We start from the raw sequence: 60066 nt of genomic DNA on the forward strand, positions 1-60066 counted from the left end.
ACACAATTCTGGCATCCGAGGGCTATGCATGGCCGTGGGTCTTGGATGAGCGTGGTATGTCTTGCTATCAGTTTAAATTTTGATGTATGGCCTGTGGTTATGTGTCACTTATCTGTTAACAGTGGGTATTAGGGCTGCTCAAAAATGTAATATACCATTTATTGCATACATATAGTAAGTTGTTGATCTGTCCATGGGGACAGTAAGATGGGGCCTTAATTTATTTGTACCTTTTCAGTGGGGACTATTATTTTTTTTGACTAGACTGGCCCAAAGGTGAATCATGAGCCTCGGAGCTAAATATAAATACTAATGACAAGAACAGAGACAAGAGGAAAAAGACAACAGAATGAATGACTTGAAAACTTGAAACATATTCTGATTCTTATTGTCTGTTGTAATTTTTCTCTAATTTATGTAGTGGTTAGTCAGAATCACTATCTGTCTGTTTCAAGTTGTTTTATATGCTTTCCGCAGTGTATATATACGTTTTGTTTATCAGTTATTGCAGCTAGCAACTTGTATATCATAACAAATAATGTGATGCCCTAAAATTGAGCATCCATCAATATACTAAAATCCCTTTTTGAGAGTTGTCATTAATGAAATGTGTAGTACATTCATCATAACTCTGATTTGTAAAAACTTGCTAAGTGTACTTATATAGATAACTAACATTTTAAAAGTTGGAATCACCATTGATGCTTTTGGAAACATGTTCACAGATAATCTTGTCATCAAAAAAAAAGGCATTTGACCAACTGATGCTGCTGAACCGGCTTACTGAATAGGAGTGTGTTGTCCTGAAAGAAATCAGAAATCACTGGAAATGCCTCAAAAGAGACCATTCTCTTCTAAATGATCTTTCAAGTAACATCGATAATGATAAAGAACGGAATAGGAAGTGTTTCATACCTTTCTGTTAATATTTCAAAAATATGACCATAAAATCATGTTTTTAACTGAAGCTCTACTAACTGGTTATATATATAAATAGCTACTGCTTTCATCTTCTAAATACGTTCACATATGCTTTAATTTCTGCAAACAATTACAGTAGAACACTTTTAAGAAGTGAGTAATTATTGTGCTTTTTTATGTTACAGAACTGGACTGTGGACTTTCTGAAAAAGGAGTTTTAGGACTTCGCTCTGTACTTCAGAAAAGAATGTGCTACCTCAGAACCCACATGTCCTCGCTTCAACAACTGTACACTAGTGTTCTTAACAATTGTGTTGAGTCTGCGAACATTATTGATGATGATTTTCTCGAAATGGATGAGGTGGATATCCAGTTTAGTTCAGACTATGATGATGAGGAGGTGGATAACGCTGAACTGTCATTTGAAATCTAAGCTAAGCTAAGCTTAGAGGAGAGAAAAAAAGGACACACCCGCGCTTTTCTCTAGAGTTTTGCTCCAACTGTAATAGTTGGATGATTGGATATGATGTAACTTTATTTATAAAAATAGTCAAACAGTCTAGGGTGAAAATCAGGAGCAAACAACAGTATAAGGAGTAATCTAGAGAGGAATCCACATGAGTCACATTTCCAAGCTACAATAATTTATTTGTTTGATTACATGAGCTGCAAATTGTCCTTCATTTGTTAGGTAACATGGGGAAAAATGCTACGTCTGGGCATTTTAATATGAAAATATTGTTTTTGTCTTTGAATCCTTGTGTGCCTTTAAATTCGTTTTGTAAAAATTTTTATTTTGGACATGCTTTTATTCAAATGAAGCGGTAAGTCTTTTTTCCACATGGATGATTTGAAATTATGTCTACCCTTTTTTGTATTTTATTCCTGTGAGCAATGTGTACTGTAAATTTTTAAATGCAAGAAATATATATATATATAAAAGATAACTCATTGTTTTAGTTTACATTATGTGCAGAATTTATTGCAGGAGTATTTTCTTGTATAAACAACCTTTTGTCAGGTATTTCTTGTAAGCACAATAAATGGATCTCTTGTTTGTTGACAAACAGTCACGAAAGTAGCTCTGATGACTTGTACATATCATCATAAGGCCTGTAGGCCTATAGAGAGTTTGAGTTTGTTATTATCTAGTTCCAGCACCAGCATTGTCTGCCCATTCACTTTAAAACAGTGATACACACACTGTTAGACCTTACCAGGCTTTTTTACGGTATTGATTTTAATAATTGATAAATCCAATTATCACTACACTCTTATCGTTTTGAAGGATGTTGGTGCAAAATTTAACATCATCTTTACCGAAAATAGCAGCAAATACATACAGAAATGCCATAGTACAGCCCCCAACATGAAAGTGAGTACATACATGACGGGTGGCCGAGTCCATCGAATCCCATTTTTGTCGTTCATTTGATCTGTCGTTCATACGGCAAAAATGAAAGTCATCTTACCGAAAATAGTTGCAGAAACATACATATACAATTATGTGCCACAGTCCGGCCTCCACCAAAGAAGAAGGAAAATATGTGACGAGGTGACCAAGTGGTTAAGGTGATGGACTGCTAATCCATTGTGCTCTGCACGCGTGGGTTCGAATCCCATCCTCGTCGCTCATATGTTCTGGCTTTCGAGAGATCATGGTGTTTCTGTAGAACTACTTTTACTCTCACTCTTTTAGCGTTTTGAAGAATGTTGTTGCAAATACATTTGGCCATCGAATCCCATTCTTGTCGTTGTCATGCTCTGTCGTTCATATGGCAAAACTGAAAGTCATCTTACCGACAATAGTGGAAGAAACATATGTAACCCTAGTGAAATCGTTAAAGTATAATCATATTATTATTATATCTACAAGTCTTTATAAATATAATAAACGAAAAAAAATTCATGTATACAAATGTAGTTTGAGGTAAAGTAACAACCAATTGTAAGAGCGGGTTGTTAGCTCTGCCCCTTCCAGCTTGCCGGCAGAGAGAGACAGAGCAGAGACGAGACCGGTTGGCAGAACAATAGAAAGGAGCAAACTTGAACAAACAGATTAAAATACAGTATGTTATGATTCCTAAACAGTTTAAAAGTGATTGTAGTTGTACTAAATCAAGTTGTACCTGCAAAATAGTTGTTATTTAGTGTGTTAATGTGTTTAAGAGTGTGTTGAAGTCAGACTGCATGTTGCATTGCGTTTACAGTGCGCTGACGCCATTTTGCAATCGCGTGTGTGTGAGAAGACCATAGAGTGATATAGACATCGTGAATTTGACAGGTATCCCATTATATTAGCTCATTTTATGGTAAACATGTGTGTGTATGTGTTTTATTTGTTCTACGTGTTGTATATTTTGTATGTTTTTGAAATGATTTTGAACATATTAAACTTATTTATAAATTCTGGTCTGTGATAAGGCCAAGTTTTTTTCTGAGGACATTTTCCCAGTTTCACTGGATTCCTTGTATTGATGGCGAGCCTCCTACGTTGACCTGGAAAATTGTGAAGTACACATATTTCAATTTATCCACATTTCACCGGATAAAGAAAGAATGTGCCAAAAAGTTAATTCCTTTATTGGACTGCGATTTTTGAATACAGCTCTAAAGACTGATTTTCTTGGAGGGAAAAAACAGAACTTTATCTGAATTGAACTGATTTCACCAATTTCAGAGTGAACAACGACACAGATTTATTTGTGTTATTTTATGGATTCTTTTGTTTTCACTTGAATTCATTTATTGTGATTTGTGTTTGATTTAAATAAAATAAAATAATTGTAAAGTGGGTGCACCCTGGGGTTGTGTATAAATAGTTATGTTACTGATGTAAGTATTGTTTACTAAGACAAATACGAAAAGGAAAAAATTCATACAATCTAAAGTAAAACTATTTTTGTATTTAAAACATTCAACAACAGTTTGTCTTTGGTTATTGCTCAGTTTCACCCCCATCCCCCTTTACTTACCTTGTAATCTTCTGGTTTTATTGTCTGGTCCAATAATAAATAAATATAGTACACCTGTTACACTTGGATGGGAGACCGCCTGGGAATACCAGGTGCTGTAAGCTTTTCGAAGTCCTTCATTTGGCAGCTGATAGACTTCCCCGTGTCACAGCTTCGCTGCCATTATTTTTTCTCGCCTTCAAGGGCATTGTTTCTGTCGGTGCTGTGTCGATGCCAGCTGAGCTGCGCTCGCTCCCTGGTGCTGCGCCTGTTTCAAATAGCCAACTCTTGACGCCCTCTTTTGCTTACGGCCATACCACCCTGGCAACGCCCCCTTGAGTTTGACTGAGTCAGTGCTTTCAAGGAAGTGTGAGGTGGCAGTAGGGAGAGAAAGGCTCTCCCATTTTGATTTTCTTTATTGTTTTTTTTTCTTGATTTTGCTTATAATAAATTATAATCATTTTGTTTAGTTTTAGTTAAACCCCAGACAGTGTTATCTGTTTGAGGTTAAAACTTTTTGAAAGGATGGACACTTTGGCAAAGGAATTGGAAATGAATATGGACAATGGCAGCATGGACAAAGCTACTCCTGAAGATAACAACACAAGAGATTCAAACAATGGCATCGACAATAATGACACATGGGCAACTGTTGTGGCAAGAAGGAGGAGAAATAAATCAGACACAAGCAAAGAAGGAAGTGGAGAAATACAACAAATGAAAGGTAAAGCAATTGCTGAACGTTTAGAAAATACCCAACAAACAAGTCAAAGAAATGAGATGATAAACAAACTGAAAAGTCAAGCTAGATTTCAGCGACAATATAAAAAAGAAACAACTTTGACATTGACTGTGAAAGATCCTGAAAATATCACCGTAACTATGATTATAAAGGCTGTGGAAGATAAGACTGGAATTGGAAAATTGTTTGGACTGAGGAAAAAGTCCAATTTTGACTATGAACTTACTATGGAAAATGAAACGGACTGTGATCACTTAATGGATGGACTGATGATTAACCAACAATTCTGCGAAATATCAAAACTCTGCGCAACTGAGAGAATGGTTTCTTTTTTGAACTTACCCAACTATATTCAAGATAGTGAAATCATCCAAAAGCTTGTGGACTGGGGAGTTTCTCCAATTCTCTCTCTGAGAAGAAGATATCATCCAGGAACAACTGTGGCTGATGGAACAAGGTTTATCAGGGTGAAATTTCCAAAAGAAGTCATGAGTCTTCCTTACAATGTAAAGTTTGATACAGAGGAAGGACCAAAATATTTTAGAGTCATACATGATCAGCAGATAAAAACATGCAGATTATGTGGAAGTGCTGAGCATGAAAAAAAAAGACTGCCCACAATTTGTGTGTAGAGAATGTCTGGAGCAGGGGCATTTTGCGCGGGACTGTAAAGCCCCACGGTGCCAAGGCTGCAAAAAGACAATATTGTGGTGCAGATGTGAATCGGATGAGGAAGAGACTGGAGTTATGGAAACGAACAAACAAATGGAGAAATCAAGCAATGAAGAACGGAAAGAGGAAGTACAGGAATTACCACCGGATGATTTGAATGAACAAGAAGAGGAGCAGGCCATGAGTGAAGAGGATGAAGGAGATACAGCAGAAACTGAGGCACAACATCTAATGAAAGACGATGGACAGGACATGGAAGAAGAACATGGAGCAGCAGGTGAAAATACAGAAAGCAGAATTGAGGAAGAGGTAAGCGATGATGATGATAATGAAGAAATAAATATTGGGACTAAAGACAGAACAATAGACAGCATAAACAGAAGACGCAGAAAAACTGTACAATTAAATATTCAGCAAGTGCTTAAGAAACAAAAATTACGAAAGGAAGCAAAAGCAAAATTAAAAACTGACAGAACTGATCTAAGATTTTAGATCATAAAAAGACTACAAATGATTGATGGATTGTTTCATTTGGATTTTCTTTTGTTTGGATGGCTTGTTTTCTTTTATATTTCTAATGAACAACTTATGTTTGGTTTCAATTAATGTAAGAGGGCTGTCATCCAAAGTGAAGTTTGAAAATGTAATTGCTTTAACAAAAAAATGTGATGTTATATGTATACAAGAGACTGGATGGAATGAAAACATTGTTAAAGATTTAAAAAAATGTTGGGATGGGAAAATATTGTATAATAATGACCCAAATAAGAAAAAAGGCATGGCAATACTAATTAGAAGGGGAATAGGATATACATTTGATGTTTTATTTAAAGATAATTATGGAAGGATTTTAACTATTAAAATTATGAATAAGGATGAAGAAATAACAATATGTAATATACATGCTCCAAATTAAGACTTGGAAAGAGTAACTTTTTTTAAAGATCTAAGTGTTTTAATGAGTGGATGGAATAATGTTATTGTTTTAGGAGATTTTAAGACTGTTTTAGAAAGAATAGATGTAGATGATCATATGGTGTATAGAGCAGATGTTGGAAGAAGAGAAATGAAACACATGATTGAAAAACATAAACATGTAGATGTATGGAGAGAGAGAAATAGAGCCAAAAGAGAATACTCAAGAAGACAGTGGGTGAATACAGTTTTAAAACAAAGCAGATTAGACTATGTTTTATGTACAAGAAATTTAGAATCTTTTATTTCAAATATTTTTTACAAGATTTTTAGCTGTAGTGACCATGATTTTCTGTATGTAATGATGGATTTCAGTGGAGTTGAAAGAGGACCAGGTGTATGGGTGTTTAATACAGAGCTTTTAAAGAATGATTTTTATAAAATTGAAATGGAAAACATGATTATTAATAGTGTGAATGATGAGTTATATGAGGAAGAAATAAGTGTGTGGTGGGACAATGTAAAATTAGAGGCCAAAAGATTTTCAATAGAATGTTCAAAGAAAATGCAGAAAGCCAAAAGAGCTAAAGAAAGACAATTAAACAAAGAATGGGAGAATGAAATGGAAAAGATAACAGAAGGAAATATGGATATTAGGAGAATAGTGATATTAGAAGAGAAACTGAAAAAACTAGAAGAGGAAAAATGTATGGGAGCTAGAATAAGAAGTAAGATGAAAAATACAGTGGAAGGAGAAAGAAGTACAAAGTTCTTTTATGATCTAGAAAAAACACGACAAAAAGCAGATTTGATAAAGAATGTCTCAACAAAAGAGAAAACTGTCAAAGATAAAGAAAGTATTTTAAGAACAGTTAAAGATTTTTATGGAACTTTGTTTAAAGCAAAAGGAGTTCATGAAGAAGATAAGGATTTTTTATTAAATCAAATAAAGGTTAAAGTAAGTGAAGAGGATAAAAAACTGTGTGATAGTGATATAACTGAAGATGAGATCAATGAAGCTATAACACAATTAAGTAATGGGAAAAGCCCTGGTTTAGATGGTTTGTCATCTGAATTTTATAAGACTTTTAAAGATGTTTTAATTCCAATTTTAAAAGACCTTTTTATTGCTATTTTTAAAAAAGGACAGTTGAGTGAGAGTATGAAGAAAGGAATGATTAAAATAATTTATAAAAATAAAGGTGATAAATATGATTTGCAAAATTATAGACCTTTAAGTATGCTTAATACAGATTATAAAATATTAGCAAAGATTTTAGCAAACAGGCTTAAAAAGGTAGTTCCCACTCTTATTACTACTAACCAGGCTTATGGTGTTATAGGTAGAGATATAGCAGACACAGTAACAAGCATCAGAGATTTAATCTGGTACATAAAAGAAAAAAAAGATGAAGGATTTTTATTCAGCATAGATCTAGAAAAGGCTTTTGATAGAGTTGAGCATAGCTATTTATTTGACATAATACAGAAATTTGGCTTTGATGAGAATTTTATTAAGTGAATAAAATGTTTTTATACAGATATTTTTAGTTGTTTTAAAATAAATGGATTTTTAACCGATTACATTGAGATTTCTAGATCTATAAGACAAGGATGTCCTTTATCAGCGTTATTATACACATTAGTTGCTGAACCATTAGGCTTAGCTATAAACGGAGAAAAGGAAATTAAAGGGTTTAAAATAGAAATCAATAGAACAGAACAGAAAATTTTTCAGTATGCTGATGATACCACTCTATTTTTAAAAGATTTTAAAAGTGTTGGAAAAGCTATGGAAATATTTGATAAATATTGTCGAGGATCGGGAGCAAAAGTAAATAAAGAAAAAACTGAATATATGAAGATGGGAAAAGTAGACGTTCCATAAGGAAATTGGGAATATAAAGAACAAAAAAATTACATAAATATCTTAGGCATTACACTGGGATATGATGAAATTAATGTAGCCCTTATTAAAAAAGAGCTTACTTAAACCCACTTGCACCTAAAAGCAGAGCATATTATATTTTTATACATAGAAATATACAGAGATTATAATTATATATTTCATATTATGGTAATCTAATAGACAGAGAATATTAACAGACCACTATTCTGTTAAGAAAGTGTATTTTAGTATGCATACTATTATAGGAGTTATATGGTATGTTTCCCTTTAAGTAACTCGTTCGCTACATTTTAGTGTTTGGTTGATTTGCACTTGGGTGAAAATGTGCTTTTTGCTATCAAGTTTGTGTGTTAATACCTGATTGGGTCTATACCAATTAGTCCCCGCCTCTCTTATAGGTGAATAAACTATTATTGGTTTATTGAGAGAGCTGAGGAGAAGATCGAGAGAACGAGACCGCAGAGGCTTGTCTCTGAGAGAAACTTGAGTATTATAACTGCAAATCGTGAGTTATATACAGTCTACATTGATTTAAAGTGTGCTAAAGTTGTTTAAGAACCATAGTGTATGCGTTAAGTGTAATAATTGCGAGTATATTGAGACCGTTTGTGAGCTGAAGACATTGAAGCTCGTGTGAGACCATATCCTCGTGTTTTAGCAGTCAATGCTACACTAGACTGACGCAGTGTTTTAGCGAGTGAACTGTTAAGAGAGTGAAGCTTGTTCAGGAGGACAGATTCATTGCATCGGCAGGAGTGTTCATGCTGTGTGCTGACGCTGCATCGGACTGACGGTTCGCGGTGGGGGACATCGATCGCGGGACAGACGACATCGCGCGGAACGGACGACGATCGTGACGGCTGCAGGAACGCCAGGTACATTTACAGTGTTTTCTTTTTGCTCTTGTAAGAGTGAAGAGGCCATTTTGCAGTTTCAAAGGCCACTACGCACCCGAGCAACATAACAGGCCTGCATCGAGGGTGGGTGAGACTGTATGTGTGTGTGTGTGAGAGTGGGCCCACTTTCAATATTTCAGTGTTGCAAAAGTGTTCATTTGCTGTTAACGTTTACAAAAAATAGTGAAAAAGGTGTTATTTTTACATTTATATTTGGAGAATATTTGCTTTGAGATTCTATAATCTGAGATACGAATGCACTAAATAATTGTGAGTAATCTAAATCATTCAAGAGTGAATATACAGTTTTAGTAAGGGAGCGTCTAAAAAGTGCATCAAGTCACAAAAGTGTAAAATGCTTATTGCTTAAGTGATTGGGGTCCAGTTGTTGGATACTCATACTGTGTGTTTATTGAAGGTTAATAACTGTTTCTCTTTGCAATTAGTGTTTTATCTATTGTGTATTGATATAAGGTTGTATTAATAATTCATATCTTATTATAAATAGCATTATAATTATATTTATACCTATAATATCACCTATATAAATAACAAATACATCTATACTCATCTTTATTTTATTTTGTTTATAAATAAATTTCTATTTGTTTATAACTTAATTTGTTTTGCTTACTTATTCATTGAAGTTCTCTAAAAGTGGTATCTGATTAGGGGGAGTGAAATAATAGTCGAGAGGCTAAACTGTAGGAATCCGGTGCTCCACCCTATAGAGCTTAGGTCAGGACAAAGCCTAAGAGGGCAGGGGGCGCTACACAAATTGGGGGCTCATCCGGGATACACTCTCACCTTTTCCTGATACACTAAGAAGAGTAAATTAAACACCTTAATACACGTTAAGAACACTGAAGAGGAAAAACTGACACCATCCTGTAACTAACTGATTATTATTGAGAAATGTCTTTCAGAAGTGACCCACAACTGCAGAGTGAACTTCTTGAGTGGTGCAGAGAAGCAGTAATCGACCCAGCTCATGCGTTGTTGCTGACAGGAGTACCACAAAACACTGAGACTGCTTGCATTGAAAAAGTGGCAGAGAGTGTGAAGCTTTTTGGACGAGTACGGGTTCGAGACTCAAAAGGTGGAGCCACTCCGACAACTCTGTTAGTGCTGTGTGAATGCAGAGAAGTTGTAGATCCCACTAATTGCCCTGAGGAATTGCATCCTACAGATGGTGAGGAAGCCTGGATGATTATCTTAGCCACGGAAAGAGAATCAGCTCATGTTGCTCCAGCAGAGTTTGCTGACAAGCTCTCCAAGTTTCTGAAGGATGAAGGCAAGTCTATGACTGATGTACATGCTCTATTTTCTCCACAGAGTGCAAATCCCAGTTCACCTGAGTCAATAATTCGTGCAGTGGGTGAAATTCTTGAAAAAACAGCAAGACCATCGAGTGATGGAAGTGCCTACCGTCGTTTACGTACCTTCTCTGGTATTGTTCCAACCCCTGTAGGAGAAGAAACTATGGATCACTGGATTGAACAAGCTAAGTTGATGATATCTGAATGTGAGTGCTCTGAAAAGGAGAAACGGAGAAGAATTGTGGAAAGTTTAAAGGGACCAGCCCTGGAAATCATTAAAGCTGTCCGTATGTCATGTCCTGATGCTGAAGCGTTGAAATATGTGGAAGCTCTGGAAAGTACTTTTGGATCTTCTGAGTCTGGAGAAGACTTATACTTTGCTTTTCGGCTTCTTAGACAGTGTCCTGGTGAGTCACTTTCTGCTTTTCTGAGAAGAATGGAGAAATCACTGACTAAAGTCATCCAAAAAGGGGGACTGACTTCTGCTAATGCTGATAAAGCTAGAGTAGAGCAATTGATTCGAGGAGCTGTTGAATCTGACATGATGCTATTGCAGTTGCGATTAAGGGAGCGGAAAGAAAATCCACCAACTTTCCTGAGTCTGTTAAATGAGGTTCGTGAGGCTGAGGAGATAGAAGCCACTCGACGCAGGATAACTGCTACTGCAAAGCCCATACACTTGCAGGAGGAAAGCATTTGTCCCACTGTTGTACATGAACTTAAAGCAGAAATTCAAGAATTGAGGGCTCAGATAAAAACTGATCGTTCAAATATTGCTTCATCCATGATGATCGAGAACAGAGTGAAATCACGCCAATTAAGCCCCACAGACTCAAAGGAAGTAGTCAAAGAGACTGAGGTTCAGGTGTTGAAAAAACAAGTACAGCAGTTACAACAACAGTTAGCTATAATGAGTGTTGGTCAAAGTAATTCAACAAGCCATGCCCAGTTACCACAAACCCCTGTTTCAAGTTCATCGCGACACCAGCTTTCAAAACCCAAAGCTGACTACTTTTGTTACCGATGTGGTGAAGAGGGACACATCGCAACTAAATGTAAAGCCCCTGAAAATGCCACTCTTGTTATCAACAAGCTAGTACGTTCCTTAAAAAGGGCTAAAGGAACAAAGAGTGATCCGAACAGCCATGCTGAAGGTAGAGCTTGTTTTTCAAAAAAGAGCCAGATACACAGCTGTGAGTCAAAGGGTCTTCCCAAGGGTTTAGTTGGACCAGCGTCTACCATTGCAGTGAAAGTAGGAGGACATCCATGCTATGCTCTTTGGGACAGCGGGTCTCAAGTCACTATTGTTTTCAACTCCTGGTATTCTGAACACCTGTCAAATGTGCCCATACTTCCTCTTTCTGGCCTATCCATCTGGGGCCTAAGTTCATCCAATTATCCCTATAAAGGATACATTGTAGTTGATGTCACATTCCCTGTTGCTCTTACTGGTGCAGAAGAAACAGTCACTATCCTTGCTTTAGTCTGTCCAGACCCTAAAGGACCACAGCAGTTTCCATTAATCATCGGAACCAATGCTAGTTTCTTCCAGCGAATGACAAATGGTGAAGGTACTAATATCACACGCAGTGCCCACTCACTCAGAATTCAAACACACCTGGACACCACATCTTTTGCTGTCGACCAACCTGAGGGCCTAGTGAGATGGAAAGGCCCAGGTATGCTTAATGTCCCATCACAAGGTGAGCGATATGCTTCCTGCAAAATTGAGTCTGACAAACCTTTGAGAAGAGACATCTTTCTCATTGAAACCTCTCCTGTTGATTCCCTTCCTGCTGGACTGCTTGTTTCCCCTGTCGTTCTTTCTTCATCAGCTGTTGATGTAAACAATTTCAGGATCTTGATTCAAAATGAGACCAGCAAAGAACTCTCAGTTCCTCCAGGGACTGTAGTTGCTCAAATATTCCCTACAGATACAGTCACTGTTGCTCATGGAGTTACAGAGTCTAACGATCAGATTAATCCTGACGTGTTTAACTTTGGTGATTCAAACCTACCTACAGCTTGGGAGAAAAGATTACGCTTGAAGCTGGCTGAGCGAAAGAATGTGTTTTCGACACAGGAATGGGATGTTGGCTTGGCTAAAGGAGTCACCCATCAAATTAGACTGCATGATCCTTACCCATTCAGAGAGCGTTCAAGGCGCATTCCCCCAGCCGATATCGATGATGTCAGAAGGCATCTGAAAGATCTTCTAGCTGCTGGTATCATTGAGGAGTCCAGAAGCCCATATGCATCGCCTATAGTAATAGTGCGAAAAAAGAGTGGTGCTGTGAGAATGTGCATTGATTACCGGACTCTAAACAGTCGCACTACACCCGATCAATATGTCACCCCTCGCATTGATGACGCATTAGACTGCCTAGCGGGAAGCAAATGGTTTTCAGTTTTGGATTTGCGGAGCGGCTATTACCAAATTGCGATGTCCGAGGAAGACAAAGAAAAAACTGCATTTATTTGCCCACTGGGGTTCTACCAGTTTCAACGTATGCCACAAGGAATCACTGGGGCCCCAGCGACGTTTCAAAGATTAATGGAGAAAGTGGTTGGAGATATGCATCTATTACAAGTGATTGTCTATCTTGATGACCTCATTGTCTTTGGAAGCACACTGGAAGAGCATGAGAAGCGATTGATGAAAGTCCTCGACCGACTGGAGGAATGGGGGCTGAAAGTGTCTATCGACAAGTGCCAGTTCTGTCAGCCAAAAGTCAAGTATGTGGGACACATTGTTTCTGCTGCAGGAATAGCTCCAGACCCCGAGAAAGTTGCTGCGGTGACTCAGTGGAAAGAGCCTACTGACCTGAAATCTTTAAGATCTTTCCTTGGATTTTGTGGATTTTATCGCCGTTTCGTTAAGAATTACTCCTCCATTGTAAGACCTCTGACAGAGTTAACGAAAGGTTACCCACCTGCAAAAGGAAAGAGTAAGGTGGACGGAAAGAAGTACTTCAAGGAGACTGATCAATTTGGTGAGCGTTGGGACAACGCATGTAAACAAGCTTTTCAAGAGATAATTAAGTGTTTAACTCAGGCACCTGTACTTGCCTTTGCTGATCCATCCCTACCATACGTACTCCACATTGATGCAAGTCTGAGCGGCATTGGTGCTGTGCTGAATCAAGAACACTCTGATGGACTTCGACCAGTTGCTTTTGCTAGCAGAAAGTTGAGTGCTTCAGAACAGAGATATCACATACACCAGCTAGAGTTCCTTGCATTAAAGTGGGCTGTTGTAGACAAGTTTCACGATTACCTGTACGGAGTTCCATTTGTTGTGAGAACTGATAACAATCCTCTAACTTACGTACTGACAAGTGCAAAGTTGAATGCAACTGGTCATAGATGGCTAGCAGCCTTGGCAACATATAACTTCAGCCTGCAGTATAAGCCAGGCAAACACAACATTGATGCTGACGTACTGTCGCGTTATCCTGCGGAACCTGCCACTTCCTTCTCTTGGACTGAAATTCCACAGTCTGGAGTAAAAGCTATTTGTCAGTTGTCCAACTTGTCTTGGAGTGATGAAAAGTCCAGACTGATAGACCAGTTAGGTGTTTCACCTGGTAGCATCCCTGCTGTTTACTCTTGTCCTGCGTTGCTTGATGTTTGTCACCTAGAACAGTTGACTCATGCTGACCTAAAATTGTCACAAGAACAGGATCCTGTTATTGGCAAAGTAAAACAAGACGTTGCACGAAACAAGCCACTCACCCCTATAAAAGGTTCTGATCCTACCCTCACTCTCCTGCAACGCCAAGGTCCCAAACTTGTCATTCGAAATAATCTGTTGTACAGAGTCACCAAAAACCAAAGTGGAAAAGAGAAAGTTCAACTAGTGTTGCCAGAGAAATACCATTTAACAGTGCTGCGGTCTCTGCATGATGATTCTGGTCACCTAGGAGTAGAGAAGACCACAGAGTTACTGAGAGATCGTTTTTACTGGCCACGTATGACCAGTGACATTGAGCAATACATCAAAAATTGTGGTCGTTGTATTACACGCAAGACCTTACCTCAAAAGTCTGCCCCATTAAGCCACATTACCAGCAGTGGTCCACTAGACTTGGTTTGTATCGACTTCTTGTCCCTTGAGCCTGATAGTAAGGGTATTGCTAATGTGCTAGTAATAACTGACCACTTCACCCGCTATGCACAAGCATTTCCTACTAAAGACCAGCGAGCTGTGACAGTTGCCAAAGTGTTGGTAGAAAAGTTTTTTGTTCATTACGGATTGCCCTCACGCATTCATTCCGATCAAGGAAGAGACTTTGAAAGCCGGTTGATACAGGAACTTCTGGGAATGTTGGGGATCCGCAAATCACGGACCACACCTTACCACCCACAAGGTGACCCACAGCCAGAACGCTTTAACCGTACCCTTCTGTCAATGCTAGGTACTCTGGAGCCAGCCCAAAAAAGTAAGTGGAGTCAACACATCACTCAGCTTGTACACGCTTATAATTGTACAAAAAACGAGGCTACAGGCTACTCCCCTTATCAGTTGCTTTTTGGAAGAGAGGCTCGTCTGCCCATAGACATATGTTTTGGCATTTCACCTGCTGGTGAGAAAGGAGTGACTCATCTGCAATACGTTGAGAAAATGAAAGCTGAACTGCAACAAGCATATCAGCTGGCTGCTGAGACTTCGTTGAAGGCTCATCAAAGAAACAAGAAGCTCTATGACACAAGAGTGAAACCTCAACTGTTGACTGTTGGAGACAGAGTGCTCATTCGAAATCTTGCTGTAAAAGGAAAGAACAAACTCCAGGACAGATGGAATTCCTTACCATATGTGGTTGTGGAGAAGTTTAAGGACTTACCGGTCTATAAACTGAGGCCTGAGCGTGGAATGGGAGCAATAAGGACAATGCATCGAGACCACTTGTTACCTGTTGGAGAGAATGTGAGATTCAGTAAGGCGAATGACTTCAATCCCTCAACACAGTCACCTGTAACAAGAGCACAATCAGGAAAAAGAGTACAAAAGGAAAAGAAAGTTGAAAATGTTGAGCAAGTAAGAGATGAAAACCATGAGACATCTGAGAGTGAGGATGACAACCTTTGTTATTACTACCCAAAGTTAATTCCTGCTCTGAGAACTCTGCCAACACCTCAAATTGCTGTGGAACCTGAAATTATACCTGCTGAATATGGTCCAGAACTGAATTCAGAGTGTGAAGCGAAAAAAGATACAGTGGAAGAAGAGGCGAGAGAGGTTCTCAATCAGCCTGCTGAAGCTGTGTATGATCAAGGTGTAGGAGACAATGACCACAGAAATGTTCCCAAACCGGGGTCTGAACCTGCTGTGTGTCGTAAGTCTTCAAGAGAAGTGAAACCAGTGATAAAACTGAGTTATGATGATTTGGGCCGACCCACTGATAAACCATTAACTATGGTTCACCGAGGGATGGTAGTACACATTGAAGATTTGTCAAAGACCCGAAAGAGCTGCAACACAGTTTGGTGTCACCCCATGGCTCAGTGTTCCCAGTGTGTCCCTACAGCCCCTGGCCCTATTGTCAGAACAGTAATTCAATTTTAAATGTCTCATGAGGGCATGAGAAGTTTAGAAGGGGGAGGATGTAGCCCTTATTAAAAAGAGCTTACTTAAACCCACTTGCACCTAAAAGCAGAGCATATTATATTTTTATACATAGAAATATACAGAGATTATAATTATATATTTCATATTATGGTAATCTAATAGACAGAGAATATTAACAGACCACTATTCTGTTAAGAAAGTGTATTTTAGTATGCATACTATTATAGGAGTTATATGGTATGTTTCCCTTTAAGTAACTCGTTCGCTACATTTTAGTGTTTGGTTGATTTGCACTTGGGTGAAAATGTGCTTTTTGCTATCAAGTTTGTGTGTTAATACCTGATTGGGTCTATACCAATTAGTCCCCGCCTCTCTTATAGGTGAATAAACTATTATTGGTTTATTGAGAGAGCTGAGGAGAAGATCGAGAGAACGAGACCGCAGAGGCTTGTCTCTGAGAGAAACTTGAGTATTATAACTGCAAATCGTGAGTTATATACAGTCTACATTGATTTAAAGTGTGCTAAAGTTGTTTAAGAACCATAGCGTATGCGTTAAGTGTAATAATTGCGAGTATATTGAGACCGTTTGTGAGCTGAAGACATTGAAGCTCGTGTGAGACCATATCCTCGTGTTTTAGCAGTCAATGCTACACTAGACTGACGCAGTGTTTTAGCGAGTGAACTGTTAAGAGAGTGAAGCTTGTTCAGGAGGACAGATTCATTGCATCGGCAGGAGTGTTCATGCTGTGTGCTGACGCTGCATCGGACTGACGGTTCGCGGTGGGGGACATCGATCGCGGGACAGACGACATCGCGCGGAACGGACGACGATCGTGACGGCTGCAGGAACGCCAGGTACATTTACAGTGTTTTCTTTTTGCTCTTGTAAGAGTGAAGAGGCCATTTTGCAGTTTCAAAGGCCACTACGCACCCGAGCAACATAACAGGCCTGCATCGAGGGTGGGTGAGACTGTATGTGTGTGTGTGTGAGAGTGGGCCCACTTTCAATATTTCAGTGTTGCAAAAGTGTTCATTTGCTGTTAACGTTTACAAAAAATAGTGAAAAAGGTGTTATTTTTACATTTATATTTGGAGAATATTTGCTTTGAGATTCTATAATCTGAGATACGAATGCACTAAATAATTGTGAGTAATCTAAATCATTCAAGAGTGAATATACAGTTTTAGTAAGGGAGCGTCTAAAAAGTGCATCAAGTCACAAAAGTGTAAAATGCTTATTGCTTAAGTGATTGGGGTCCAGTTGTTGGATACTCATACTGTGTGTTTATTGAAGGTTAATAACTGTTTCTCTTTGCAATTAGTGTTTTATCTATTGTGTATTGATATAAGGTTGTATTAATAATTCATATCTTATTATAAATAGCATTATAATTATATTTATACCTATAATATCACCTATATAAATAACAAATACATCTATACTCATCTTTATTTTATTTTGTTTATAAATAAATTTCTATTTGTTTATAACTTAATTTGTTTTGCTTACTTATTCATTGAAGTTCTCTAAAAGTGGTATCTGATTAGGGGGAGTGAAATAATAGTCGAGAGGCTAAACTGTAGGAATCCGGTGCTCCACCCTATAGAGCTTAGGTCAGGACAAAGCCTAAGAGGGCAGGGGGCGCTACACAAATTGGGGGCTCATCCGGGATACACTCTCACCTTTTCCTGATACACTAAGAAGAGTAAATTAAACACCTTAATACACGTTAAGAACACTGAAGAGGAAAAACTGACACCATCCTGTAACTAACTGATTATTATTGAGAAATGTCTTTCAGAAGTGACCCACAACTGCAGAGTGAACTTCTTGAGTGGTGCAGAGAAGCAGTAATCGACCCAGCTCATGCGTTGTTGCTGACAGGAGTACCACAAAACACTGAGACTGCTTGCATTGAAAAAGTGGCAGAGAGTGTGAAGCTTTTTGGACGAGTACGGGTTCGAGACTCAAAAGGTGGAGCCACTCCGACAACTCTGTTAGTGCTGTGTGAATGCAGAGAAGTTGTAGATCCCACTAATTGCCCTGAGGAATTGCATCCTACAGATGGTGAGGAAGCCTGGATGATTATCTTAGCCACGGAAAGAGAATCAGCTCATGTTGCTCCAGCAGAGTTTGCTGACAAGCTCTCCAAGTTTCTGAAGGATGAAGGCAAGTCTATGACTGATGTACATGCTCTATTTTCTCCACAGAGTGCAAATCCCAGTTCACCTGAGTCAATAATTCGTGCAGTGGGTGAAATTCTTGAAAAAACAGCAAGACCATCGAGTGATGGAAGTGCCTACCGTCGTTTACGTACCTTCTCTGGTATTGTTCCAACCCCTGTAGGAGAAGAAACTATGGATCACTGGATTGAACAAGCTAAGTTGATGATATCTGAATGTGAGTGCTCTGAAAAGGAGAAACGGAGAAGAATTGTGGAAAGTTTAAAGGGACCAGCCCTGGAAATCATTAAAGCTGTCCGTATGTCATGTCCTGATGCTGAAGCGTTGAAATATGTGGAAGCTCTGGAAAGTACTTTTGGATCTTCTGAGTCTGGAGAAGACTTATACTTTGCTTTTCGGCTTCTTAGACAGTGTCCTGGTGAGTCACTTTCTGCTTTTCTGAGAAGAATGGAGAAATCACTGACTAAAGTCATCCAAAAAGGGGGACTGACTTCTGCTAATGCTGATAAAGCTAGAGTAGAGCAATTGATTCGAGGAGCTGTTGAATCTGACATGATGCTATTGCAGTTGCGATTAAGGGAGCGGAAAGAAAATCCACCAACTTTCCTGAGTCTGTTAAATGAGGTTCGTGAGGCTGAGGAGATAGAAGCCACTCGACGCAGGATAACTGCTACTGCAAAGCCCATACACTTGCAGGAGGAAAGCATTTGTCCCACTGTTGTACATGAACTTAAAGCAGAAATTCAAGAATTGAGGGCTCAGATAAAAACTGATCGTTCAAATATTGCTTCATCCATGATGATCGAGAACAGAGTGAAATCACGCCAATTAAGCCCCACAGACTCAAAGGAAGTAGTCAAAGAGACTGAGGTTCAGGTGTTGAAAAAACAAGTACAGCAGTTACAACAACAGTTAGCTATAATGAGTGTTGGTCAAAGTAATTCAACAAGCCATGCCCAGTTACCACAAACCCCTGTTTCAAGTTCATCGCGACACCAGCTTTCAAAACCCAAAGCTGACTACTTTTGTTACCGATGTGGTGAAGAGGGACACATCGCAACTAAATGTAAACCCCTGAAAATGCCACTCTTGTTATCAACAAGCTAGTACGTTCCTTAAAAAGGGCTAAAGGAACAAAGAGTGATCCGAACAGCCATGCTGAAGGTAGAGCTTGTTTTTCAAAAAAGAGCCAGATACACAGCTGTGAGTCAAAGGGTCTTCCCAAGGGTTTAGTTGGACCAGCGTCTACCATTGCAGTGAAAGTAGGAGGACATCCATGCTATGCTCTTTGGGACAGCGGGTCTCAAGTCACTATTGTTTTCAACTCCTGGTATTCTGAACACCTGTCAAATGTGCCCATACTTCCTCTTTCTGGCCTATCCATCTGGGGCCTAAGTTCATCCAATTATCCCTATAAAGGATACATTGTAGTTGATGTCACATTCCCTGTTGCTCTTACTGGTGCAGAAGAAACAGTCACTATCCTTGCTTTAGTCTGTCCAGACCCTAAAGGACCACAGCAGTTTCCATTAATCATCGGAACCAATGCTAGTTTCTTCCAGCGAATGACAAATGGTGAAGGTACTAATATCACACGCAGTGCCCACTCACTCAGAATTCAAACACACCTGGACACCACATCTTTTGCTGTCGACCAACCTGAGGGCCTAGTGAGATGGAAAGGCCCAGGTATGCTTAATGTCCCATCACAAGGTGAGCGATATGCTTCCTGCAAAATTGAGTCTGACAAACCTTTGAGAAGAGACATCTTTCTCATTGAAACCTCTCCTGTTGATTCCCTTCCTGCTGGACTGCTTGTTTCCCCTGTCGTTCTTTCTTCATCAGCTGTTGATGTAAACAATTTCAGGATCTTGATTCAAAATGAGACCAGCAAAGAACTCTCAGTTCCTCCAGGGACTGTAGTTGCTCAAATATTCCCTACAGATACAGTCACTGTTGCTCATGGAGTTACAGAGTCTAACGATCAGATTAATCCTGACGTGTTTAACTTTGGTGATTCAAACCTACCTACAGCTTGGGAGAAAAGATTACGCTTGAAGCTGGCTGAGCGAAAGAATGTGTTTTCGACACAGGAATGGGATGTTGGCTTGGCTAAAGGAGTCACCCATCAAATTAGACTGCATGATCCTTACCCATTCAGAGAGCGTTCAAGGCGCATTCCCCCAGCCGATATCGATGATGTCAGAAGGCATCTGAAAGATCTTCTAGCTGCTGGTATCATTGAGGAGTCCAGAAGCCCATATGCATCGCCTATAGTAATAGTGCGAAAAAAGAGTGGTGCTGTGAGAATGTGCATTGATTACCGGACTCTAAACAGTCGCACTACACCCGATCAATATGTCACCCCTCGCATTGATGACGCATTAGACTGCCTAGCGGGAAGCAAATGGTTTTCAGTTTTGGATTTGCGGAGCGGCTATTACCAAATTGCGATGTCCGAGGAAGACAAAGAAAAAACTGCATTTATTTGCCCACTGGGGTTCTACCAGTTTCAACGTATGCCACAAGGAATCACTGGGGCCCCAGCGACGTTTCAAAGATTAATGGAGAAAGTGGTTGGAGATATGCATCTATTACAAGTGATTGTCTATCTTGATGACCTCATTGTCTTTGGAAGCACACTGGAAGAGCATGAGAAGCGATTGATGAAAGTCCTCGACCGACTGGAGGAATGGGGGCTGAAAGTGTCTATCGACAAGTGCCAGTTCTGTCAGCCAAAAGTCAAGTATGTGGGACACATTGTTTCTGCTGCAGGAATAGCTCCAGACCCCGAGAAAGTTGCTGCGGTGACTCAGTGGAAAGAGCCTACTGACCTGAAATCTTTAAGATCTTTCCTTGGATTTTGTGGATTTTATCGCCGTTTCGTTAAGAATTACTCCTCCATTGTAAGACCTCTGACAGAGTTAACGAAAGGTTACCCACCTGCAAAAGGAAAGAGTAAGGTGGACGGAAAGAAGTACTTCAAGGAGACTGATCAATTTGGTGAGCGTTGGGACAACGCATGTAAACAAGCTTTTCAAGAGATAATTAAGTGTTTAACTCAGGCACCTGTACTTGCCTTTGCTGATCCATCCCTACCATACGTACTCCACATTGATGCAAGTCTGAGCGGCATTGGTGCTGTGCTGAATCAAGAACACTCTGATGGACTTCGACCAGTTGCTTTTGCTAGCAGAAAGTTGAGTGCTTCAGAACAGAGATATCACATACACCAGCTAGAGTTCCTTGCATTAAAGTGGGCTGTTGTAGACAAGTTTCACGATTACCTGTACGGAGTTCCATTTGTTGTGAGAACTGATAACAATCCTCTAACTTACGTACTGACAAGTGCAAAGTTGAATGCAACTGGTCATAGATGGCTAGCAGCCTTGGCAACATATAACTTCAGCCTGCAGTATAAGCCAGGCAAACACAACATTGATGCTGACGTACTGTCGCGTTATCCTGCGGAACCTGCCACTTCCTTCTCTTGGACTGAAATTCCACAGTCTGGAGTAAAAGCTATTTGTCAGTTGTCCAACTTGTCTTGGAGTGATGAAAAGTCCAGACTGATAGACCAGTTAGGTGTTTCACCTGGTAGCATCCCTGCTGTTTACTCTTGTCCTGCGTTGCTTGATGTTTGTCACCTAGAACAGTTGACTCATGCTGACCTAAAATTGTCACAAGAACAGGATCCTGTTATTGGCAAAGTAAAACAAGACGTTGCACGAAACAAGCCACTCACCCCTATAAAAGGTTCTGATCCTACCCTCACTCTCCTGCAACGCCAAGGTCCCAAACTTGTCATTCGAAATAATCTGTTGTACAGAGTCACCAAAAACCAAAGTGGAAAAGAGAAAGTTCAACTAGTGTTGCCAGAGAAATACCATTTAACAGTGCTGCGGTCTCTGCATGATGATTCTGGTCACCTAGGAGTAGAGAAGACCACAGAGTTACTGAGAGATCGTTTTTACTGGCCACGTATGACCAGTGACATTGAGCAATACATCAAAAATTGTGGTCGTTGTATTACACGCAAGACCTTACCTCAAAAGTCTGCCCCATTAAGCCACATTACCAGCAGTGGTCCACTAGACTTGGTTTGTATCGACTTCTTGTCCCTTGAGCCTGATAGTAAGGGTATTGCTAATGTGCTAGTAATAACTGACCACTTCACCCGCTATGCACAAGCATTTCCTACTAAAGACCAGCGAGCTGTGACAGTTGCCAAAGTGTTGGTAGAAAAGTTTTTTGTTCATTACGGATTGCCCTCACGCATTCATTCCGATCAAGGAAGAGACTTTGAAAGCCGGTTGATACAGGAACTTCTGGGAATGTTGGGGATCCGCAAATCACGGACCACACCTTACCACCCACAAGGTGACCCACAGCCAGAACGCTTTAACCGTACCCTTCTGTCAATGCTAGGTACTCTGGAGCCAGCCCAAAAAAGTAAGTGGAGTCAACACATCACTCAGCTTGTACACGCTTATAATTGTACAAAAAACGAGGCTACAGGCTACTCCCCTTATCAGTTGCTTTTTGGAAGAGAGGCTCGTCTGCCCATAGACATATGTTTTGGCATTTCACCTGCTGGTGAGAAAGGAGTGACTCATCTGCAATACGTTGAGAAAATGAAAGCTGAACTGCAACAAGCATATCAGCTGGCTGCTGAGACTTCGTTGAAGGCTCATCAAAGAAACAAGAAGCTCTATGACACAAGAGTGAAACCTCAACTGTTGACTGTTGGAGACAGAGTGCTCATTCGAAATCTTGCTGTAAAAGGAAAGAACAAACTCCAGGACAGATGGAATTCCTTACCATATGTGGTTGTGGAGAAGTTTAAGGACTTACCGGTCTATAAACTGAGGCCTGAGCGTGGAATGGGAGCAATAAGGACAATGCATCGAGACCACTTGTTACCTGTTGGAGAGAATGTGAGATTCAGTAAGGCGAATGACTTCAATCCCTCAACACAGTCACCTGTAACAAGAGCACAATCAGGAAAAAGAGTACAAAAGGAAAAGAAAGTTGAAAATGTTGAGCAAGTAAGAGATGAAAACCATGAGACATCTGAGAGTGAGGATGACAACCTTTGTTATTACTACCCAAAGTTAATTCCTGCTCTGAGAACTCTGCCAACACCTCAAATTGCTGTGGAACCTGAAATTATACCTGCTGAATATGGTCCAGAACTGAATTCAGAGTGTGAAGCGAAAAAAGATACAGTGGAAGAAGAGGCGAGAGAGGTTCTCAATCAGCCTGCTGAAGCTGTGTATGATCAAGGTGTAGGAGACAATGACCACAGAAATGTTCCCAAACCGGGGTCTGAACCTGCTGTGTGTCGTAAGTCTTCAAGAGAAGTGAAACCAGTGATAAAACTGAGTTATGATGATTTGGGCCGACCCACTGATAAACCATTAACTATGGTTCACCGAGGGATGGTAGTACACATTGAAGATTTGTCAAAGACCCGAAAGAGCTGCAACACAGTTTGGTGTCACCCCATGGCTCAGTGTTCCCAGTGTGTCCCTACAGCCCCTGGCCCTATTGTCAGAACAGTAATTCAATTTTAAATGTCTCATGAGGGCATGAGAAGTTTAGAAGGGGGAGGATGTAGCCCTTATTAAAAAGAGCTTACTTAAACCCACTTGCACCTAAAAGCAGAGCATATTATATTTTTATACATAGAAATATACAGAGATTATAATTATATATTTCATATTATGGTAATCTAATAGACAGAGAATATTAACAGACCACTATTCTGTTAAGAAAGTGTATTTTAGTATGCATACTATTATAGGAGTTATATGGTATGTTTCCCTTTAAGTAACTCGTTCGCTACATTTTAGTGTTTGGTTGATTTGCACTTGGGTGAAAATGTGCTTTTTGCTATCAAGTTTGTGTGTTAATACCTGATTGGGTCTATACCAATTAGTCCCCGCCTCTCTTATAGGTGAATAAACTATTATTGGTTTATTGAGAGAGCTGAGGAGAAGATCGAGAGAACGAGACCGCAGAGGCTTGTCTCTGAGAGAAACTTGAGTATTATAACTGCAAATCGTGAGTTATATACAGTCTACATTGATTTAAAGTGTGCTAAAGTTGTTTAAGAACCATAGTGTATGCGTTAAGTGTAATAATTGCGAGTATATTGAGACCGTTTGTGAGCTGAAGACATTGAAGCTCGTGTGAGACCATATCCTCGTGTTTTAGCAGTCAATGCTACACTAGACTGACGCAGTGTTTTAGCGAGTGAACTGTTAAGAGAGTGAAGCTCGTTCAGGAGGACAGATTCATTGCATCGGCAGGAGTGTTCATGCTGTGTGCTGACGCTGCATCGGACTGACGGTTCGCGGTGGGGGACATCGATCGCGGGACAGACAACATCGCGCGGAACGGACGACGATCGTGACGGCTGCAGGAACGCCAGGTACATTTACAGTGTTTTCTTTTTGCTCTTGTAAGAGTGAAGAGGCCATTTTGCAGTTTCAAAGGCCACTACGCACCCGAGCAACATAACAGGCCTGCATCGAGGGTGGGTGAGACTGTATGTGTGTGTGTGTGAGAGTGGGCCCACTTTCAATATTTCAGTGTTGCAAAAGTGTTCATTTGCTGTTAACGTTTACAAAAAATAGTGAAAAAGGTGTTATTTTTACATTTATATTTGGAGAATATTTGCTTTGAGATTCTATAATCTGAGATACGAATGCACTAAATAATTGTGAGTAATCTAAATCATTCAAGAGTGAATATACAGTTTTAGTAAGGGAGCGTCTAAAAAGTGCATCAAGTCACAAAAGTGTAAAATGCTTATTGCTTAAGTGATTGGGGTCCAGTTGTTGGATACTCATACTGTGTGTTTATTGAAGGTTAATAACTGTTTCTCTTTGCAATTAGTGTTTTATCTATTGTGTATTGATATAAGGTTGTATTAATAATTCATATCTTATTATAAATAGCATTATAATTATATTTATACCTATAATATCACCTATATAAATAACAAATACATCTATACTCATCTTTATTTTATTTTGTTTATAAATAAATTTCTATTTGTTTATAACTTAATTTGTTTTGCTTACTTATTCATTGAAGTTCTCTAAAAGTGGTATCTGATTAGGGGGAGTGAAATAATAGTCGAGAGGCTAAACTGTAGGAATCCGGTGCTCCACCCTATAGAGCTTAGGTCAGGACAAAGCCTAAGAGGGCAGGGGGCGCTACACAAATTGGGGGCTCATCCGGGATACACTCTCACCTTTTCCTGATACACTAAGAAGAGTAAATTAAACACCTTAATACACGTTAAGAACACTGAAGAGGAAAAACTGACACCATCCTGTAACTAACTGATTATTATTGAGAAATGTCTTTCAGAAGTGACCCACAACTGCAGAGTGAACTTCTTGAGTGGTGCAGAGAAGCAGTAATCGACCCAGCTCATGCGTTGTTGCTGACAGGAGTACCACAAAACACTGAGACTGCTTGCATTGAAAAAGTGGCAGAGAGTGTGAAGCTTTTTGGACGAGTACGGGTTCGAGACTCAAAAGGTGGAGCCACTCCGACAACTCTGTTAGTGCTGTGTGAATGCAGAGAAGTTGTAGATCCCACTAATTGCCCTGAGGAATTGCATCCTACAGATGGTGAGGAAGCCTGGATGATTATCTTAGCCACGGAAAGAGAATCAGCTCATGTTGCTCCAGCAGAGTTTGCTGACAAGCTCTCCAAGTTTCTGAAGGATGAAGGCAAGTCTATGACTGATGTACATGCTCTATTTTCTCCACAGAGTGCAAATCCCAGTTCACCTGAGTCAATAATTCGTGCAGTGGGTGAAATTCTTGAAAAAACAGCAAGACCATCGAGTGATGGAAGTGCCTACCGTCGTTTACGTACCTTCTCTGGTATTGTTCCAACCCCTGTAGGAGAAGAAACTATGGATCACTGGATTGAACAAGCTAAGTTGATGATATCTGAATGTGAGTGCTCTGAAAAGGAGAAACGGAGAAGAATTGTGGAAAGTTTAAAGGGACCAGCCCTGGAAATCATTAAAGCTGTCCGTATGTCATGTCCTGATGCTGAAGCGTTGAAATATGTGGAAGCTCTGGAAAGTACTTTTGGATCTTCTGAGTCTGGAGAAGACTTATACTTTGCTTTTCGGCTTCTTAGACAGTGTCCTGGTGAGTCACTTTCTGCTTTTCTGAGAAGAATGGAGAAATCACTGACTAAAGTCATCCAAAAAGGGGGACTGACTTCTGCTAATGCTGATAAAGCTAGAGTAGAGCAATTGATTCGAGGAGCTGTTGAATCTGACATGATGCTATTGCAGTTGCGATTAAGGGAGCGGAAAGAAAATCCACCAACTTTCCTGAGTCTGTTAAATGAGGTTCGTGAGGCTGAGGAGATAGAAGCCACTCGACGCAGGATAACTGCTACTGCAAAGCCCATACACTTGCAGGAGGAAAGCATTTGTCCCACTGTTGTACATGAACTTAAAGCAGAAATTCAAGAATTGAGGGCTCAGATAAAAACTGATCGTTCAAATATTGCTTCATCCATGATGATCGAGAACAGAGTGAAATCACGCCAATTAAGCCCCACAGACTCAAAGGAAGTAGTCAAAGAGACTGAGGTTCAGGTGTTGAAAAAACAAGTACAGCAGTTACAACAACAGTTAGCTATAATGAGTGTTGGTCAAAGTAATTCAACAAGCCATGCCCAGTTACCACAAACCCCTGTTTCAAGTTCATCGCGACACCAGCTTTCAAAACCCAAAGCTGACTACTTTTGTTACCGATGTGGTGAAGAGGGACACATCGCAACTAAATGTAAAGCCCCTGAAAATGCCACTCTTGTTATCAACAAGCTAGTACGTTCCTTAAAAAGGGCTAAAGGAACAAAGAGTGATCCGAACAGCCATGCTGAAGGTAGAGCTTGTTTTTCAAAAAAGAGCCAGATACACAGCTGTGAGTCAAAGGGTCTTCCCAAGGGTTTAGTTGGACCAGCGTCTACCATTGCAGTGAAAGTAGGAGGACATCCATGCTATGCTCTTTGGGACAGCGGGTCTCAAGTCACTATTGTTTTCAACTCCTGGTATTCTGAACACCTGTCAAATGTGCCCATACTTCCTCTTTCTGGCCTATCCATCTGGGGCCTAAGTTCATCCAATTATCCCTATAAAGGATACATTGTAGTTGATGTCACATTCCCTGTTGCTCTTACTGGTGCAGAAGAAACAGTCACTATCCTTGCTTTAGTCTGTCCAGACCCTAAAGGACCACAGCAGTTTCCATTAATCATCGGAACCAATGCTAGTTTCTTCCAGCGAATGACAAATGGTGAAGGTACTAATATCACACGCAGTGCCCACTCACTCAGAATTCAAACACACCTGGACACCACATCTTTTGCTGTCGACCAACCTGAGGGCCTAGTGAGATGGAAAGGCCCAGGTATGCTTAATGTCCCATCACAAGGTGAGCGATATGCTTCCTGCAAAATTGAGTCTGACAAACCTTTGAGAAGAGACATCTTTCTCATTGAAACCTCTCCTGTTGATTCCCTTCCTGCTGGACTGCTTGTTTCCCCTGTCGTTCTTTCTTCATCAGCTGTTGATGTAAACAATTTCAGGATCTTGATTCAAAATGAGACCAGCAAAGAACTCTCAGTTCCTCCAGGGACTGTAGTTGCTCAAATATTCCCTACAGATACAGTCACTGTTGCTCATGGAGTTACAGAGTCTAACGATCAGATTAATCCTGACGTGTTTAACTTTGGTGATTCAAACCTACCTACAGCTTGGGAGAAAAGATTACGCTTGAAGCTGGCTGAGCGAAAGAATGTGTTTTCGACACAGGAATGGGATGTTGGCTTGGCTAAAGGAGTCACCCATCAAATTAGACTGCATGATCCTTACCCATTCAGAGAGCGTTCAAGGCGCATTCCCCCAGCCGATATCGATGATGTCAGAAGGCATCTGAAAGATCTTCTAGCTGCTGGTATCATTGAGGAGTCCAGAAGCCCATATGCATCGCCTATAGTAATAGTGCGAAAAAAGAGTGGTGCTGTGAGAATGTGCATTGATTACCGGACTCTAAACAGTCGCACTACACCCGATCAATATGTCACCCCTCGCATTGATGACGCATTAGACTGCCTAGCGGGAAGCAAATGGTTTTCAGTTTTGGATTTGCGGAGCGGCTATTACCAAATTGCGATGTCCGAGGAAGACAAAGAAAAAACTGCATTTATTTGCCCACTGGGGTTCTACCAGTTTCAACGTATGCCACAAGGAATCACTGGGGCCCCAGCGACGTTTCAAAGATTAATGGAGAAAGTGGTTGGAGATATGCATCTATTACAAGTGATTGTCTATCTTGATGACCTCATTGTCTTTGGAAGCACACTGGAAGAGCATGAGAAGCGATTGATGAAAGTCCTCGACCGACTGGAGGAATGGGGGCTGAAAGTGTCTATCGACAAGTGCCAGTTCTGTCAGCCAAAAGTCAAGTATGTGGGACACATTGTTTCTGCTGCAGGAATAGCTCCAGACCCCGAGAAAGTTGCTGCGGTGACTCAGTGGAAAGAGCCTACTGACCTGAAATCTTTAAGATCTTTCCTTGGATTTTGTGGATTTTATCGCCGTTTCGTTAAGAATTACTCCTCCATTGTAAGACCTCTGACAGAGTTAACGAAAGGTTACCCACCTGCAAAAGGAAAGAGTAAGGTGGACGGAAAGAAGTACTTCAAGGAGACTGATCAATTTGGTGAGCGTTGGGACAACGCATGTAAACAAGCTTTTCAAGAGATAATTAAGTGTTTAACTCAGGCACCTGTACTTGCCTTTGCTGATCCATCCCTACCATACGTACTCCACATTGATGCAAGTCTGAGCGGCATTGGTGCTGTGCTGAATCAAGAACACTCTGATGGACTTCGACCAGTTGCTTTTGCTAGCAGAAAGTTGAGTGCTTCAGAACAGAGATATCACATACACCAGCTAGAGTTCCTTGCATTAAAGTGGGCTGTTGTAGACAAGTTTCACGATTACCTGTACGGAGTTCCATTTGTTGTGAGAACTGATAACAATCCTCTAACTTACGTACTGACAAGTGCAAAGTTGAATGCAACTGGTCATAGATGGCTAGCAGCCTTGGCAACATATAACTTCAGCCTGCAGTATAAGCCAGGCAAACACAACATTGATGCTGACGTACTGTCGCGTTATCCTGCGGAACCTGCCACTTCCTTCTCTTGGACTGAAATTCCACAGTCTGGAGTAAAAGCTATTTGTCAGTTGTCCAACTTGTCTTGGAGTGATGAAAAGTCCAGACTGATAGACCAGTTAGGTGTTTCACCTGGTAGCATCCCTGCTGTTTACTCTTGTCCTGCGTTGCTTGATGTTTGTCACCTAGAACAGTTGACTCATGCTGACCTAAAATTGTCACAAGAACAGGATCCTGTTATTGGCAAAGTAAAACAAGACGTTGCACGAAACAAGCCACTCACCCCTATAAAAGGTTCTGATCCTACCCTCACTCTCCTGCAACGCCAAGGTCCCAAACTTGTCATTCGAAATAATCTGTTGTACAGAGTCACCAAAAACCAAAGTGGAAAAGAGAAAGTTCAACTAGTGTTGCCAGAGAAATACCATTTAACAGTGCTGCGGTCTCTGCATGATGATTCTGGTCACCTAGGAGTAGAGAAGACCACAGAGTTACTGAGAGATCGTTTTTACTGGCCACGTATGACCAGTGACATTGAGCAATACATCAAAAATTGTGGTCGTTGTATTACACGCAAGACCTTACCTCAAAAGTCTGCCCCATTAAGCCACATTACCAGCAGTGGTCCACTAGACTTGGTTTGTATCGACTTCTTGTCCCTTGAGCCTGATAGTAAGGGTATTGCTAATGTGCTAGTAATAACTGACCACTTCACCCGCTATGCACAAGCATTTCCTACTAAAGACCAGCGAGCTGTGACAGTTGCCAAAGTGTTGGTAGAAAAGTTTTTTGTTCATTACGGATTGCCCTCACGCATTCATTCCGATCAAGGAAGAGACTTTGAAAGCCGGTTGATACAGGAACTTCTGGGAATGTTGGGGATCCGCAAATCACGGACCACACCTTACCACCCACAAGGTGACCCACAGCCAGAACGCTTTAACCGTACCCTTCTGTCAATGCTAGGTACTCTGGAGCCAGCCCAAAAAAGTAAGTGGAGTCAACACATCACTCAGCTTGTACACGCTTATAATTGTACAAAAAACGAGGCTACAGGCTACTCCCCTTATCAGTTGCTTTTTGGAAGAGAGGCTCGTCTGCCCATAGACATATGTTTTGGCATTTCACCTGCTGGTGAGAAAGGAGTGACTCATCTGCAATACGTTGAGAAAATGAAAGCTGAACTGCAACAAGCATATCAGCTGGCTGCTGAGACTTCGTTGAAGGCTCATCAAAGAAACAAGAAGCTCTATGACACAAGAGTGAAACCTCAACTGTTGACTGTTGGAGACAGAGTGCTCATTCGAAATCTTGCTGTAAAAGGAAAGAACAAACTCCAGGACAGATGGAATTCCTTACCATATGTGGTTGTGGAGAAGTTTAAGGACTTACCGGTCTATAAACTGAGGCCTGAGCGTGGAATGGGAGCAATAAGGACAATGCATCGAGACCACTTGTTACCTGTTGGAGAGAATGTGAGATTCAGTAAGGCGAATGACTTCAATCCCTCAACACAGTCACCTGTAACAAGAGCACAATCAGGAAAAAGAGTACAAAAGGAAAAGAAAGTTGAAAATGTTGAGCAAGTAAGAGATGAAAACCATGAGACATCTGAGAGTGAGGATGACAACCTTTGTTATTACTACCCAAAGTTAATTCCTGCTCTGAGAACTCTGCCAACACCTCAAATTGCTGTGGAACCTGAAATTATACCTGCTGAATATGGTCCAGAACTGAATTCAGAGTGTGAAGCGAAAAAAGATACAGTGGAAGAAGAGGCGAGAGAGGTTCTCAATCAGCCTGCTGAAGCTGTGTATGATCAAGGTGTAGGAGACAATGACCACAGAAATGTTCCCAAACCGGGGTCTGAACCTGCTGTGTGTCGTAAGTCTTCAAGAGAAGTGAAACCAGTGATAAAACTGAGTTATGATGATTTGGGCCGACCCACTGATAAACCATTAACTATGGTTCACCGAGGGATGGTAGTACACATTGAAGATTTGTCAAAGACCCGAAAGAGCTGCAACACAGTTTGGTGTCACCCCATGGCTCAGTGTTCCCAGTGTGTCCCTACAGCCCCTGGCCCTATTGTCAGAACAGTAATTCAATTTTAAATGTCTCATGAGGGCATGAGAAGTTTAGAAGGGGGAGGATGTAGCCCTTATTAAAAAGAGCTTACTTAAACCCACTTGCACCTAAAAGCAGAGCATATTATATTTTTATACATAGAAATATACAGAGATTATAATTATATATTTCATATTATGGTAATCTAATAGACAGAGAATATTAACAGACCACTATTCTGTTAAGAAAGTGTATTTTAGTATGCATACTATTATAGGAGTTATATGGTATGTTTCCCTTTAAGTAACTCGTTCGCTACATTTTAGTGTTTGGTTGATTTGCACTTGGGTGAAAATGTGCTTTTTGCTATCAAGTTTGTGTGTTAATACCTGATTGGGTCTATACCAATTAGTCCCCGCCTCTCTTATAGGTGAATAAACTATTATTGGTTTATTGAGAGAGCTGAGGAGAAGATCGAGAGAACGAGACCGCAGAGGCTTGTCTCTGAGAGAAACTTGAGTATTATAACTGCAAATCGTGAGTTATATACAGTCTACATTGATTTAAAGTGTGCTAAAGTTGTTTAAGAACCATAGTGTATGCGTTAAGTGTAATAATTGCGAGTATATTGAGACCGTTTGTGAGCTGAAGACATTGAAGCTCGTGTGAGACCATATCCTCGTGTTTTAGCAGTCAATGCTACACTAGACTGACGCAGTGTTTTAGCGAGTGAACTGTTAAGAGAGTGAAGCTCGTTCAGGAGGACAGATTCATTGCATCGGCAGGAGTGTTCATGCTGTGTGCTGACGCTGCATCGGACTGACGGTTCGCGGTGGGGGACATCGATCGCGGGACAGACAACATCGCGCGGAACGGACGACGATCGTGACGGCTGCAGGAACGCCAGGTACATTTACAGTGTTTTCTTTTTGCTCTTGTAAGAGTGAAGAGGCCATTTTGCAGTTTCAAAGGCCACTACGCACCCGAGCAACATAACAGGCCTGCATCGAGGGTGGGTGAGACTGTATGTGTGTGTGTGTGAGAGTGGGCCCACTTTCAATATTTCAGTGTTGCAAAAGTGTTCATTTGCTGTTAACGTTTACAAAAAATAGTGAAAAAGGTGTTATTTTTACATTTATATTTGGAGAATATTTGCTTTGAGATTCTATAATCTGAGATACGAATGCACTAAATAATTGTGAGTAATCTAAATCATTCAAGAGTGAATATACAGTTTTAGTAAGGGAGCGTCTAAAAAGTGCATCAAGTCACAAAAGTGTAAAATGCTTATTGCTTAAGTGATTGGGGTCCAGTTGTTGGATACTCATACTGTGTGTTTATTGAAGGTTAATAACTGTTTCTCTTTGCAATTAGTGTTTTATCTATTGTGTATTGATATAAGGTTGTATTAATAATTCATATCTTATTATAAATAGCATTATAATTATATTTATACCTATAATATCACCTATATAAATAACAAATACATCTATACTCATCTTTATTTTATTTTGTTTATAAATAAATTTCTATTTGTTTATAACTTAATTTGTTTTGCTTACTTATTCATTGAAGTTCTCTAAAAGTGGTATCTGATTAGGGGGAGTGAAATAATAGTCGAGAGGCTAAACTGTAGGAATCCGGTGCTCCACCCTATAGAGCTTAGGTCAGGACAAAGCCTAAGAGGGCAGGGGGCGCTACATTAAAACTAGAGAAATAATTTGGGATGAACTTATAAATAAAATGGAAAAAAGATTATGTTTTTGGAAACAGAGAGTATTGTTTTTAAAAGGAAAAGTACTGGTACTAAATTCTCTTTTTCTATCTAAGATGTGGTATGTTTTAAGTGTTGTTAGTCTACCTACGTGGGTGTATAAGAAAATAAAAACTATGATTTTAAAGTTTTTATGGGATGATAAACCATCTAAAATTGCATATAACACTATCATTGGAAAGGTGGATGAGGGAGGACTAGGACTTATAGATCCATGGATAAGAATGAAAAGCCTGAGAATTAAAACATTAAAAAAGTTTTTAAATGAAGACAATATTCCATGGAAAAGCATCATGAGTTATTTTATTAATAAATGTGGACAAATAGGAGATGATTTCTTATGGATGGCATTTAAAGACCGCATGATAGAAAATATTCCTGAGTTTTATAAAGAGTTGTTGAGAACATGGAAATGCTTTTATAATAATATACAAACTGAGATTGAAGGGAGAAAACTTTATTTACAGCAACCCCTATTTTTAAATCAGAACAATAAAAGCAAAAAGCAAATGTTTTATAAGAACTGGTATGCAGTGGGTTTTAGACAAGTAAAAGACATTTTATATGAAATAAAACCTGGGTTTTTACTGACTCAAGCAATAATAGATACACTGGAGGAAATAGAAGATGTAGATGATAAAGAAAAAATTGAAGATCAATACAAGAAGTTAAAATTAGCATTACCAGATCACTGGATCAAAACTATTGAAGAGAATGAAAAAGAAACAGAAAATAGAAAAATAAAAGTTTTTTTAAAAATGGATGAAGATAAAATTAGTATCAATGATTGTCCTATCAAGATGTTTTATACATGTTTGTGTAATACTGTGTTTAAAAAACCTAAATCAAGAGAATTTTGGGAAAAGTTATTTGAAAACTTTGATACTTCAAGTATATGGAAAAATGTAAGATCAATTTTAAAAAGTCCAGCATTGGAAAACTTTGATTTTATGTTAAGACACAACTGCATAATGACAGAGATCATCTTTAAAAAGATTGGGGTATCACAAGATGATTTGTGTAAAGTGTGTTTGGAAAAAAAGGAAGGCGTGTTACACCTATTTTTAAATTGTAAAAAGTTGAGTGATTTTATGAAGATGTTGAAAACAATGGTGTGTAATTTTCTGTATGATGAAAACATTATTTTAGAAGAATGGGATACACTGTTTTTATTTGGTTTTAATGGGAAAACAAAAAATAAGTTTGCTCTTAATTATATGTTGACTCTTGCAAGATTTACAATATGGAAAAGAATAAATATTATGAAACAAAAGAAAAAAGAAATTCCATTGGTTTTGTTGTACAAACAGATTGTGACTGAGGAAATAATGGTTATATATGACTATTGCAAAATGTATGAAAAGATGGACATTTTTGAAAAATGTATTACAAAAAATAAGCCATATATTGTACAAACTTGGACTGGTTTTGAAGTTTTCTTACCTGGAGATTTTTAAATATTTTATCTTTTAATTATTTGTATGTATAAATGTCATAATTGTTGATGATGTATTTTTTAATAAAGAAAAAAAAAAAAAAAAAAAGGCGCTGCGTTCAGGTCGCAGTCTCCTCTGGAGGCGTGGGTTCGAATCCCACTTCTGACAAACCTAATCTTTGGCTACGCGTTCAGGCTCAAGTCTTTAACTCTCTGGCACCATGTCCGAGTGATACAGTAACACTGACAAAGCACCGCATCAATCTCGTTGTGCCAAAGTTTATGCAGCGTAGCAGTGTCCCTGGCAGCCTTAATGGGCTCTTTAGACTGTAGGTTTTAAGGCGTTTGCAATCAAGGTATTGTCCACAAAAACTCGGAAAAGCATGTGAACAAAACAATGGACGAGGACTTTAATGCAAGTGAACCAAAAGGGGATCAAAAGTACTGTCTTGGAATGCCATGTAGTGGAATGTCCTGGGATGCCGTTGATTTTTAAGGCAATGGGATTCGCAGGACTTTTCGTCAAATCCTCGCACAACGTTAATTCATGACATTTGACAGATCCACGCCGAACGTCAAGCGACACCGTGATAGGAATGGGAGCATCTTACCATCATTGCTTCAGACTCAGGAAATGTTCTTGGAACTTCACACCACCTGGCCTCCAGAGGAGCTGTAGCTTTTTTTGCCCCGGGGAAGCATTATCCACACGGAAAGGAATAAAAAATGCTGGCCAGTCATCTAAGCGCTTCCAAGTGCCAAAAGGTAGCACCTTGCCCCGTGTGAGGCTCGAACTCACGACCTTCAGATTATGAGACTGATGCACTGCCTACTGCGCCAACGAGGCAGACTGTTAGACCTGGGCAAACTGGGAAACACCAGCTTCCATGTCACGGTGCTGCGGAGTGGCTCCCAGGAGACAGCTTAAGTCAGGCAAGCATGTCAGGATGGCCGAGCGGTCTAAGGCGCTGTGTTCAGGTCGCAGTCTCCTCTGGAGGTGTGGGTTTGAATCCCACTTCTGACAAACCTAATCTTTGGCTACGCATTCAGGCTCAAGTATTTAACTCTCTGGCACCATGTCCGAGTGATACAGTAATACTGACAAAGCACCGCATCAATCTCGTTGTGCCAAAGTTTATGCAGCGTAGCAGTGTCCCTGGCAACCTTAATAGGCTCTTTAGACTGTAGGTTTTAAGGCGTTTGCAATCAAGGTATTGTCCACAAAAACTCGGAAAAGCATGTGAACAAAACAATGGACGAGGGCTTTAATGCAAGTGAACCAAAAGGGGATCAAAAGTACTGTCTTGGAATGCCATGTAGTGGAATGTCCTGGGATGCCGTTGATTTTTAAGGCAATGGGATTCGCAGGACTTTTCGTCAAATCCTCGCACAACGTTAAATCATGACATTTGACAGATCCACGCCGAACGTCAAGCGACACCGTGATAGGAATGGGAGCATCTTACCATCATTGCTTCAGACTCAGGAAATGTTCTTGGAACTTCACACCACCTGGCCTCCAGAGGAGCTGTAGCTTTTTTTGCCCCGGGGAAGCATTATCCACACGGAAAGGAATAAAAAATGCTGGCCAGTCATCTAAGCGCTTCCAAGTGCCAAAAGGTAGCACCTTGCCCCGTGTGAGGCTCGAACTCACGACCTTCAGATTATGAGACTGACGCGCTGCCTACTGCGCCAACGAGGCAGACTGTTGGACCTGGGCAAACTGGGAAACACCAGCTTCCATGTCACGGTGCTGCGGAGTGGCTCCCAGGAGACAGCTTAAGTCAGGCAAGCATGTCAGGATGGCCGAGCGGTCTAAGGCGCTGCGTTCAGGTCGCAGTCTCCTCTGGAGGCGTGGGTTCGAATCCCACTTCTGACAAATCTAATCTTTGGCTACACGTTCAGGCTCAAGTCTTTAACTCTCTGGCACCATGTCCGAGTGATACAGTAACACTGACAAAGCACCGCATCAATCTCGTTGTGCAAAAATTTATGCAGCGTAGCAGTGTCCATGGCAGCCTTAATGGGCTCTTTAGACTGTATATTTTAAGGCGTTTGCAATCAAGGTATTGTCCACAAAAACTCGGAAAAGCATGTGAACAAAACAATGGACGAGGACTTTAATGCAAGTGAACCAAAAGGGGATCAAAAGTACTGTCTTGGAATGCCATGTAGTGGAATGTCCTGGGATGCCGTTGATTTTTAAGGCAATGGGATTCGCAGGACTTTTCGTCAAATCCTCGCACAACGTTAATTCATGACATTTGACAGATCCACGCCGAACGTCAAGCGACACCGTGATAGGAATGGGAGCATCTTACCATCATTGCTTCAGACTCAGGAAATGTTCTTGGAACTTCCACCCACCTGGCCTCCAGAGGAGCTGTAGCTTTTTTTGCCCCGGGGAAGCATTATCCACACGGAAAGGAATAAAAAATGCTGGCCAGTCATCTAAGTGCTTCCAAGTGCCAAAAGGTAGCACCTTGCCCCGTGTGAGGCTCGAACTCACAACCTTCAGATTATGAGACTGATGCACTGCCTACTGCGCCAACGAGGCAGACTGTTAGACCTGGGCAAACTGGGAAACACCAGCTTCCATGTCACGGTGCTGCGGAGTGGCTCCCAGGAGACAGCTTAGGTCAGGCAAGCATGTCAGGATGGCCGAGCGGTCTAAGGCACTGCGTTCAGGTCGCAGTCTCCTCTGGAGGCGTGGGTTTGAATCCCACTTCTGACAAACCTAATCTTTGGCTACGCATTCAGGCTCAAGTCTTTAACTCTCTGGCACCATGTCCGAGTGATACAGTAATACTGACAAAGCACCGCATCAATCTCGTTGTGCCAAAGTTTATGCAGCGTAGCAGTGTCCCTGGCAACCTTAATAGGCTCTTTAGACTGTAGGTTTTAAGGCGTTTGCAATCAAGGTATTGTCCACAAAAACTCGGAAAAGCATGTGAACAAAACAATGGACGAGGGCTTTAATCCAAGTGAACCAAAAGGGGATCAAAAGTACTGTCTTGGAATGCCATGTAGTGGAATGTCCTGGGATGCCGTTGATTTTTAAGGCAATGGGATTCGCAGGACTTTTCGTCAAATCCTCGCACAACGTTAATTCATGACATTTGACAGATCCACGCCGAACGTCAAGCGACACCGTGATAGGAATGGGAGCATCTTACCATCATTGCTTCAGACTCAGGAAATGTTCTTGGAACTTCACACCACCTGGCCTCCAGAGGAGCTGTAGCTTTTTTTGCCCCGGGGAAGCATGATCCACACGGAAAGGAATAAAAAATGCTGGCCAGTCATCTAAGCGCTTCCAAGTGCCAAAAGGTAGCACCTTGCCCCGTGTGAGGCTCGAACTCACGACCTTCAGATTATGAGACTGACGCGCTGCCTACTGCACCAACGAGGCAGACTATTGGACCTGGGCAAACTTGGAAACACCAGCTTCCATGTCACGGTGCTGCGGAGTGGCTCCCAGGAGACAGCTTAGGTCAGGCAAGCATGTCAGGATGGCCGAGCGGTCTAAGGCGCTGCGTTCAGGTCGCAGTCTCCTCTGGAGGTGTGGGTCAAATCCCACTTCTGACAAACCTAATCTTTGGCTACACGTTCAGGTTCAAGTCTTTAACTCTCTGGCACGATGTCCGAGTGATACAGTAACACTGACAAAGCACCGCATCAATCTCGTTGTGCCAAAGTTTATGCAGCGTAGCAGTGTCCCTGGCAACCTTAATAGGCTCTTTAGACTGTAGGTTTTAAGGCGTTTGCGATCAAAGTATTGTCCATGAATGTTCGGAAAAGCATGTGAACAAAACAATGGACAAGGGCTTTAATGCAAGTGAACCAAAAGGGGATCAAAAGTACTGTCTTGGAATGCCATGTAGTGGAATGTCCTGGGATGCCGTTGATTTTTAAGGCAATGGGATTCGCAGGACTTTTCGTCAAATCCTCGCACAACGTTAATTCATGACATTTGACAGATCCACGCCGAACGTCAAGCGACACCGTGATAGGAATGGGAGCATCTTACCATCATTGCTTCAGACTCAGGAAATGTTCTTGGAACTTCACACCACCTGGCCTCCAGAGGAGCTGTAGCTTTTTTTGCCCCGGGGAAGCATGATCCACACGGAAAGGAATAAAAAATGCTGGCCAGTCATCTAAGCGCTTCCAAGTGCCAAAAGGTAGCACCTTGCCCCGTGTGAGGCTCGAACTCACGACCTTCAGATTATGAGACTGACGCGCTGCCTACTGCGCCAACGAGGCAGACTGTTGGACTTGGGCAAACTGGGAAACACCAGCTTCCATGTCACGGTGCTGCGGAGTGGCTCCCAGGAGACAGCTTAAGTCAGGCAAGCATGTCAGGATGGCCGAGCGGTCTAAGGCGCTGCGTTCAGGTCGCAGTCTCCTCTGGAGGCGTGGGTTCGAATCCCACTTCTGACAAATCTAATCTTTGGCTACACGTTCAGGCTCAAGTCTTTAACTCTCTGGCACCATGTCCGAGTGATACAGTAACACTGACAAAGCACCGCATCAATCTCGTTGTGCAAAAATTTATGCAGCGTAGCAGTGTCCATGGCAGCCTTAATGGGCTCTTTAGACAGTATGTTTTAAGGCGTTTGCAATCAAGGTATTGTCCACAAAAACTCGGAAAAGCATGTGAACAAAACAATGAACGAGGGCTTTAATGCAAGAGAACCAAAAGGGGATCAAAAGTACTGTCTTGGAATGCCATGTAGTGGAATGTCCTGGGATGCCGTTGATTTTTAAAGCAATGGGATTCGCAGGACTTTTCGTCAAATCCTCGCACAACGTTAATTCATGACATTTGACAGATCCACGTAGCAATGTCCCTGGCAGCCGTAATAGGCTCTTTAGACTGTAGGTTTTAAGGCATTTGCAATCAAGGTATTGTCCACAAAAACTCGGAAAAGCATGTGAACAAAACAATGGACGAGGGCTTTAATGCAAGTGAACCAAAAGGGGATCAAAAGTACTGTCTTGGAATGCCATGTAGTGGAATGTCCTGGGATGCAGTTGATTTTTAAGGCAATGGGATTCGCAGGACTTTTCGTCAAATCCTCGCACAACGTTAATTCATGACATTTGACAGATCCACGCCGAACGTCAAGCGACACCGTTATAGGAATGGGAGCATCTTACCATCATTGCTTCAGACTCAGGAAATGTTCTTGGAACTTCACACCACCTGGCCTCCAGAGGAGCTGTAGCTTTTTTTGCCCCGGGGAAGCATAATCCACACGGAAGGGAATAAAAAATGCTGGCCAGTCATCTAAGCGCTTCCAAGTGCCAAAAGGTAGCACCTTGCCCCGGGTGAGGCTCGAACTCACGACCTTCAGATTATGAGACTGACGCGCTGCCTACTGCGCCAACGAGGCAGACTGTTGGACCTGTGCAAACCGGGAAACACCAGCTTCCATGTCACGGTGCTGCGGAGTGGCTCCCAGGAGACAGCTTAGTCCAGGCAAGCATGTTAGGATGGCCGAGCGGTATAAGGCGCTGCGTTCAGGTCGCAGTCTCCTCTGGAGGCGTGGGTTTGAATCCCACATCTGACAAACCTAATCTTTGGCTACGCGTTCAGGCTCAAGTCTAACTCTCTGGCACCATGTCCGAGTGATACAGTAAAACTGACAAAGCACCGCATCAATCTCGTTGTGCCAAAGTTTATGCAGCGTAGCAGTGTCCCTGGCAGCCTTAATGGGCTCTTTAGACTGTAGGTTTTAAGGCGTTTGCAATCAAGGTATTGTCCACAAAAACTCGGAAAAGCATGTGAACAAAACAATGGACGAGGGCTTTAATGCAAGTGAACCAAAAGGGGATCAAAAGTACTGTCTTGGAATGCCATGTAGTGGAATGTCCTGGGATGCCGTTGATTTTTAAGGCAATGGGATTCGCAGGACTTTTCGTCAAATCCTCGCACAACGTTAATTCATGACATTTGACAGATCCACGCCGAACGTCAAGCGACACCGTGATAGGAATGGGAGCATCTTACCATCATTGCTTCAGACTCAGGAAATGTTCTTGGAACTTCACACCACCTGGCCTCCAGAGGAGCTGTAGCTTTTTTTGCCCCGGGGAAGCATGATCCACACGGAAAGGAATAAAAAATGCTGGCCAGTCATCTAAGCGCTTCCAAGTGCCAAAAGGTAGCACCTTGCCCCGTGTGAGGCTCGAACTCACGACCTTCAGATTATGAGACTGACGCGCTGCCTACTGCGCCAACGAGGCAGACTGTTGGACTTGGGCAAACTGGGAAACACCAGCTTCCATGTCACGGTGCTGCGGAGTGGCTCCCAGGAGACAGCTTAAGTCAGGCAAGCATGTCAGGATGGCCGAGCGGTCTAAGGCGCTGCGTTCAGGTCGCAGTCTCCTCTGGAGGCGTGGGTTCGAATCCCACTTCTGACAAATCTAATCTTTGGCTACACGTTCAGGCTCAAGTCTTTAACTCTCTGGCACCATGTCCGAGTGATACAGTAACACTGACAAAGCACCGCATCAATCTCGTTGTGCAAAAATTTATGCAGCGTAGCAGTGTCCATGGCAGCCTTAATGGGCTCTTTAGACAGTATGTTTTAAGGCGTTTGCAATCAAGGTATTGTCCACAAAAACTCGGAAAAGCATGTGAACAAAACAATGAACGAGGGCTTTAATGCAAGAGAACCAAAAGGGGATCAAAAGTACTGTCTTGGAATGCCATGTAGTGGAATGTCCTGGGATGCCGTTGATTTTTAAAGCAATGGGATTCGCAGGACTTTTCGTCAAATCCTCGCACAACGTTAATTCATGACATTTGACAGATCCACGTAGCAATGTCCCTGGCAGCCGTAATAGGCTCTTTAGACTGTAGGTTTTAAGGCATTTGCAATCAAGGTATTGTCCACAAAAACTCGGAAAAGCATGTGAACAAAACAATGGACGAGGGCTTTAATGCAAGTGAACCAAAAGGGGATCAAAAGTACTGTCTTGGAATGCCATGTAGTGGAATGTCCTGGGATGCCGTTGATTTTTAAGGCAATGGGATTCGCAGGACTTTTCGTCAAATCCTCGCACAACGTTAATTCATGACATTTGACAGATCCACGCCGAACGTCAAGCGACACCGTTATAGGAATGGGAGCATCTTACCATCATTGCTTCAGACTCAGGAAATGTTCTTGGAACTTCACACCACCTGGCCTCCAGAGGAGCTGTAGCTTTTTTTGCCCCGGGGAAGCATAATCCACACTGAAGGGAATAAAAAATGCTGGCCAGTCATCTAAGCGCTTCCAAGTGCCAAAAGGTAGCACCTTGCCCCGGGTGAGGCTCGAACTCACGACCTTCAGATTATGAGACTGACGCGCTGCCTACTGCGCCAACGAGGCAGACTGTTGGACCTGTGCAAACCGGGAAACACCAGCTTCCATGTCACGGTGCTGCGGAGTGGCTCCCAGGAGACAGCTTAGTCCAGGCAAGCATGTTAGGATGGCCGAGCGGTATAAGGCGCTGCGTTCAGGTCGCAGTCTCCTCTGGAGGCGTGGGTTTGAATCCCACATCTGACAAACCTAATCTTTGGCTACGCGTTCAGGCTCAAGTCTAACTCTCTGGCACCATGTCCGAGTGATACAGTAAAACTGACAAAGCACCGCATCAATCTCGTTGTGCCAAAGTTTATGCAGCGTAGCAGTGTCCCTGGCAGCCTTAATGGGCTCTTTAGACTGTAGGTTTTAAGGCGTTTGCAATCAAGGTATTGTCCACAAAAACTCGGAAAAGCATGTGAACAAAACAATGGACGAGGGCTTTAATGCAAGTGAACCAAAAGGGGATCAAAAGTACTGTCTTGGAATGCCATGTAGTGGAATGTCCTGGGATGCCGTTGATTTTTAAGGCAATGGGATTCGCAGGACTTTTCGTCAAATCCTCGCACAACGTTAATTCATGACATTTGACAGATCCACGCCGAACGTCAAGCGACACCGTGATAGGAATGGGAGCATCTTACCATCATTGCTTCAGACTCAGGAAATGTTGTTGGAACTTCACACCACCAGGCCTCCAGAGGAGCTGTAGCTTTTTTTGCCCCGGGGAAGCATGATCCACACGGAAGGGAATAAAAAATGCTGGCCAGTCATCTAAGCGCTTCCAAGTGCCAAAAGGTAGCACCTTGCCCCGTGTGAGGCTCGAACTCACGACCTTCAGATTATGAGACTGACGCGCTGCCTACTGCGCCAACGAGGCAGACTGTTGGATGTGGGCAAACTTGGAAACACCAGCTTCCATGTCACGGTGCTGCGGAGTGGCTCCCAGGAGACAGCTTAGGTCAGGCAAGCATGTCAGGATGGCCGAGCGGTCTAAGGCGCTGCGTTTAGGTAGCAGTCTCCTCTGGAGGCGTGGGTTGAATCCCACTTCTGACAAACCTAATCTTTGGCTACGCGTTCAGGCTCAAGTCTTTAACTCTCTGGCACCATGTCCGAGTGATACAGTAACACTGACAAAGCACCGCATCAATCTCGTTGTGCCAAAGTTTATGCAGCGTAGCAGTGTCCCTGGCAGCCTTAATGGGCTCTTTAGACTGTAGGTTTTAAGGCGTTTGCAATCAAGGTATTGTCCATGAAAGTTCGGAAAAGCATGTGAACAAAACAATGGACAAGGGCTTTAATGCAAGTGAACCAAAAGGGGATCAAAAGTACTGTCTTGGAATGCCATGTAGTGGAATGTCCTGGGATGCCGTTGATTTTTAAGGCAATGGGATTCGCAGGACTTTTCGTCAAATCCTCGCACAACGTTAATTCATGACATTTGACAGATCCACGCCGAACGTCAAGCGACACCGTGATAGGAATGGGAGCATCTTACCATCATTGCTTCAGACTCAGGAAATGTTGTTGGAACTTCACACCACCTGGCCTCCAGAGGAGCTGTAGCTTTTTTTGCCCCGGGGAAGCATGATCCACACGGAAGGGAATAAAAAATGCTGGCCAGTCATCTAAGCGCTTCCAAGTGCCAAAAAGTAGCACCTTGCCCCGTGTGAGGCTCGAACTCACGACCTTCAGATTATGAGACTGACGCGCTGCCTACTGCGCCAACGAGGCAGATTGTTGGACCTGGGCAAACTGGGAAACACCAGCTTCCATGTCACGGTGCTGCGGAGTGGTTCTCAGGAGACAGCTTAAGTCAGGCAAGCATGTCAGAATGGCCGAGCGGTCTAAGGCGCTGCGTTCAAGCTGGGGAACAATCGTCCAACAAAGAAGGGGAAGAAGGGAAGAAAAGGGGGAAGAAAGAAAGGGAAGAAGAGGGGGAAGAAACGAAGAAAGGAAAGGGTGAATTCTAAGCTTCCCGGACACGCCTTCCCTGCACCTGCTTTACGTCACGCATAGTGATACTGTTCTGTGTTAAAACAACGCAATTTGAGTTACATTGATTTCTATTGCAGGTGCTCACCAAGACCGGGGTTCGAATCCAGCTAAATACGCTTTATTGTTATTGGTTAATTATTACTCAATAAACTAACTGTTTAAATGTGTAATGCTCCAAGGTAAATAAAATATGCCTAAGCGCTTTATTCTTGTGTTTTTTGACATTCTTTCATTAAAAATAAAGCATACTAACTTGAATGTGTCACTATTTAGTAGTTGTTGTAGCATTGTTATGCTTATGGTTATTATTGTTCTGTATTTTGATGTACAAATGATCTATAGAAATGTCATAGAGTATATAGTGTACACACACACACACATATATACATATATATATATATATATATATATATATATATATATATATATATATATATATGTGTGTGTGCATAGTGTATATGGAATTAAAAGTCAAGTAGTCAGTTATTTATATATGCATTATTTATCTAACAATTGTCAACAGAACAGTAATGAATATAGAGTAGAAAATGTAAAAATAATAAATTAGTTATTAATAATACAGTATTAACAATATAAATAAACAATGTTAATAAAACGTTAAATACAAACAGAAACCGACACAAAGTGGACTTAAAAGTCAAGGACATTTATTAATGCAATATTTATTTAACAATGGTCAACAAAACAGTAGTGAACATGGAATAAAAATTCTTAAAAATTAAATGTTAAATATTAACAGAATAAATACAAAATTAACAAATTAAATAAAATGTTAAATAAATTTAGAAACCAACAATAAGTGAAATAGAATAAATTTAACTATTACGGTTGTAACCTGTATACACTTTATACATACACACACATATAAATAATAAATAAGTTAAATAAAATGTCAACAAAATAAATAAACTTTAAATAAAAAGTGCAATAAAACAGAATCAAACAAGGCAATTTAAGAACTATTATGGTTATAAACTGTATAAACTATAGACATACACATAAATAATAAACAGTTAAATAAAATGTTAACAAAATAAATTATTTTTATAAAATGTGAAATAAAATAGAAACCAACAAGTGAAATAGTATAAATTGAAGATCTATTATGGTTGTAAACTTTATACACTCTGTACACACACACACACACACACACACACACACATATAAATAATAAATTAAATAAAATGTTAACAAAATAAATACACTATTTAAATAAAATGCGCAATAAAATAGAAACCAACAACAAGTGAAATAGAATAAACTGTAGAACTATTATGGTTATAAACTATATAAATACACACACATATATAAATAATAAATAAGTTAAATAAAATGTTAACAAAATAAATTATTAAAAAGTAAAATGTGCAAAAAAACAAGTGAAATAGAATAAATTGAATTATTATGGTTATAAACTGTAAACACTATACACACACACACACACACACACACATAAATAATATAAAAGTTAAATAAAATGTCAACAAAATAAATACACTATTTAAAGAAAATGTTAAATAAAAATATAAACTAACAGCAAGTGAAATTGAATAAACTGAAGAACTATTACACTATATACATACACAAACAAGCAAACACATTATTTTGGGTTGGTCCTTTTCATTTCCTCTAGCCACTCTTCTTTAGTTAAAGTTTCAGTCTGTGGGCAGTACACCCTGCCCCTGAGTTGGCTATGGCCTGTGGCATTTGTTTTGAACTGCCCACACTTTTTACAAGTGTTCGCTTGAACAGTTCTACGGTACGGTCTTTTGGGAATGGCTCCAGATGTGGACGGTGATGCGGCAGGCTGTGAGCTGGTACTGGACATTGTTGGCTGAAGTGGTGGCTGTCTGAGTGGCATCCCCTGCACCATTGGGATACCCTGGGCCATCTGCACTCCTTGCATCATCGGGATACCCTGGGCCATAGGGATTCCCTGGACCATTGGCACAGCCTGTAACATTGGTACACCCTGAAACATCGGCATACCCTGGTACCCTGGTGTAGCTGGGATGTATATGTTGGGTACCATCTGCAGCGATGCTCCAGGTGCTGGTGGTGTAAATATGACCTGGGTCTGTACTGGTGCCTTAGGTCTGAGTGGGGGTCGTCCAACAGATGTCTGCCTCTGCCTTGCCTGACCTGCTGTGCTCTCTGGCAACACATACTGGTGCTGCTCTCCTGGTTGGTCTGGCTCTTTCCGAAGACTTTTGGCAACTGGGAGAGGCTCCTGGGCTTCTGGGAGGTGTTGAGGCAACTGAATACCCTGAAGCCACACAGACAGCTCCTGCTTCTTCTGTCTGTTATTAAACCACTGAATCAGGGTATTCTGGTTTACCTCAACCAGCTGCATGGATGTACCTCCCATTACCAAGCTGTTGCCCAGTACGAGTTGCCTAATCCTGCGGTAGTCAAAGTCAAAGTCAAAGTCAGCTTTATTGTCAATTCAGCCACATGTACAAGACATACAGAGAATCGAAATTGCGTTACTCTCAGACCCAAGGTGCTTAACATTAATATAAAATATATATATAAAAAAATTGTAGAGTTTAAGAAAAAAAAGAAAATTTAGAAAATTTACAGTATATACATTACATAAATGTGGTCTAAGAAATATACATATGTAATAAAAAATTGTAAACAATACAGTGACATTAAGGGCATATAGCAATGAGTGCAAAGTAAACCAGAGTTGTGCAGATAAAAAACAGTATAGTGCAAAAAGAACTTGTAAACATGATAATTGTGATAAAGTGACAGTGACATATTGGGAGGTAGTATATGTGTCTGCATAAAGTGACCAGTGCAGATGAGTGTGTGTGTGTGTGTGTGTGTGTGTGTGTGTGTGTGTGTGTGTGTGTGTGTGTCAGAGTCCAGAGGTGCGAGGGGAGGAGGTGCGTGGGGAGGGAGCGGGGAGCAGAGCTGGGAGAGAGTTCAGCTTCCTGACAGCCTGATGAATGAAGCTGTCTTTCAGTCTGTTGGTCCTGGCCTGGAGACTGCGCAGTCTCCTCCCTGATGGCAGCAGACTGAAGAAGCTGTGCATTGGGTGGGTGGCATCTGCTGTTATGCAGAGGGCTTTACGGGTAAGACGTGTGCTGTAGATGTCCTGAAGGGAGGGGAGAGAGACACCAATGATCTTCTCAGCTGTTCTCACTATGCGTTGAAGTGTTTTCCTGCAGGATGCATTGCAGGTTCCAAACCACACAGTGATGCAGCTGGTCAGGATGCTCTCAATAGTGCCTCTGTAGAAGGTGTACATGATTGGGGCTGGTGCTCTTGCTCTTTTGAGTTTTCGGAGGAAGTAGAGACGCTGCTGTGATTTTTTGGCCAGTGCAGTGGAGTTTTTAGTCCAGGAGAGATCCTCAGTGATGTGTACACCCAGGAACTTGGTGCTGCTCACACGCTCCACAGTCGCACCGTTGATGGTCAGGGGAGCATGGGGAGTGTGCTCTTTCCTGAAGTCAACAACAATCTCTTTCGTCTTCTCCACATTCAAAAAGAGATTGTTGTCTCTGCACCACTCGGCCAGACGGCTCACCTCACTTCTGTAGTTTTCCTCATCGTTTTTGTTGATGAGACCCACCACAGTTGTGTCATCCGCAAACTTGATGAACAGATTGGAGTTGTGTGATGGTGCACAGTCATGAGTGAGCAGGGTGAAGAGGATAGGGCTCAGAACACATCCCTGAGGGGCCCCAGTGTTTAAAGTGATGGTGCTGGATGTGTTACTGCCGGCCCGTACTGCTTGTGGTCTTCCAGTGAGAAAATCCAGCAGCCAGTTACACAGAGAGGTGTTCAGCCCCAGCTGGAGCAGTTTATGAGAGAGCTGTTGGGGGATGATAGTGTTGAATGCTGAACTGAAGTCTATGAACAGCATACGGACGCAGGAGTCTTTTTTGTCCAGATGTGTGAGTGCTGTGTGAAGTGCAGTGGAGATGGCATCATCAGCCGAGCGGTTGGGCCGATAAGCAAATTGAAATGGGTCCAGGGAGGGGGGGAGGACAGACTTAATGTGCTGCATAACAAGCCGTTCAAAGCACTTCATGATGATAGGAGTCAGTGCAATAGGACGGTAGTCATTAAAGCAGGAGGGAGATGAGTTTTTTGGGACCGGAATGATGGTAGTGGCTTTAAAACAGGTGGGGACAACAGCCTGGGTTAGAGAGATGTTAAAAATGTCTGTGAAGACATTAGTGAGTTCTGATGCACAGTCTCTCAGTACACGACCTGGGATGTTGTCAGGGCCCGGAGCTTTGCGTGCGTTAATCCTGCTGAGAGACCTCCTCACACTGTCCGGAGACAGAGTCATCACCTGGTCACCAGGGGGAGGTGGCATCTTCTGTGCAATGGTGCTGTTTTGTCCCTCAAAACGAGCGAAGAATTTGTTTAGCTCGTTCAGCAGGGGGATGGTGCTGTCACATGTCTGTGGTTGAGGTTTGTAGTCTGTGATGGACTGTATTCCTCTCCACAGACTCCGTGTGTCCCTGCTGTCATTAAAGCGATGGGCTATACCTCTGGAGTACTGTCTCTTAGCTTCTCTGATGCCACGGGAAAGGTTGGCTCTAGCTGACTTTAGGCTCGCCTCATCTCCAGCTCTAAAGGCAGTGTTCCTAGCCTTCAGGAGGTTGAAGACCTCTCCTGTTAGCCATGGCTTCTGATTGGGACGGACTGTGATGGTTTTGGTGACTGTTACATCCTCAGTGCATTTGTTTATGTAGGCTGTAACAGTCTCAGCATACTCCTGGAGGTCAGTGGTGTTGTTGTAAGTGGCAGCCTGTTTAAACATATCCCAGTCTGTGGTATTGAAGCAGTCTTGTAAAGCCTCTGAAGAACCTTCTGGCCACACTTGTATCTCCTTGCAAACCGGTTTGGTGACTTTAACGATCGGTCTGTAAGCAGGCATTAGCATGACAGTTAAGTGGTCTGAGGCACCAAGGTGGGGGAGGGGGAAGGCTTTGTAAGCTCCTCTCTGTGTGGTGTAAACAAAGTCCAGTGTGTTATTGCCCCGTGTTGGAAAGTCTATGTGTTGTTGTATTTTTGGAAACACACTCTTAAGGTCTGCATGGTTAAAGTCCCCTGCCAGGATGAGAAAAGCATCGGGGTGGCCTGTCTGCTGCTCACTAATGTGCAGGTACAGGTCATTTAGTGCCTCACTCCTGTTGTTTGCATTGGAGCTGGGAGGGATGTAAACAGCGAAAAGCAGAATGGCTGTGTATTCCCTCGGTAGATAAAATGGACGGCACTTAATAATCATGAACTCCACCAGTGGAGAGCAGTGTTTGCGGACTACAACTGCATCGCGGCACCATGACTCATTGATGTAAACACAGAGCCCGCCACCGCGGGTCTTACCTCCCGCGACGATAGCTCTGTCTGCTCTGTAGCATGTTAGCTGGTCGAGCTGAATGGCGCTGTCCGGAACGTTGTCGTTGAGCCAAGTTTCCGTAAACACAAAAACACAACAGTCCTTTACAGTCCTCTGTGATGAACGAAGTAGACGGATGTAGTCCAGTTTGTTGTCTAGCGAGCGTACGTTCGCTAGGATGATGGAGGGGATAGCGGGTTTGTGGGGGTTAGCCGCTAGCCTAGTTCGGATACCCCCGCGCTTACCCCTCTTCTGCTTCCTCTCGCGCCGCTTGAAGCGCCTCCATAGTGGGCGAGGTGGTGAGGTGGGGGTCGGAGGATGGGTAGGCATCCGGAGCAAGCCGAGATCTTGCAGCTCCTCAGTGTCCGCGGAGTTTAGTCTTGCAGGATCAGAGACCATCTTGAAAGGGTTCCCTTGCCTTTTCGCTTGGGACTAGGGTGGATGGTACAAAGCCTAATAAAGATGGTCTCCACAAGACGGCAACAGTCAGGCCACTGAGCAGGAGCACTGCTTGCACCCAGCACACATCTGGTAGTGCTCTCCACGCCAGGGGTGTGAGTGGGCTTCTTGGGTGTTTTAAATCACCCACTCAGCAGTCGCTTCTGGTGTCGAGCTGCATACACCACCCGCTTCTTGTCTTGGTCATGCAGGCTTTGCCAAAGACCAATGATCTCGTTGGCCTCCTGGTTGGTGAGGCTGAGGCTTTTGTGGGTCCGAAGCTCAACCAGATATTCAGCCAGCCTGTCCACATGCTGGAAGCCCGGAATATTTTGGTAGTCAACAGCTTAATGAAAGCACAACAAAATAAAATAGCATATTCAATTTTTCAATGCATAATTCCATAATTGTTTCTGTTATCATGTTGAAGCTGCACTACGGAAATAAACTTGATGCGTGTTTGACTTTACACTTTATTTTAAAATTATTCTAGATCACTGTAAAGACAGAAATTAGTGGGACTTACAGTCTCTTCATCACCATCATCATCGTCGTCATCATCATTGTCTTCGTCATCATCTTCCGTAGCCTCTTCTGGCTCTAAGGGCACAGGTGAAATTGGTTCTTCAGGCTGCGCAGGTGGGTCAGGGACCAGTGCAGGGCATGTGGAGACTGGCAAAGAAGCGACACTGCTGGTGACTGCAGTGGAGGAACCCGATCTCAATGTGGAGGAGGATGGTGACAGAGCAGCCTCCGGATCAACAATAGTGTGATCCTCACTGATGTCACAGAAGCCCTCATCTTCTTCTCGCTCATCCACATTGAGATCCTCAATGAGCTCAGCAGTCTGCTCACAGTCTGGGTTCATGTTCTGCAGTGCCTGACCAGTCTGCTGGAACAGATACTGCCCTCCAATGAGCTCACCTGAAAAAAATAAATGAAACATAAATAAACAAATTTTAAGAGCCATGTTTGATTGGGTGTTGAAGTAGCAAGTAGTTTTAAAAGCTCAACGTCAAGGAAGAAACAAACAAAAACATACATTTTAATCAGAGATCCAAAACATAATAAATATTCTGGACAAAACATCTAATGAAATGCAATGGAAATACAACGAAGACAGAGAAATGTACAAATAAATTTCCCTCAAAGCTTGTAGCATTATGTTTGATAATGACATGTAATGATAACTTTGTATCTTGCTTTAATGTAATGATAACTTTGTATCTTGCTTTACTTCAGTAAATAGTCATGAAATAGTCATGAAACAATACATTTGTTCTTACAAATATTTAAAGACAAGCAAAGATTTCACAGCACAAAGCTCATGAACATTGACCTACTGTATCAAACTGGATACAGTAGACGGAGAGAACACAGAAATTGCAGGTTTATTAACAATAGCAAAATCTCTTACCAGTGTAACGTGCAGGCGGACAAAAGTTGGGCACCACTTTTCTCCCAAACAGCTTTTCAAAGTTGCAGTTTACACAGTGAACAAGTTCTCCTGTGTAGCTGCGTAAAGCTGATGGTTCAGATGCCAAGGAAGCAGCCTCCCGGTCCTGGTTCCACCTGTTTAGTCCCTCCAGCAAATAAATCTGAAAGTTCAGACTATTTGCGCTGTACCCTGTAAATATTAAAAACAATGTTTAGGACTTAATTAAAAAACAAACACACAAAGACATTTAATGCGTTTTTACACAATGTTTGTGCAGAATCATACCTGGGATGAAACGATTGAGGTGTAAATGAAAAGACTCGAGAGACGTGGAGCCCCTGGCACATTTGTAGGTCCGTAGCAGAACACCTTCCTTGGTTATGCTCCCCGTTTCAGTATAGAGCACGACACCAGGGGGGTCCTGAATGCATTTTATATGCTTTTTTTGGACACTCCAGATGTGCCCCATCCTTTCCTTGTCTAAAAGAGGAACGCCCAGCGAGTCATTGCCCTTGTTGCTCATGAGCTCAGTAAGAAGCTGTTCAAGTAGAAGGATGGTAGTCTCCTCCCCACGGGTCCTCCTCCGGCAATGGAGAGCCAGCTCCTCCCTGGTGAGATGCTTGTTGACATCAGCATCTGTCAACGCAGGCCAACCTTGGGACATCAACAGTGCTCGCTTTGCTTGGCGTAGCAAAGAAACATCAGCCGCATCCCATTCAAAAATGCACGCAGAGATCCGTGACATGAAGATGGGATACAGTTGATGAGCATCAGTTGTACATCCCACAGCAATCCTGCGCATAAAGTGCCAGATGTCCAATTTCACAGTCAACTCCGGCCATCCTCTAAACCTGGCTTTGAGTTTGGTCTCACCCACATCAGTGCAGCACCCACAGTCCACATACAAAACAGCAGGTGGATCCACACCAGCCTCCTGGTATCTTCTGACCAGCCCATCCACCATCCTGTCCAGTCCTGCTCCTTCCTGGGCAGTGAGCACACTTATCAGCACCTGACCAAACTCATTGCCAACAGAGGTGAGCCAGAGTCCTGTTCCTTTTGCTGTCCCGGCCAGCTTTTTTGTGATCTAGATTAGACAAGAGAAGAACCATGGTGTATCGTCAGATCAAGCAGACTACACAAAGGGTTTTTACCAATGCTGGAATATAATAAAGAAATTATAAATTGATGAATATCCACTAACCTTTTTAGTTGAATCCATCTTCAAGATGGACCCATGGGTCGATGTTATCCTGGCATGGATTTCATTCAACCTTGTCAAGATGTCCTGGCTGTAGACAGTGAGGAGCCACTTGCAGCTTGGCACAACTGTAGGTGCTGGGGGCTCCTGGAAGGTGATCGGCAACACCCCAGGTCCACTGAGGAAATCCACACACTGAGTGGTGTAGCGGGCTAGACGCTGGAGCCACTCTTCACTGTGGTTTTCCTTCAGTTGTTTGATGACCCTTGTGGGGCTGTTGCCTAGTCCACGCTCACGCAGTAGGCGAATGACTCTTATATCACAGGCGTACCTTAGGAACAGAAGAATATTAATATAAACATATATATATATATATATATATATATATATATATATATATATATATATATATATATATATATATATATGTAAAGTATTTTCATATATCTGTGATGATAGGTTAACAACTGCACGAGGAATAAAGGTGTTCAATTACTCACTTCTGTGTGAGAATGACCCGAAACTCTGAGCGATGGCCAAGATCCAGCTGCTGCAAAACAGTCTGACTCCAGGACACATGCGAGGCTTTGCACTTGGTACAGATGAGGGTTTCTGTAACCATGTTGTACATCCTGTCGATGTCCAGAACCTGCCGTGCCCTTTTGTGCAGACCTCCACCTGTCAGCTGATGCTGTCCACATGCAGGATTAGGGCAAAGGACTTTGACCCTCCACAGCTTGTATGGCATCCACAGCAAAAGTGAATGACAGAAAAATCTGTCTGGAGCTGGAGCCTGATTGTATGTAAGTGCAGGCTGTGGAGGGTAATACCAGAGCTGGAGGTTGTCTCGAAGCTCTGGCTTTCCTTTGGACCCCATTTTAAAAAGCCTGCTGGCAATCCACTTGTGGTCCTCTGGTGGCAAGGTTTCAGCCCAAAGGCGCGGAAGTGGAACAGCTGATGGAGCTTGCAACAATGACCCAGAAGGTGCAGTCTGTGAAGGAAAATAGATAAAACCTTTAGTCTGGTAATGTAAATGCGCCTTACATATTTGAGTGAGTACCCTCACATGATATCATGATTATAATCTAAATACCTTTGATTTTAAGTGATTGTTTTTAAATACCTTATTATGTTTTTCAATTCCAAAAATCATTAATAGAATTTCACCAATAAACATTTTCTTTAAAGAAGCAAAAGTATTTCCAATACAGTTATTTCCCTTTTTCCTTTCTACTTCTTTTCCATCCATTTTCTTTTCTTTTACTACTGTGAACATAAAATATCAACAGCAGAAGGCGTAATTTTTGTGATTCTTTGCTTTATTTTTTCCCCTCTTTATTTTGTTAACATTTATACATATATCAAGCTTAGTTAATTAACATCAAGTCAATTTAATTGGCTGGTCTTAAAACCACTTTGTGTGAATTCAGCTGGGGCAGCAAATATGCAAACCAAATTACCTTTTTTTGGACAGAAAATATGAAATTACTTACTGAGACAATGCCGGACGGCTCTGTGGAACTGGTCACTGCCGTAGTGGATGTGAGGACGGGGGCAGAAACTTGAAGGTCCTGTGTCAGTACAAACAAGCAGTATAACAAAGTGCATTTTGTAAATATATATCTATAAGTAACATTAACTAATCAGAATTTTTTGCAACCATTACTTTATTTGAACATTAATGTATAAAATCCATTGGGAATGAATGATTGCTGCTAAACTGTAAAATTTTGTCACAGCGCTTCTATGCAGAACAAAAAGTTTAAAGAATGGTGCTTATTTTTAATATATATGTTTTTATGCACTAAAAGAATACTACAGAGATGTTTTATTGAGATTTAATGTGACTGTACTTAATAAAAATAAGAATTAACGTAAAACAAATGCTTATACCAAATTCTCACAGAAAGCTATGTGGATTATGACAATACTTACAGCCGTGCTTGGTGTAGAAGCACTACACACTGCTGAACTGGGCTGAACGTCAACCTGTGATGGTCTTCTAGCCACACTAAGATTTGGCTTTGCTGCAGCAATGTGGGATCCGGAAAATCTTGGTTTGGTGAACTCAAAAAGGGCAAGACAAAAAGCATTTCATTAAAAACACTGTGTTCACAATGGCAAAATGTACACTACTGTTCAAAGGTTTGCGATCTGCTCAATGTATTTTTTTTATGTTTTAATTATGTTTATCAAGGCTACATTTATTTTATCAAATATTTAGTAAAAACTGGAATAATGTGAAATAATAATATAGGCAAATTAAATAAATAAAGAATAATTTATTCAAACAATTCAAATCAAATAAAATCTACTTAATTTATGAGCAAATCAAACACAATAGAATTCTTGCAAAATATGAGTAATATTAAGCTTTTATATTTTAACAATAATAATTTTTTGAACATTAGTGTATATCACATTAAATTTCAAGCAATTAGAAACTATCTTTCTATATGTCTGTTGGACAATCAGTTTGATTTCTCTACAGTGTTTCGAGTTCAAGCTGTTTTTTACTACCACCCTCTGCTACTTTTACAGGTAGAAATAAGATATAAGTTAGAATAGATTTAATTAGACAACTGGTTCATTGCAAATAAATGTGACACATTAGGCTTTGATTAAAATGATAGTTTTCTGGATCAAGGAGCAATATGCAAACAAATATTTTTTTTACTACCAAAGGAATAAAGTATTGCATTATGTTATATACAGTATTATTCTACTATTATTACATCATGCATTTCAACAAAAACATACATTGTATATTACAACATCACACTATGTGTTATATACAGTTGAAGTCTGATTTATTAGCCCGCTTTTTTATTTTTTTCCACCAATTTCTGTTTAATGGAGAGATTTGTTCAGCACATTTTTTTAAACATCAAAGTTTTAATAACTCATTTCTAAGAACTGATTTATTTTATCTTTGCCCTGATTACAGTAAATAATATTTGACTAGATATTCTTCAAGACACTTCTATACCACTTAAAGTGATATTTGAAGATTTAACTAGGTAAATTAGGTTAACTATGCAGGTTAGGGTAATTAGGCAAGTTATTGTATAACAATGGTTTGTTTTGTAGACTATGCCAAAAAAAAAAAAAAAAAAAAAGCTTAAAGACGCTCATAATATTGACCTTGAAAAATGTATTCGAAATAAAACAAATAAGACTTTTTCCCAGAAGAAAAAATAGTATCATACCTGTGGTAGCAAAATTATATATATATATATATTTTTTTTAAATAAGTACTTTTTCAAGATAATACCTCAGACTCGTTGTTTAGAAAAAGTAAAAATTTTAGCTTACACTTAAAATCAAAACAAAGTATTTACTATTAGTGTTTATTATGTATCATTATCTGAAGACAAGAGGTTAAAATGTAGCTTTAAAAACTGACCCTGACCATGACCTGACCATGTAATTTAATCCAATCACAGAAACTCAAACCCACCAATCAGCAAGTGTCTGCTACCCCCCACTGTGCAAGAGGTGTGAAAAGAAGCAGGTCTCTAGCAACACCTCAACTTTTTTTTTGCTTTTTGTTCTTTTCTCTCCTATGTTTGAACTTTGAACTGAACTTTGAGCACCTTGAACACTTGAAACACTGAAATTGTCTTTTCTTTTGATTTTTAAATGAAATCTTTGATGCCACTGATGGAGTAGACGGGGGCTGGGGCTGGGCCTCAAGTTGTCTCGTCTCCATCACCTCCTGAGCAGGTACAGTAGGGGCAGGTTGTTGCACCGTCTGTGCTGGAGCAGCAGAAGCAGTACTCTGCTAAAAATAAATCACAAGAATTATACAGTCATGGCAGGGTCGAGTGGCTGAGCGGTCTAAGGCGCTGGATTAAGGCTCCAATCTCTTTGGGGGTGTGGGTTTGAATCCCACCGCTGCCAGGCAGTACTTTTAGGATGCTTGAGAATGACCTCTCTGCTTGAGCAAACAGACTTGCAGAGTGATACTGCATGCTTCCGCTCACATCCAAACGTAGACTCCTTGGCCAAAGTTGAAGGGCTTCACTAGGAAGCTCGGCGTCCTCTCTGCTTCCGAAAAATTGGGCAGAAAAGGGACCACTGCAAGGAGTCATCCGGGATAGAGTAGCCAAGGGATCTAAGGTGTTGGATTTAGGCTCCAGTCTCTTCGTGGGCGTGGATTCGAATCCCACCGCTGCCAGGCAGTCCTTTTAGGATGCATAGATACATCTAGGGTAGCGTGGCTGAGAGTCTAAGGCGCTGCATTTAGACTCCAGTCTCTTCGGGGGCCTGGGTTCAAATCCCACTGCTGCCAGATGTGGTTTTAAACACGGCCAAACTGCTTGAGCAGGGGTCTCAAACTCAATATTTTGTGGCCCGCGCCGACCGCTGTACACTGACAGAATTAGCGGAGCGAATTCTATCAGTACACAGCGGTCACTGGCATTCCCCGCCCGCCGTGTAAACAAAATGCTCGTTTGAGGTGCGCCTCGCCTTGACTGCATTGTAAACGAGAGCAGGCATCTGCAGTAAGAGGAGGGCTCAAAAATTACATCAGAAGTCGGACACCTGCCGAATCTCGCTGTTTACCCACCTGGAAACGTCACCAGTGGCGGAGATCTCGTTCGCGTTTTTTATCGCAGACGAATGACCTCATAAAAAAATACTATGGTGATTTATAGTAAATATTACAGCGTTTTTGAACATGTTTAGTATTGGGTTGTGTTTATAGTTGTTGTGATACCAGAACTATAACATTTAAATAGGCTATTTTATAACATGGTTCAAAAGCACTACAGTATACATTACTATAGTATTTTTTTAAATGTGGGAGTGGATGCAATAGAAATATCACTGTTTTTACAGAGATGGTCAGAATTACAGAAGATGAACAGCTCATTAACTAAAAGGGTGTATTAAAAATATAATTCTGTATATTCAACAAACGTTAAAAGAATAACAAAATAAACAGCTTATACTGCAAGAAAGCTTTCAAGAAACCTAATTTGGCTACATTATAAATGAAGTAGCCATAGCAAGATGCTTTTGAGTGACAAGTCATGACAAATGTTTGTTTGACAAATAAATTCTTAGGGGGTTAATTATATTGACATGCTTATTAGGTCTATATAAACTGCTTTTACTCCAGCCAGACTAAAATAAATAGCTCAAGACTTTCTCAAGAATAAAAACTATTAGACTGTAGGAAAAACTGTGGAAATGTTCTTGGTCTATTAAACATGACTTTTGACTCCACATACACATACATATACATATGTGTGTGTGTGTGTGTGTGTCTTGTTTACTACACTCTTTTCACTTCTCATATGAAACCACACAAAGATGGGGCTTAATGACAAAACAGTCTGATTACCTTAGTATGTCTGAATATGTGTGTATTGACTTTCATTGAATAACACTGCATTAAAATTATAATACAAAATTCACACAAACATACACATCCTAATGATTTATTAATAACATTTAGTTATATTGGATAGGTCACGTTATGTTTTACAAAGATGTGTTTTGTTTTTGTTTGCGTGTAAATCTAAATAAATAACCATATGTAATGCTCTTTATGACTTTTTTTTATTATCAACGAAAATGCAAAAAAGGTATTTAACAAATCCAGGTATAAACCTTAGTAAAACAAGATAATAAAGTGTAATGTGTCAGTCTCATCCAATCAGCATTAAGCTGTCTCGTCAGCCAGTCGTTTCCCATCATGCTTTTGGTAACGCAGTCTTTTGAGAGCAACTGCGGCCGACTGCTCTATCCGAGGTACCCGCCTCGCGATCGCGAGAGTTTTTTGGCGCACGTCAGCGTGACATCAGAACGAGGCGAAGGCAAGTCGGACACATTTCTAACCGGCATTGCGGTGATCACCGGTGATCGATTCTGCGCAGATTTTGTTTAAATCAAACAAGCCTAAAGGAGCGGGGATGCCGGTGACGTCACCACGCACCCCGCCCCTTTGTTAGACGCTTTGACGGGCGGGAATAGCCAAGGTAAGCTGTTCCCGCCCCTGCCTGCCATATGCGCCCGAAAATTAATCTATGCGACCTTATAATATATTTGGGCTTATTAGTGCGACTGCTGATAATGGTTGTAGTGCGATCTGTTTTGATTTTTTGTAAAAACGTGCTGAATCGCTCTTCCCTGCCGCAATGTTGGTTCATATTAGTTGTCAATCACTCAAGGTATTCCGCTGTCAGATGACAGGGAAGGAGCTTTTATGACCACGGGAAATGCAAACGGCAGAAGAGTAAAAACTTAAAGCACACAGGTTTGCAAACCCCACCTAAAATTGAGGTGCAGATGAGAGCGATCATGACACGTCACGTGGTGAATAATAATCCACCAGCTGAGATCAATCGAGTACGCGCTTCATGGAGAAGGCGCCCGAATATCCATGCGTTGCATTCACTGCGTGTTCAGCGCAAATGTCCGCTAAAAGTCAAATCTAATACCATCGCCAAAGAAGCTCGCCTTTACTAAGTTTACACTGAAACTGCGTCTCATAACAAACAGCGGTATTCCGCCGGTGGTCATCGCAAGAATCTTGCGCTGCCTGCTCTTAAATTGGGTCGGCTGACTCGCCAGCTTTTCCACTAACACAGAAAAATGAAGATCATCTCAGACTGAACCTTTAAATTGACACAAACTGAAACCAAATCTTTTAAAGAGTGATAGAAGTGAGACTTTACTTTCTTTCTTTTGTCTATTCTTTTTTGAGGTGTATATTATTATTTTTTTATTTATTTACTGATGACTGCTTTGCAGCTTTCATCATTGAATTGAATGATTTATTATAATCTTTTGTTTGTTTTGTAGCAGAAATATTATTTATTAAATTGACATGCATATAAAAACAGCAGTACAAAATAAATATTTCTTACTGCAATGCTTCATTTTTGTTTGATGCAAACTATACAATTATTTTTCATAAAGTAACAGACTTTTTATAGCAGATAACCTACATTCATGCACATTCAAGGCAGTATCATAATGAGAAATGTTATTCATTTTTACTATTATTGTCATTTTCATCATCATTAATATTCTATAATTATTAGACATTCATTTTGGAATTATTGCACACAAATATCAATGTCTTCGCAGCATTAGTTAGATAGTTGTTTCTGGTTTTTGTCAGTCGAAACACTATTGATGTTGTTTTAAAATACAATAAATCCCTTAAAAAGCAATTTGCAGCGGTGCTCAATCATTTTTGGTGGGTGCTCCTAAATTTTTTCTGGTGCTCCTAAATTTATTTTGGTGCTCCTAAATATTTGAAGTTGGGAGCACCGGTGCTACCAAGTAAAAAAGTTAATTTCGAGCCCTGTCTTATATATATTATAGGTAGATACAGACTGGTACAGACTGATGTGACTGGAGTGGGGGTGTTTTATTTATACATATATACGCCTTTTTTTTAGGTGAGGGAATGGAAGTTTTGAGTGAGTTCCCCCACTTTTTTCCCTAGGACTTGGCCTTTTTGGGAGCACATATTTGTGTGAGAAGTTATTCTCCACCTTGAACTTCAATAAGTCAAAGTATAGGTCTAGACTTAATGATGATCTTCTTCAAGCCATACTGAGGGTCTTAACTGCTTCCGCTCTAAAGCCAAATGTGGTTCAGATTTGTGAGAAGAAGCGCTGTCAAGTCTCTGGCAGCA

At 41.2% G+C, this 60066-nt stretch overlaps 1 protein-coding gene and 14 non-coding genes across 15 annotated transcripts in view; 5 read left to right on the plus strand and 10 right to left on the minus strand.

Moving 5' to 3' along the window:
- The window catches only part of LOC137490960 (uncharacterized), an 8652-nt gene extending 6662 nt beyond the window's left edge, over positions 1-1990 (plus strand). The window contains exons 15-17 of the transcript XR_015483579.2: positions 1-54; positions 726-906; positions 1107-1990. The exon at positions 1-54 is cut by the window's left edge and continues 114 nt beyond it. This is a non-coding gene — a transcript (uncharacterized LOC137490960). The remainder of the gene's footprint in view (positions 55-725; positions 907-1106) is intronic.
- Positions 1991-2470: 480 nt separating this feature from the next.
- On the plus strand, positions 2471-2552 carry trnas-gcu (transfer RNA serine (anticodon GCU)). The gene has a single exon. It is a non-coding gene; the product is annotated as a tRNA-Ser (tRNA).
- A 32809-nt stretch (positions 2553-35361) lies between these two features.
- trnam-cau (transfer RNA methionine (anticodon CAU)) lies at positions 35362-35434 on the minus strand. Its single transcript has one exon. It is a non-coding gene; the product is annotated as a tRNA-Met (tRNA).
- Positions 35435-36216: 782 nt separating this feature from the next.
- trnam-cau (transfer RNA methionine (anticodon CAU)) lies at positions 36217-36289 on the minus strand. The gene has a single exon. It is a non-coding gene; the product is annotated as a tRNA-Met (tRNA).
- A 94-nt stretch (positions 36290-36383) lies between these two features.
- On the plus strand, positions 36384-36466 carry trnal-cag (transfer RNA leucine (anticodon CAG)). Its single transcript has one exon. It is a non-coding gene; the product is annotated as a tRNA-Leu (tRNA).
- Positions 36467-37926: 1460 nt separating this feature from the next.
- On the minus strand, positions 37927-37999 carry trnam-cau (transfer RNA methionine (anticodon CAU)). Its single transcript has one exon. It is a non-coding gene; the product is annotated as a tRNA-Met (tRNA).
- Positions 38000-38780: 781 nt separating this feature from the next.
- On the minus strand, positions 38781-38853 carry trnam-cau (transfer RNA methionine (anticodon CAU)). The gene has a single exon. It is a non-coding gene; the product is annotated as a tRNA-Met (tRNA).
- Positions 38854-38947: 94 nt separating this feature from the next.
- trnal-cag (transfer RNA leucine (anticodon CAG)) lies at positions 38948-39030 on the plus strand. Its single transcript has one exon. It is a non-coding gene; the product is annotated as a tRNA-Leu (tRNA).
- An 883-nt stretch (positions 39031-39913) lies between these two features.
- Positions 39914-39986, minus strand: trnam-cau (transfer RNA methionine (anticodon CAU)). The gene has a single exon. It is a non-coding gene; the product is annotated as a tRNA-Met (tRNA).
- A 780-nt stretch (positions 39987-40766) lies between these two features.
- Positions 40767-40839, minus strand: trnam-cau (transfer RNA methionine (anticodon CAU)). Its single transcript has one exon. It is a non-coding gene; the product is annotated as a tRNA-Met (tRNA).
- Positions 40840-40933: 94 nt separating this feature from the next.
- trnal-cag (transfer RNA leucine (anticodon CAG)) lies at positions 40934-41016 on the plus strand. Its single transcript has one exon. It is a non-coding gene; the product is annotated as a tRNA-Leu (tRNA).
- Positions 41017-41899: 883 nt separating this feature from the next.
- On the minus strand, positions 41900-41972 carry trnam-cau (transfer RNA methionine (anticodon CAU)). Its single transcript has one exon. It is a non-coding gene; the product is annotated as a tRNA-Met (tRNA).
- A 780-nt stretch (positions 41973-42752) lies between these two features.
- Positions 42753-42825, minus strand: trnam-cau (transfer RNA methionine (anticodon CAU)). The gene has a single exon. It is a non-coding gene; the product is annotated as a tRNA-Met (tRNA).
- Positions 42826-43606: 781 nt separating this feature from the next.
- On the minus strand, positions 43607-43679 carry trnam-cau (transfer RNA methionine (anticodon CAU)). The gene has a single exon. It is a non-coding gene; the product is annotated as a tRNA-Met (tRNA).
- Positions 43680-50251: 6572 nt separating this feature from the next.
- LOC147844913 (uncharacterized) lies at positions 50252-52956 on the minus strand. The gene is made up of 5 exons (XM_087247645.2): positions 52907-52956; positions 52410-52737; positions 51491-52292; positions 51185-51394; positions 50252-50691 (listed from the first exon to the last, which is right to left on the minus strand). Exons 2-5 carry the CDS (start codon positions 52425-52427, stop codon positions 50252-50254), a joined length of 1470 nt encoding a protein of 489 aa, XP_087103771.2. The 5' UTR covers positions 52428-52737; positions 52907-52956.
- Positions 52957-60066: the final 7110 nt, after the last annotated feature.

The sequence above is a fragment of the Danio rerio genome, chromosome 4 (genome assembly GCF_052040795.2).
Source record: "Danio rerio strain M-AB ecotype USA chromosome 4, GRCz13ab, whole genome shotgun sequence".
NCBI lineage: Eukaryota > Metazoa > Chordata > Actinopteri > Cypriniformes > Danionidae > Danio > Danio rerio.

Excerpts from the sequence above, each read along its gene's own strand:
- LOC147844913 (XM_087247645.2), bottom strand. Across the intron at positions 51,395-51,490 it reads CCTCAATCGTTTCATCCCAG|GGTACAGCGCAAATAGTCTG; the intron begins GTATGATTCTGC and ends TAATATTTACAG. Across the intron at positions 50,692-51,184 it reads TCCGCCTGCACGTTACACTG|GTGAGCTCATTGGAGGGCAG; the intron begins GTAAGAGATTTT and ends TATTTTTTTCAG.